The sequence below is a fragment of the Corylus avellana genome, chromosome 6 (assembly GCF_965113065.1).
Source record: "Corylus avellana chromosome 6, dhCorAvel1.hap1.2, whole genome shotgun sequence".
Classification (NCBI taxonomy): domain Eukaryota; kingdom Viridiplantae; phylum Streptophyta; class Magnoliopsida; order Fagales; family Betulaceae; genus Corylus; species Corylus avellana.
In genome coordinates, this window is record NC_142495.1 from 9422902 (window position 1) to 9493243 (window position 70342).

The window sequence follows — 70342 nt, forward strand, 5'->3', positions numbered from 1 at the left end:
TGATTAGCAAGTGTGATCTAAATAATAGTGTTAAACTATGATAATGTCTCTTTGTATTTACTATAAGCATGAATTATAACATCAAGGCTTAAAATGTTCATTACCTCATATGCGGTTAGTAGATAATAACTGTATTTAATAATCACAATATTCACACATATGTGAATAGTAATTTCATAGTGAATAGTAATTTCATAATGCAAATGCGAATACCTAATAGTGACAGCTGCATCATGCATATACGAATACTGCTAATAACTACATATGCATCCGCATTTTCCCCCTATTTCAAATGTGTAGGCTTATTGAGATGAGAAAATAAATGAGTTAACATCTAAAATGTTGAGGATATTTTTATGTATAACAATAATGATGCATATGCAGTTCGATTTTTGAAATGACCATTCTTCCACGAGGAGAATTCAATTTGCCATCCATATCCCCTTTCAATTAGAAGAAGAAGAAAAAAAAAAAATTGGCCATCCATATTGAATTAAAATTACTAAATTATAATCATATATACATGTTCAAAATCAAGGTTTAGGTTTCTCCAATAAAACATATTTTGAATTTTAATTAAAAGGAAAACTTCACTTAACCCCTCTGAACTTGCACCGCTTTTGCAATCACTTTCTACAGTTTAAAAACTCTCAAACCTTAACAGAAGTGGTGACATTGCAAACTTTTTAAAGTTAAATATACTAAATTGAGAATTTTTGAACTTTAAAGGGGTAATTGCAAAAACAATGAAAGTTTAAAGGGTCATTTCAAAAATCGAACTGCATATGCATCATTTCTTCTTCTTCAATTAGAAGAAGAAGAAAAAAAAATTGGCCATCCATATTGAATTAAAATTACTAAATTACAATCATATATACATGTTCAAAATCAAGGTTTAGGTTTCTCCAATAAAACATATTTTGAATTTTAATTAAAGGGAAAACTTCACTTAACCCCTCTGAACTTGCACTGCTTTTGCAATCACTTTCTACAGTTTAAAAACTCTCAAACCTTAACAGAAGTGGTGGCATTGCAAGCTTTTTAAAGTTAAATATACTAAATCGAGAATTTTTTAACTTTAAAGGGGGTAATTGCAAAAACAATGAAAGTTCAAGGATGTTAAGTAAAATTTACCCTTAAGTTAAGGAGAGAAATGTGGGAGAAAAATTCGATCTAATGACCCCTGCTTTATGAGAAGTGGTCTCCAGCAGATTAAAATACCCATCGAAGACGGGGCTTAACGTTAATTAGCTAATGGTAGATGCCTCTTCCTCTTGAAATACTTCTTTAATCAAGGGTATATTTCACCATCTTGAATCCCTAGCTTTAAGCTCTATGACCGTTGCATCTTCTGCCATTATTCTTCTATGTAATTGGACCGAATATGTAGCGAGAATAGGTAGCCACTTATTTGTCCAAATTCTTACTCATGCACTCAAGAACAGAACCATAAATTCTTATTGAGATGGTTAAAACATGAATGAATAATATATTAAGATACAGGGCCAAATAACTATAATTTTTCATTAACACATTTCATTAAAGAAAAAATAATTCACAAAATCAACTATAAACATAATTAATTCTCAAAATTACTTAACAAACAAGAAAAAAAAAACACGCAATTTTGAGGGAAACAAGGAGCGTATAACATTACTAAAAAAAAATTAAAGGCTAATTTTTAACACTACATCATCCTAAATATATAATAATCATATAATAATTTATTAAATAACATTACTTTAATATAAAATATATATATATATATATATATATATTTTGTAAGAATATAAAATATATTTTGAAGCTCCCTTTCTGTTACCAAATTTTGTTTCTCTTTCCCGCACAAATTTTTCGGCAACCAAAAGGGCCCAAAGGAATAAAATAAAACCCCCAGGGACAAATCCGGAAACTCAGGTATTAGTGTAACAAGGGCGACAATAACCTAATTCGCACACACGTGGGCAAAGGAGTGTATATAAAGCTCGCAGTTTCAAGCTTCGCCTCCTTTCAATCAAACTCCACGGCGCAGATCCGAGGAGTTTGGGAAACCCTTGCTCTTTCTTCAAAGCTACAAGCCTACAAACGCTCACTCTCTAATCTCTCTCGCTCTAGCAATCATCAACGCTCGCAGGTGTTTCTCTCTCTCTCGCTCTGCATATATGTGTCTGTGTGCATATGAAGCTATGTATTTGCAGGACTGTGTATATGGATTTACGGGTTGATGGGTCTGTTTGTAAAATATAGGGATTTACAAATATTTTTGATTTTTTGCTTGAGATGTTTGTTGCAGCCCGTGAATGTGGGGTTGTTTATCGGGTAGTGATTGCTTTGTGCTTTTGTTCGGAATCGTTGGATTCAGTTTTTTTTTTGGTGATTGCGGTTTTGTTTGGCTATTTGATTTTGTGATGTGTTTAATGGGGACTGGTGTTTGGTTTATGGGAAAACTACGAGAGAGGAAACGTGACAGGGCTATGACAAATAGGGTTTTTAGTGTTTGGGAGTTGAGACATGGATTTGATTTACTGATTGAGCTTTTGTGGGACTATTTAGTTTGATAGGTTTTTCTTTGGATTTGGGAAGCAGCTGTTGCTTTTTGGCGAGTGAAAAGACCCAGGTTTTGTTTTTGGGAAGCAGCTGTTACGATAAGACAGAAATTGTTAAAAGACCTTGTTTTTGTTTCCTTGTATTTTTTTTCTCACTAGCCAGCCAGGGGGCGAGGGAATTTTCCTTGGGACCATTGGGTTTAGTTTTCTACAGGTTCTTTTCTGTCTTTATAGATTAGAGATTCAATTCGTGTCATCTGAATTGCGTATCATGATTCTTGATGGTAAATGTTGAATATTCTTTTTTTATTTGCCAATTCCCCTGGCTTACCTTACTGGAATGTCGACATTTATAATTTGAGCTGTAAGATTTTTCCTTAGTTTTGTCCCTGTTTCTGCTAATTCTAAGAGGAATAATGACGTTGCATAAAGCATTAGCACTTTGGGGGAGTGGGCAAAGCGGTATCTGTTGCTCAAGGATTATATCCTACATAGCAGATTCCTTCTACCCCTTAAAATTTCTTCTCCAGACATTGAAGCGGAAGTCTAATACTTGTACTCCTATTTGTTTGATTTGCAAGTTTGGCTCTTCTGTTACACTTTTGACACGTAATCTTTACTCCCACAGTAGTTTATATTCTCCTTTTTTTTTTTTTTTTTTTTTTTTTTTTTTTTTTTCAATTCCCCTGGCTTACCTTACTGAAATGTCAACATTTACAACTTGAGCTTTAAGATTTTCCCTTAGTTTTTTCCCAGTTTCTGCTAATTCTAAGAGGAATAATGATGTTGCATGATGCATTAGCACTTTGGGGGAGTGGGCAAAGCGGTGTCTGTTGCTCGGGGATTATATCTAACATAGCAGATTCTGTCTACCCCTTAAAATTTCTTCTCTGGACATTGAATCAGAAGTCTAATACTTGTACTCCTATTTGTTTGATTTGCAAGTTTGGCTCTTCTGTTGCACGTTTGACACGTAATCTTTACTCCCTGCAGTAGTTTATATTCTCTTTTTGAAAAAAAAAATTCCCCTGGATTACCTTACTGGGATTTCAACATTTACTACTTGAGCTGTAAGAGATTTTTCCTTAGTGTTGTCCTAATTCTTAGAGGAATAATGATGTTGCTTGATGCGTTAGCACTTTGGGGGAGTGGGCAAAGCGGTATCTGTTGCTCAAGGATTATATCTAAACATAGCAGATTCCGTCTACCCCTTAAAATTTCTTCTCCAGACATTGAAGCAGAAGTCTAATACTTGTACTCCTATTTGTTTGATTTGCAAGTTTGGCTCTTCTGTTACACTTTTGACACGTAATCTCTACTCCCTACAGCCCGCCCCCCCCAAAATAAAAATAAAAGGGAGCTACTTTTGTACCCACCAAAAACCAAGTTTGTCTTTCATTTTTATTCTGGAGTTTAAAATATTCTTGCTATGCAACGCCCGAAACTTCAAATATTGTGAGGGGACGATGATAGAGTTAATATTCATTGTGTTCAAAATTCTTTACGCTTGCTTCTACCTGTTCTCGTTTTCCTAATTTCTTAGAGTTTCTTGATTGCCTTTTTCTTCTGCTTCCTGGTTTGGTGTTTCTCTTGGAAAAACCCTGTGCACTTGGACTGCGCCCCTCTACCTTTTTATTAGACTGAATTACTTATAAAAAAATTCTTGCTGTTTTCGGTTCTCTCCCCTCTCTTTCTGCTGAAATTGCTTAATGATATGTATGTCCATCTGTGCACAGCTATGGCAGGTGTTGCTCCGGAAGGTTCACAATTTGATGCTCGTCAGTTCGATGCAAAAATGAATGAGTTGTAAGTTGCCCTCTTGCATTCTTCAGCTGCATTGGTTCCATTATTTATTTCTTGCCATATATATATATATATATATCAAGGCTATTTTCTCTTAAATATATTGTATCATATTATGTATGCTTTGTTGTTTACAACTTTTGATGTTTGTTTGGCAAATTGTTTGTTGCAGACTCACAGCTGACGGACAAGACTTTTTCACCTCATATGATGAGGTTTATGACAGTTTTGATGCAATGGGTTTACAAGAAAACCTTCTGAGGGGTATCTATGCTTATGGTAGGTATATAATGGTGTTATTTTTGTTCTTGATCTTTCCTTCTGAATGTAAATGAAGATGCAAAATTGAAATTTTTACGTCACCCAAGTTGTTGGCCCGCTAAAATGGTCCTACTACCTGAAGGGAAACTCTTTTAAAATTGACGCTCAGAACTCCTTTTTGTTGGTCCTGCTTTTACCTGATTTATAACCACCCAATTATTAACTTGTCCTAAAATATGGGAGCATCTCAATAATATGATGATCTGTCTGATTTTTGCTCATTGTATAAAGTGCATAGTTTTTCAATGAGCATATCAATGTGGACTCTTGTATCTGTTTTTTTGCCTCTTTGCCTAGATATGTCTAGTTTATAATCAAACTTATCTTTTGAAGGTTTTGAGAAGCCTTCTGCAATTCAACAAAGGGGGATTGTTCCTTTCTGCAAAGGCCTGGATGTGATTCAACAGGCTCAGTCTGGAACTGGGAAAACAGCAACTTTCTGCTCTGGGATTTTGCAGCAACTTGATTATGGTCATGTCCAGTGCCAGGCTTTGGTTTTGGCACCCACTAGGGAACTAGCACAACAGATAGAGAAGGTTATGCGAGCACTTGGTGATTATCTTGGTGTTAAGGTTCATGCCTGTGTTGGTGGGACAAGTGTTCGTGAGGATCAACGCATTCTCCAAGCTGGTGTCCATGGTGTTGTCGGAACTCCTGGTCGTGTGTTTGATATGTTGCGAAGGCAATCACTTCGTCCTGACTCAATTAGGATGTTTGTATTGGATGAGGCTGATGAAATGCTTTCTCGTGGTTTCAAGGATCAGGTCAGTCAACAATTTGCTTTGATCTCATCCCTTTGTTGGTTGTGCTGCATAGACACACCTTGTGTAGTTTCACTTGAACTGCCATTTGCTTTTAGACTGCTATCCACTTTAAAGTAAGTGATGATTAAAATAAGTGGTGATTTAACATGGATGTCTATTTTGGATTTTTTTGGTTGTTAGTCAACAACATGTGGACAGGTAACAACTAGAAATTTGAGCAATTTGAGCCTTTGACAAAGAAATTAATAGTGTAGGGTCTGCTTTGAAATAGATGCAATGATTAAGTGTAAATATTTTTGAGCTTTGGTTGGAGTTACACGAAGACTTTTAGCTACTTCATTCATCAGTCAGGGTTCTAATTTCTTGGAGAATAATCTTGAACCTTGATCGTTTTCTAAAGAACTTCTATTAGATGTCTACAATCTATTCTTCACACCCGGCATTGGTTGAATGACTGCTTAAAAAATCATGACTTTTTACCTCCATTCAGCTAATGCCATGTCACTGGTATGAATTGAGTATGATAAACTGGGTGTGAATTGTAGCATTACTCTCTCTCTCTCTCTCTCTATATATATATATTAAAAGGGCTTTGATAGTAACTGTTCTGATATTGGTGTTATGCTTGTCAGATCTATGATATTTTCCAGCTGTTGCCGGCGAAAGTTCAGGTCGGGGTGTTCTCTGCTACAATGCCTCCTGAAGCCCTTGAGATCACCAGGAAGTTTATGAACAAGCCTGTCAGAATCTTGGTAAAGCGTGATGAGCTAACCCTTGAGGGTATCAAGCAGTTTTATGTCAATGTCGAGAAGGAAGAATGGAAGCTTGAGACACTGTGTGATCTGTATGAGACACTGGCTATCACCCAGAGTGTCATTTTTGTGAACACCCGGCGTAAAGTTGACTGGCTCACTGACAAGATGCGAAGCCGTGACCACACCGTCTCAGCCACCCATGGTGACATGGACCAGAACACTCGAGATATAATCATGCGGGAATTCCGCTCTGGCTCTTCCCGCGTTCTCATCACCACCGATCTCTTGGCTCGTGGTATTGATGTGCAGCAGGTCTCCCTAGTCATAAATTTTGATCTCCCGACCCAACCAGAAAACTACCTTCATCGTATTGGACGTAGTGGTCGGTTTGGGAGAAAGGGTGTTGCCATTAATTTTGTTACCAGGGATGATGAGAGAATGCTGTACGACATTCAGAAATTCTACAATGTGGTCATCGAGGAGCTGCCAAACAATATTGCCGATCTCCTGTGATGAGCCTTTTTGGTTTGTTTTGAGGCCTGGGATTTTTCCTCCTTTCGAAAAAGTACTATTTGATGTTTTCCATTTTATTTTTGTTCCCCACATCCACTGTCCCCCCAGTTTTATGTTTCCAAACATATCTAACCGTTTAATGAATTGGGTTTAGGGTCGTATTGCATTATTTCAATATAAAAGACTGTCAAAAGTTGTCGTTCCAGCTTGGAGGTTTTGTTCAAATTTTGTTCTAGTTAGGCTTTTGTAGTTTAAGCCCCTAGTATTATTATTATTGTTATTGAGGTGTCCACTTTCAGCATTGATTGTTCTATTATTGTTTAAGCTTTTCCTGTATTGTACCAAGAACTGGGGTCTCTTGTAACTGTTGGTTATATAATCTTTATATTTGTCCTCTTCTCCATCATCTCTCCATCTTTTGCATTGAAGGTTGCAAGTAAGGTTGAGCACCAACCCTCTCGGGTTAGTACTCCGCTGCCAATTCCGACTCCCACCCCGAAAACAGTTCGCAGGACTCTGCCAATTGCGACTCCCACTCCGAAAACATTTGGTAGGCGGGATTAGAATACCAATCGCAACCAACCTTCTCGGGTCAGTAACAGTCCCGGAATGGTTTTGGGTTTGGGCCAATTGTAGAACAGTCGATTTGGAGAGATGTAAGAACAGTTGGCGGTTGAGCATTCAAAACTGGATAGAGAGAAGTTGGGCCGGCGGTGAGAAGAAAATAAGGAATTGTTCAATAAATAAGATAAAACCCAAGTTGATGGCTGACTTGGTCGTGCAAAGCTGGCTTACTCACCAAGAAAAACTTGAATATAAATGCTTTCGGAAAAGGCTGCGCGTAGTTTACAACATTCGGGAAACAATAACATGGCATGACGTGTAAAACAAACAGGTGGCAACGGATGTGTGGGTTTCTTTCTACAATTTTACTTCAATTCCTTTAATAAATTGAGGCACGATAAACAAACAACTTTTTGACAACTTTGATTAACTTTTTTCTTATATGATTATTATTTTTTTTTTTCAAAAAATGAAAAAACAAATAAATAAATAAATAAAATTTCTTAAACAATAACATTATATGTGTTCTTTTTTTTTTTTAAATGATATTTTTCTTCATAAAAATGGTCATTATTATGAAGAAAAAGTCCATTTTTTTTTTTAAAAAAAAAAAACCAAATAAAAAAAGGACCACATAGGATGTTATTATTTGAGATTTTTTATTTATTTATTTATTTTTAAAATGGCCACATAAGAGAAAAGTTTGATCAAAATTGTGCCATTATCATTTCTCTTATAAATTGAGATGAAAGTCAGCTTTATATTGCCACATCAACAAGAGTGAAATTAGACTTTTAGGTAAGGGAGGACAGACAAAACAAAAATAAATTGTATGCGGTAAAAAAATAAAATTAAAGGGATTATCTCATAAAAATATATAATTTTGGGGAACTACGGCCTCCTAATGTGGTTATGCCCCTGCACATCAGTCACAATTAAATTTAATTACTTAGTGATTAACTCTATAAGTGTCACACATAAGTTGTCACGTAATGAAGTTGTAGTAAAAGTTTTAGTATCCTAACTTTACTCAATTTATAGTGACAAATACATTTTCGGTCCAATACAATTCTCTTTCTAATTAGAATTTTATATTCTAGGTTTGCTATGTTTACTCCTCTATGAATTAGTTGTATTAGGGTGCATTTAAAATTATGATTTTACATACTAAAAACATGATTTAAAATCAAATCGCATAAAATATATCGTTATTTTCAATTGTGACTAGGGAAACATGCCACGAGCAAAAAGAGTGCCTCTTTCGGTTCTTATGAGTAGAGAAATTGGTTGGATACATGCTACTAGATCGATCTGGAGAGCATGAGAGCCGTAGAATAACTATGATCAAAGAATTGATTGATGAAATAGATGGCGCAGATCAATTCATAAGTATCTAACTATCTACATCATAAGATATAAAGGGCACTCTGCGAATAATTTATTTGCAATCTGCCATGTCTCCATGTTTCCCCTTTACTTCTTTTTTCAAATAAATTAGTCGCTTTCTGGTTGTTGCCAAATAGGTGGAATTCTGATGTTATACGTCACCGTTTATACCTTGGAATCTTGATGATCCTCTCCATTTTAATACCTAATTAACTTCATTTAACAAAGGGGTTGGTTTCTAAAATTTCTCTCTTACTTCTTCCTAAAATAAATATTCCTTGGTGATTTTATTTAAATTATCGGGAGCGAGGAAATTTATTCAATTCCAATCTAATTTATTAAATTAATATATGTTCAAAAATAAATATAAAAATTACATACATATATTTTAAATATGTGTTATTTTTATAGACTGAGTTGAAGGAAATTTTTTCAACCCAGTTTGGAGGAAAATTATGTCCATAATAAAGTACCATTTTTTTCATATTATCTCCACTTATTTCTGGCTCTTATTTATTATTGTAGGTTGGAGAACATAAAATCATAGACAATTGGTATGAGGTTTAAAACAAAATCATGAAACAACGTAGAGCACACGTTAGCCAAAGATTTATTCCTGACCGAATATTTGCCTTTTATTAAAGACTCTAGTTGGTTCACTTGTATAAAAGAAATCAAGTATGATGTAGACTAATATACTTCTGTATTGGGGCCTTTTTTATCAGGTGAACACCACTTTCTTTTGAACTCGGGTCCGTTAACGAGGGAATGGGAGTCAATCCCAAAATTCATGCCAACTATGGGAGTGAGTGTCAGAAGACTATAGACCTGCAAAAGACTCAAGCTCAAAATCTCACAAGACATTCCACATGAGTGCGATCAATAGTCACTATGTTTAGTTTAAGAAGCAGTGATAATCATAACTTTAATAATAATTGTTGAGGTTTAACAATACCGCTATTCTGCTCACTTGAATGACTCTTAGATATCTTGCGGGGTGCGATTTTGAATGCCATAAAAAAATTTAACTTTCCTCACTGGACACCAATTGATTTTCAAATGAGATGGTCAAAAACTCGATTCAACAACAACAGTAATTATAATCTTATTAGTAATGATAAGAGTATATTCAATGGTAATGATAATAGTTGTTCCAGTTGTGATGAAAATACATATTCAACAATAGTAATATTGATGTGTTCAATAGTAATAACAATGTCATGTTCAACAATAATAGTAACTCTGTGTCCAACAGATGTGTGTTGCGCGTCCAACAATAATGGTAGGTGTGTGTTGTGCGCATCCTTAAGTAACAGTAGTTGCACGTTCAGCAGTAAAAATAGATGCGCTTCGTGCATCCATCAGTAACAATAGTTGCTCGTCCAACAGTAATGGCAATAGTAGTTGCATTTCCAAAAGTAATAGTTGTGCATTTAGCAGTAATAGTAGATGTGCACCGCACATCCATATGTGACATTAGCTACTAGACTCCCAATGCGCATTAATAATTGATAATACTTGAGAGTGACTTATTATTAAGGCTCAAGTAACTTAGTTAAAGTTTAACCATTTAACTCGTTCCGCTTCTTCTGCTCATCATGCATGTTTGAAAGGTACTATTCCAATCGTGTCATATTTGTCATAACCCATTCATTGTGCCAAGCTACACAATGTATGGCCATAGTGTGAAAACAGAGCTGCCGGATCACATCTATGCCTTCTAAATTCAAACTTTCAATTTTTTCAATCAAACAACTCATGAGCTTGGTTCATTGTTGCAGAAATGTCAACTGTCAACTGAAAGCTTAAATAAGCCACGAGTAAGTGGATTTTTACAAGAAATCTATATAACTCACATGAATCTTGTATGTTGTCATGCTTGCACTTTGCACTATTGCAATTTTGACTTCTTTAAGTAAGAAGATAACTCATGGGTTGGAACATGTCTTTGACTCGCAATATCCCCTTGTGGGCCATGAACCCAATGAAATAAGTGGAGTGATTATAAAGATCTTGTGAGCTATTTTTAATTAAACTTTAGCTCAAAATAGTGATTCAATTTGGGTTAGCTTCTAGAATTGTCTTGAATAGCCTAACCCTCAACACTATGTTATAAATATGAAAATAATTTATGTTGAACCATATATATATATATAATAGGTAATTTTTTAGATTTAAAAATAAACTCCACGACTTTTTTATTTTTATGAAAGCGTTTTCGATAAGAGAAATATTATTTTGTATTCTCTCAGCATTTTTTTTTTCTGATGTGGCATGTTTAATTTTATTTTATTTTTTAAAAAAAAATTAAGAAAATGAAAGAATGCGTAAAAGCATAATATCTCTTTCAACAACAAAGAATTTAAGGATGGGATTTTTCATGGTCAAATTTGTGTGGTGAATTGCCAAATTCTCTAGTGTCTTTTTCATTTTGAAAAGTCAAATTTAACCGTTGCACGTGTGTCAAACTGAGCAGCCTCATGCAAGAGTTGAATTAAACAAATAAATAAATATATAACTTTGAAAAACTAGAAAAAAAGTCCATCACCCATTCACCCCTTAAGGATTCACTGGAAACACCACGTTCAACTGTTCCACTCCAAATATATATATAAAATATATATATATTGTAATAAATAACAACAACAACAATAATAATAATTACACACACCGCAAAGCAAAAGCAAACCCAACAAGCTCCTCCATCTCCTCCTCCCCTGCCTCTCTCGCCCATCCTCGAGCCTGTCAATTCCTTCACATGGAGGATTTCAGATCCAAGTCATGCAGGGATGGCGGCGGGATGCAGATTGAGAGCTACTACGGCGGCAGAACTGCGGCGACAAGCATGCAGGATCTGAGGTCTTTCAGCGTCAACTATGCCGGCTCATCGGCGCAGCCGACCCAGATAGTAAATGAGGTGAAGATGAAGAAAGGGAAAAGCAGCGTTGGGAGCTCTGTTTCGAAGACCTGGAGCTTCAACGATCCCGAATTGCAGAGGAAGAAAAGGGTTGCTGGGTATAAGGTGTATGCCGTGGAGGGGAAGGTGAAAGGGTCTCTGAGGAAAAGCTTCCGGTGGATCAAGAAATCCTACACCCAGGTGCTCTATGGATGGCGGTGATGGGTATATATATCTATATCTATATATATACATATATGTATTTATGTTCTTTCTTTTTCACTTCCAATTTGGGTTGTGTTTTACAGAGGTTGCCGTGGATGTGAAATTCTCTTGTGTTTGATAAATCTTGAATCCCCATAGCAATACTAAATAGACTATTTACTCTAAAAACTATTTTTTGTTGTTGTTGTTGTTTAATTAATTTCCTAAGCCAATGTTTCAATATCATTCACAAGATTTGCTTACTTTTCTTATAATAGCATTCAACTCTGTGTGACAAAGAAGGAAATAACAAAAAAGATCAGCAATTGAATGTTCAAGATAATTAACAAGATATTTTCTTTTCTGGGTCCTTTATAAGAACTTTTTCTTCCATTTTATTAAGATGTTTACAATTGTCAACATCTTCCATGGGGTGATTCTGTCTCCAAAAAATCGATTGGGGTTGAAGCCAGCCAAATGTGTTTTTGTTCTCTTTCATTTAGGATAAGAGTTTCCTTAGAAATTGTCTTTGAGGAATTGAGAATCACATGTGCTTTTACTAGAATTTACCCAATTTAGCTAAAGAGCACAAATTATTTTTTAGCTACTCACTTTTGAAATTTAGATATTCATTTTCAATATATTCCATTTAAAATCTTCTTTATTTATCTATTTTTACTTGTCCTAAAGAGGAGAGAATCATATTAAGCATTGTCACTCAACAAATTTGCTGAACACTGTAATAGCTATTTTCACTAACCCAATGTGAGTGCTAGATCATTCTTATCTAGCTATCCAAATGTTATTTTGGCGAGTCATGATGCTAAAATGAGAGCAAAAAGAGTAACATTTGGCTCAGTAATTTGGAGAAATATTTGGCGGTGCTCACAAATTTTGACGAGTATGGTCACTCGCCAAATGTAAAAAAACAAATCATTTTTTAATTTCTAACATTATCTTCCCTCTCGATAAAGAATAAAGAAATACTTGAGAAACAATATTTAAATAGAATAGTAAGAATTGATAACTAAAATAGAGAATTTGATGAGTGTTTTGGTAAAAGTAGATAACTAAAATAGAAAAATGTGATTTTTTTTGCGCTAAAATGAAGAGCAAATTTATTGAAGCGGTGTGAATACTTTCCTTTGTTTTTTTAGAACGTGCCCAATTAACCATAGCAGATTTTATACTAGAGCATCTAATAATTTACATTACATATATCAGTTGCAGAATATTCAGAGTCTATAGTTTTTTATTTTTTTTATTTTTTTATTTTTGTAATTGATAGGGGAAAAACGTTATAGGGAGGATGTTTTCCAATTTGGAGAAAAAAAATCAAATGAGACTATGATATGCCCAGGCATCGATAGGTTGGGGCCATATGATGTTGTCTACTTTCACTACCCTTGATAGGGATAATTACGTTGTTTTTCTCCTAATCAAATGAGAAAATGGTTACATGAAAACAAAAAACTAAGATGGGTGTGGGGCTGTGGGCTCTCCAACAAGATGCCCAAATAAAAATATAATGCGAAAATGAAGAACAACAAATAGGAAATGGGCTAAAAAAAGGGTTCAATCAATTGTATCTTGCACAAAAAGTTAAGAAAGAGGCCGCATAATGCGATTTCTGAAGCAGGCCAAGACGCTGATCCGTTTGAAAGCTACAACAATCATCAGAAAGAAGTTATTGATAAAAGAGGTACTGTCGTTTTCCGAACAGAAACAATCAAAGAGAAAGAACAAACTCAGGCCATTAAACAGCTTTTGGAACCTCCACTATGTGCAGGTCCATTAAACTTACTAATAAAAGACTATGGATCTCTTATTTTGGTGGGGTGTTAGGCTCTTGATTCAAACCTCATTCTAGCCATCACTTCCTATTTCTTTTAGAAATTATCAAGATTGAAGTCACATTAGCCACAAAATGCAAACCCTAACTATTGTTAGACATACAACTTTTTTACAATTCGCCGACACAAGTTAGCATATGATTAGAGTCACATCAGCTACACAAAATAAAAAATAACAATACTCTTTAATCACATGCTGACATGTGTTAACAAGTTGTAAACGAGTTATAAGTTTAACATTTTTCTTCTTGTTATCAACCATTAAAAGCATCAAATTCATCAAAACAATGTTCTTCAAATATATTTAAAAAATGTTTTAAATTAGAAGAGAAATTCTATTTAGTAGATACTAACTATCATACAACTGAATGTCATGTCAATAAAATAGCCTTTAAATCAGTACTTGATTTTGAATTTTTTTTTTTTTTTTTTTTTTACAAGTACTAATTCAATGGCTGATTTTTATTAGCACATCATCTAATTGTATATCAATAAGAATCTACTAAATAAATAGCATTATTCAAATTAAAAATCTCCGAGATTAACCAAGATTTTTACCATATCAAACCTAAATAGCGCAAAAGAGGCCTTCAACTCAAGGTCTTAATTTCACAATCAAATACAATCTAAAGTTCCTTTAATTCAAGCAATAATACTCAAAATTGAAGGATATTAATGCAACAAATGGATCAACGTTTGATGAATAGCAAGACATAAATTACTAGAATGGTAGAGGTTGAAGACCGCCCAAACAAGCTCGCCCATCTTTGATTTAATCGAGTGCAAAAATAACATATCAAAGAGAATGAAACAAGTGGAAATTCCACTCAAGAAATTTTCCCAAAATGTAGTAGTAGTGATTCATATTTGTGTATTGGATTCGAATTGTGTTAAAGATATAGATATTGAACTATATAAGTCAATCATATCCCAACACATTTAATTAAATAAATCAAACCCCTCAAACATAACCTACAAATTTCATGTTGAATTCATGACAAATTTACAAGTCATGTAAAAAATTACTAGCCTAAAATAGCAAAGTCAAACTAATGGGTTAAACCAGGTGATGCACAACACATACGACTGTTTCTCTCGCATAAGGCCCACAACTACGAGCATTTAGGATTAGGTATTTAGGCAATTGTTTTGACATTAAAAAATCGTTATTTGGATTTCGTTTGTGAATTTTTTTTCGAAGTTTGGCTCGTATGAAAAATGAATGAACAAAAAACGGCTAGCAACTTCCAACAAACACCATGCCAGATTCCGACAACCTACAATGGGAACAACCGGTGTTGAATTCTAGCGAACTCCTACGACTGAATTTCGACAAACTTCAACGACTGACTAAGGATTCCAACATACTCCAACAAGGGTCCATCAGCTTTCAGCAAAAGTCGAACAAACTCTCATGACAATCTAACATCTTGCGTTGGTCTGACAAACTTTGGCGATTTAAAGAAAAACTCAAACTTTGAAAAATAATTTACAATTTCAAAAAAGAAAACTACTTTACAAAAAGTAAGGAAAAACTATTTTACAAAAATTAAAAAAAAGTTCTCCTAGTCAACCAAAAATCTTTTCGGTTTAACCACAATTTTCAATCGTACCAAACCCTAAAAAAAAAAAAATCCAAAAACTATTTTATGTCAAAAGAAAGACCGGCATTTTCATGCTAAATGGGCACTAATCCCAGGAATGTTACAAAAAAAATAAAAACCCAAATGTGGAACCATACCAAAAGCATTGGCAGTGGATCATAATCTTAAACATTAATGTCTACATTTATTTACACACAAGATGGTTTTTGTGTATTTTGAGCCTTTGCCTTCAACCAAATAAAAGTAAAAAGGCAAACCAAAAAACCAAAACACAACATCGAACAGTAAGGCAGAATATTGTAGAAAGTTTTCTCTTTTCCCTTTTTTTTTTTCACGAGAAATTGTGTGAAATTGTCGCCCTCGCCTCCACTTGGATCCTTCCATGGGCAAGGCATTGATAAGGGGAGCTGCTAATACTGTGCCCTCTCATCACTGTTAAAATGCAAGGTCTCAATACCCCGAAGAGTGGACTCAAAGTTCTTTATATTTGAAGCATTTCTACCGGAAGATGTACGGTGCTCGGATGCTATCACAGGTGAACCTCTTTGCACACCAGAAATTTTACGAAAAGCTCCAGAGCTTCCATCTGTCATGTCAACGCGAGAAGGGTCAGCCTCACTGCCAGTAATCGCTGCATCACGATTGCTAGACATAACAGCTCGCCTTGATGATCCACTTGACCGCAAGAAATTAGAACCAGACAACTGCATGAATCCAAGGACAAACAAGTAGTTTAAAGTAAAAAATTAGAACCAAACTGCAATATCATTCATGCAAAAGAATAACACAACTCATTATGATTATACAACTAAGCCTGCAGTAATTGGTGCTTATCATATGCCATGACATGCTACAACATACTCAATCTTGCAGAAATTCAGTTATTTTTGAACCAAAGGAGATAGGTTTAGAAGAACTATGGGTGAATTTTTTTTAAAAAAAGAGTCCATTTCAGACAGCGGTTTCAAAACACTAAGATCTTTTATACGGCCATTTCAAAATGTTAGTCCCAACAAAGTAGGAACCTGAAAAGCAAATCTGGTAACGGTCCTAACATAGAGCACTTTTGCACAAAATGACCTCTCAAGAATTGAAGCAGCAAACTAACACACGACACCTTAAAGACTTACCAGAAATCAGATAATGAACCCTTCATCAGATTGTTTTAATTAGATCATATTAAATTTCTCAAAACACACATTAGAATGAATACCTTCACTTTATCCTTCACAAATTTTTTTGTGATAACTAAATATAATTGGTGGCAGACATCGTCTAGCTCAGTGTAAAGTTCAAAAATCTCATTATTTGATGTTTACAAGGTTACTCGATCAATCTTGAGATGCTTTTCCAGAGGCATGGAAAATTTGGTAGGAGACACAACCATGCAGCCAATAGCACAAGATCCTTTGTGTATTTAGTGGAATGCAATAGCCAAATTAAAGGAAGAGGGTGTGGTCTTATTTGTGCTCAAAGGAACTTTTGGCAAGCTTTATACAAATAATAGGCAGAGGCAGGGTGAAGATTACTTGTTCATCCATTTTACTTTTCTTAGGATTTTGTCTACTCTTTCTCTTTAATTTCCTTTTAGCGTTGGTTTCTTTCTCAAATATAATTCCAGTGTTTTTGAATTTTGATTGTGTGCTAACCTTTTTCAGTATTTTTCTTCCACTTATGAAAAGAAAAAGAAAAACAGAAAAATACGTACTCCATTAACAGGGTAGCAGAACAGAATGAAATTATTATTAAGTTGTTTTATTTTTTTATTTTTGATAAGTAACAACCAGTCTTATTAAAAGCATAAAGACGCCTCAAAGTACACCGGGAGTATACAATAGCATTACCTAACTAGAAAAGGAAAAACGCACTTTTTAAAAATTCTAGTCCACAAGTCAAAAGAAAGCTACCATCTCCACTTAAGTAACATAAGTAACCTACATCTTGAATACCATCACTTTGCCTACATAATCTGACATAAAATCGTCACCCAAAACCCCAGAAAAACACATCAATCTCACGGGGATCAGAGGCATCTAGGTGAGGTTTACTGGGTTATACCAAGTAAAGGTATGAAAAGAAAATGTGTAATATAGTGAAGTGAACTAAATCCTCATATTGGCCAATTAGAAGCACATGTAAAGGGAGCAGAAAACTCTTCCAAATATAGCTTCAATCAGAATGCACATACCACAGAATCTTTAGCTACAGTTGGATCATTGGCAACTGGACTTTTCTGTTTAGAAAGGCTTCCTGCATTTACAACTGGCCCAGAGTGTCTCCTACGAGAGGGATCTGTTGAAGACCAACCAATAGGTCTACCTTCTTCACCACCTGCAATGAATGACACTAGAGATTAACCATTATTAACCAAATACTGGAGAGTAAAGTTACATGTTCGAAAATTATATATAGGCCAAGAAGGAAAACCTAACAAAATGAAAATGTGTTGAGTGTATCTGTGCCTTGTTTGAACTCATCAAAAAACACCTAAATCCACTTACCCCCCCCCCCCCCCCAGGCGCGGGGGAGCCACTTTGTCCCAACAAAGTTAAAAATAGATGAATATTTGAGGATTCAATGAGAAGCTATAATATCCCCCACGAAACAGCCATCAGATTCCAACAAAAGGAAGCATGGAATAAAAAAAAAAAAGCTTAATGCATGTTGAAAACTAAACATTACATGGATAGAATTTGTTTACCATTGTAGAGGATTACAAATATGAGCACAACATCATTGTTTTGGGAGGAGCAGAGAGAAAGAGGGAACTATAATTACCTAAATGTCTATCAGCATTTGCAGTAGCTGGTGGTATGCCAGAGCTAGGTCCAGCACCAGGACCCTGTAGGATGATAAACGAAATAAGATAAAACTTACAACCTTTTCTAAAGCCATTGAGAGTCACTTACAAGAGCACGAGTAGGAGGAGTCGCAATCTGGGATTGTTGATATTTCAAAATGGTCCAATCAAACACATAATCGAACTGAAAGCCTGCAGTCAATTGGGGGAAAAAATTGAACCTCCAAAAATATAAGACTAGATGAAGGTAACAGCAAAATTGGGAGTATTATTGCCATATCATTTGAGCAGTTAAAACATCGAACGATAAAGCAGGCATTAAAATTCAAAATCTTTGGGTGAGACTATTTGTTAAGATAACAGAAAAATTAGGATCATTATTATTATGTCATTTGAGCAAGTGAAATAAAAGAACAGTACAGCAGAAAATAAGTCCAAACCTTCACGAATAAAAAGGTCACGGAATAGTCTTTTGAGATAAGCATAATCTGGCTTATCATCAAACCGTAGAGACCGGCAATAATGGAAGTATGAAGCAAATTCTGTAGGATAACCCCGAGATAAGGCCTAAGGAAGAAACAATGACCTTTCCAGTCAGTTACATATTATTGACCTACAAAAATGACATCATCTATTCATAACACTACTCTACAGCATGAATCTACCTCAATAGAAGTTGATACTTTCTTCTCACTGATCTTCTCATACTTCTGCTTCTTAGTTCCAGCTTTCAGTCCCTGCCAAGGAAGACTATAAAGACATACAGTCATAACCAAAAGAACTATGGAATGTAATAACAACACAATATAAGATTGGGGCTCAGGAATCCTCACCTTCCTCTTAAGAAATACATAAGAACATATCCAAGTGATTCTAAATCATCCCTACGGCTTTGTTCTGTGTAGCAAAAAGCAACATGGCCAAGAATCAGAACCACAAGGCACAGAACAAATACTAAAGAAAAAGCTAAAATAAACACAAGAGCTAAAATAAAAGGGTAAAAAAAAGCTGAAAAAAATATAGCTATACCAATGCCAAGGTGAGTGTTCATGCTGGCATATCTTGCAGTTCCTGTCAAATTTTTATTTTCTCTGCGAAATATATAAGCATGTCAGATTTAACTAAATAAATTGAAAATACTACTTAAAATTTTTGGATGAAAGCTTAAGGAAATCAGATAACTTATAATGATCTTGAAATTTTTGACAGTACAACACAAAAAAATTAACAACCGAGCACAATATAATGAGCAACCATTACAGGTGAAACCATGTATATTTTTTTACCCTTTTTCTTTCCCCAGGAATGTGTAACCAAGGTCATATATAATCTAATCCAAACCAACTAACCTATAAGGAATATGTTGATGAGTTGTAGCATCTCTATACTTCTTAGCCAGACCAAAGTCAATGACGTAGACCTACATGAAAGTAGACATCAGTTAATACATCAATACAGAACATAAAACCATATATCAATAACTAAAGAAAGAAGAGGGATCAACAGTAAAACCTGATTTGCACGCCTCCCTAAACCCATAAGGAAGTTGTCAGGCTTAATATCCCGATGTAGAAATGATTTGGAATGAACAAACTCAACACGATTGATCTGAGGGGAATATCAGGATTAAATTGCCATGAGATAACCAAAAATGTAATGCATGTGAAATTCTAGAAGAATATATATGAAGTAGAGAAAACCTTACCATCTGATCTGCAAGCATAAGTACAGTCTTAAGGGACAATTTCCTACTGCAAAAGTTGAATAAATCTTCAAGACTGGGTCCCAGTAAATCCATCACAAGAACATTATAGTCTCCTTCAACGCCAAACCATCTTACATTTGGAATTCCAGCTGCCAAAATATGAACAATTGCAGACCAATAAAGACTTCAGAAAGATGAGTACCATACTTTGAGGAAAAATAATTGCGAAGCAACAAGGATAGCAATAAAGGTCATTACTTCCTCCCTGTAGTATTTTATACAACTTTGACTCATACAACAATTGGGGATGCTTAGTCTTGACATTTTCCTGAGTCAAATAAACAGTATTAGAATTCACGTATATCAGAACATATGCATTCCAAAATTTCATTATATTAGCATTCTAGAATGTGTAGGTGCTGAATCTACATAAACATGGCCAAGCAATAACCAAAAGTTTCACCAGCATAAAACCGGACAAAATCAGACTCAGCATATTATTAAATTCTCAATATTAACCTTCTAGAACTCTACAAGCACGCAAAGCAACTTCTACGCTCCCAAATCAATCATCCAGTCAATACTTACTTTCTCGCGACCCAGTCACTTATTCTTACAAAACAAATAATTCAAATTCAAAGCAATCAAGGCAAACATTTGAAATCGAAAAATCCCTTATTCAACAATCTAGCCCACAGAGCAATAAATTTTACAAAACAACACAGCAATTTAGACTCTAACCCGCCATTTTATAACCGAATTACCCAAATATACCAAAAATTCATTAAATAAAATTAAGCAGCCGAGAAATTCCCACAAAAATAAACCATAACAACATACAAATAATTGCATCATTTCCATGAATTTGGAGCAAATTTATCGAGCAAAATTCATAATTCAGGATATCCACGAACAAAAGCAAACGAATTCCAGAGATAAAATTATAAATGAATAACTCACAAGCTTAATCGCAACCTCCTCATTCGTCTGAATATTAGTACCTGAAAACAGTTCCACAAAATAAACGAAGTTCACCTGAAAAAGCAACAATACGACAAGAAAAAAAAAAAAAACAAAAACAAAAATTAAATTACATACCGAGATAGATCTCTCCAAACGATCCGCTACCGATCTTGCGACCGAGTCGAAACTTGTTCCCAACTCGTGGCTCCATAATTCCCACAATCCACGATCAGACCGAAGCCTAGCTCCAAGTCAAAGCCCTAATCCCCAAAATTCCACGAAAATTGGAGAATCAGGGACCTCCAGAGCCTTGACCGAGTCGAGGCCCCGACGAAACAATAAAAAAATCGTCGGCGGAGAAGATGTTAGGGTGGCGTGGGACAGGGATGTAAATACAGGTACAAGAGCGGGGGCAAAATTGGTAATGGGAATTAGGGTTAGAGGGAGCGAGAAGAAGAGGAAGACGACGAAGAAGAAGAAGGAGAGAGAGGAGGCATTCTGATATCTCTCTCACACAAGCACAGCGCTTTGACGGAACCGAAGCGAGATTTCCTATATAGGCTATAGGCTTTTTCTTTTTCTTTTTCTTTTTCTTGTCTGTTTGCTCGTTTATGCGTCCAAACGACGTAGTTTGAGCGTTTCTTAACGTAGTTAATTTCCGAAACTAGTATATACCCATATATGTACTCTTGGTGAGTGGGTAAACAGCTACTACAGCTCTAACAGTTACCGACGAAGCTAAGGGGTAAAAATAAATTTTAGAAGCTAAAATAAGAAAAAGAAAAAATACCTAAATTATTTTTTTTTAACAAATTTAAAAATTGAAAACCTTTTTTATTTATTTATTTTATTTTTTAGCTCCCCTTAGTTATATCTAAAATAATAGCTACAACCATTAGTGGTGGTCTTTAAAGGGTAGCCCAATCAGTTGAGGTCTACGCCTCATGAAGTGAAAATCACTAATTTTAATCTCACACTCTCTCTCTCCTTGTGCGAATATGTCAAAAAAAAAAAAAAAAAAAAAAAAAAAAACCAATCAAGGACGGACCCAAGCCAAAAGGTGGTCTCCGAAAAAATTAATAAAATAGGCCTTTAAAAATTATTATTTTTAAACTAAAAGTTTTATATAAGTGTGTGGCTTTGCAATTTCATAAGCACTTAAATTAGTTTAAAGGGACAATTAAAATGTAAAAGCATAAAGTGGGTGTTGAAGTAGTTGTAACTTGTATGATTGCAATCACAGGGGGTGGTATCATATTCTTCAGGTAGTTGTAGTCTGACATTTTGGGTATATTTGTCAATGTGTTATGAGGATTTTTTTTTTTTTTTTTTTACATGTCTACACTGGAAGAGGGAAGAGAGAAATTCGATCTAGTGACTTTCGCTTTATAAGACATAATTTTCAGCCGATTGAGTTACCCATCGAAGACGGTAGCACATAAATTGGCACACAATAATGGCAAGCTTGGTCTTCCAAACTGAAAAATGTTCAATAGTAACCTTCTTTATAGATTTAGACAGAGAAAGAGCATCAATAGAGAAATCATTATGAAGAGCTTTAATCTTTTGAAGCCAAAGAAGAGAATTTTATCAAACACAGAATTTGTGATCCATAAATTACAACTTTTGATTGGGATTATAAATTACACATAATAAAGATATTTACTTTCAATGGTTCTTAAATCTGTAATTAACTGAACATGATGAGTTCTACAATATTGTGTATATATAATTGGCTGCAGTTGACATGGTAATGGGTCAGATTACATATAGTCTGTTGGAATATCTTAGAATATTCTCTACATTTCTACATATCCAGGTCATATATTTTGTCAATAAATAATTCTCAATAGTTGCTATAAAATAGATAAAGCTTTTATATATGTGTAAAGATGCCATGATGGTTAATGTTTTTGTCTTTTATTCTAAAAAGATTACATAAACAAACATTAACTTGATTGTTTATATTTACAGTTTTTTATATTTAGATTTTTTTTTTAATTAATTTGTTAATAAATATATAATTATAATTACATGAGATTACGGACAATAATGATTTTATTAAGCTTCAGACCAGTTCTAAACGAACTCATATCGAGCTAGATTTAGTGAATCTACCAGTAGATTCTTGCGTAAGACGAAATTTTATTTTATTACCATCCTAATAATAAAGACCAAATTCCAATAGCATACTTACAAAAATGAAATTCTCAACTAGTTAATTTAATCATAACGGATTAGAATATAACATTTTAAAAAATGTTAAGCATTAAAAATTAAAGTTTGAGTATGTTTGGTTATATATTGTACATTGTCCTATATTGGTTATTGATGCGTGTACTTATATTATTGACCTCTATATATAGGCTCTACTTGTACAATATTATGTTTGAATCAATATACATACATTTTATTTACACGATATAATAGCATAGGTTTTGAATCACCTTCCCCACATTTCTCCTCTCTTTTTCCAACATCCTCTTCGGCACCACCAGTCTTTCCAATAAATCCAGTAGCTCTAATTTCTTTAGATCTTCCTCTTCCAAACATCATTTTGAGTTGGTGACTATACCAATCATTTGAAGACGATATATCCAAAGCCCCTAAGTTGCCATGCGCCCACATGCGCCACCCAAAGATTATACTTGTATAGCCGGCCATGGGTCGCCACAATCGACCAAATGACTAGGAGGTTGTGCCATTCTACAGCTCCGATGATGACCGTTCCAATGCCACCAAGATTACTACCATTCAAGATGTCATGTACCTACATGCGCCGCTAGAACTTTTTGTTGCTCCATCCACGCGCCATGGTTGCTTTTCACCGAGATTTTTCCTCGCCAACACACATCCATCACATGCCATTCGCCACATGTCATGCAACTAGATTGCCAAGTTTGCCTTAGTGCCACATCATCCATAAAACTACGCCAGTCCTAGTGCCACGTCAACAGAGCACGCCAAGGGTGATTGTTGACTAGATGTTTTCTACTGAATTTTTTGCCATAATTTTTATATTTTTTTTGGTATGATATTGCATTTACCTCAAAATGGCGCAAAACAAGATTTCTCATCCTCCTCATGTTACATATTTTGGGCCCATTCTATGCACATTTTTCTCAAAAGCTACAAGCTTTGGCTTTATATGGTTGGAATATATTTATCACAATTTTTCCAAAATAATTGAAACCCAATTTTCAAAACACATCTAAAACTTTGTTTTCATAATACTTTAGAATATGCTCAACACGCATTTCAAGACATACTCAAAGTCTCAAACACTATGGTACAATTGCTCACTTGTCATGTATAAGCAGCTCACAACAAAATAGGAGAGATGAATGTAAAGTTAGGCACATTCTTGACATCGCTCGTACTCTCATCCTTTGTCCTACTCCATTTTGGGGGTGAAGTCACTTTCACAGTTGTCTACACTATCAATGGGTTGCCTACTTATGTCCTTGATAATTGCACCCCTTATAAGAGGTTGTTTGTCTCCATTCCCATTTGTGACCAACTTTGTCCCTTCGATTTTGCCTGTTTCATTTTAATCCAACTACATGAGCGCACAAAATTCCAGTATCGTTCGATTGTGTTGTTTTTTTGGGTATGGGGTGGAACAAAAGGGCTATCAATGTTATCAATGTTATGATCTTGTGTCACAATGTCTTCGAATTTCCTGTGAGAGTTAGATGTGAAGGAATAAAACTGTAGTTAGCCCTAAAGAAGATAATTAGGGGTAAAAAGGCTACTAACCGTTATCCGTAAACCGCACTAACTGTTATCTGTTAACCGCACTAACCGTTAACCGCTTTAAAAGCGATTAGGAAAAATCGTTAATTGCCTAGGCGGTTAGTGGTTTTAGGTTTTGAAAAACAACTAACCGCCTATATATATATATATATATACACATGAAACAACCACGTCATATATAGTATGGTATTATTGTATTGTATTACCATCGAAACAATATCGTTTTTTTATTTATTATTATTTAATTGTTTTAAATTTTTGGGAAAACTTCACTACCCTCTTGAAATGTTATGCCTTTTGCAAAGACCCCTTCCAAGTTCAAAACTTCAATGTATCGATGTTTTGATTTTTTGTCCAATTACCCCCCTCCGTTAGAGATTGAGGTTAAATCAGACGGAAAAATGGTAAAATGACCTTTATACCCCTGAAACTTTTCTAAAATTCTAAATTTACCCTTAACTACAAATAAAATATTATTATTTTGGGAAGAAAAAAAAAAGGAAAAAAAGTGACCCATCGTGGGTCAAACGTGACTCACAGCAGGTCACCTTGTTGGGTCACTTGTGACCCATCACGGGTCACCTTGGGTAGCCCCAATGGGACCCGACCCGATGGAATTTTTAGAATTTTTTTTTTTTAAAAAAAAGAGAGGACATTTTAGAAATTTCACATCCCTCCATTAGGATTTAAGAGAAAATCTTAACGGATAGGGGTAATTGAAAAAAATCAAAAGATCGATACACCAAAATGAGTTTTTGAACTTTATGGAGGTCTTTCAACTCACGGATCTCTTTACAAAGTCACATCATATTTGGCGATTTCGCAATTTTGTCTCAAAACTCAAGTTTGTGTGTCGCACTTCACCTTAAGTTCGAGAGGGGCTATTAGGTTATATATTGTACATGTCGGTCGTCCCACATTGGTTATTAGTGTATATATACATATTATTAGCCCCTATATAGGCCCCTCCTATACAATATTTTCTCTACCGAGTCGACTCCTATTCTACATCCATTCTGCAATCTGTTAAATGTTAAAGAAAAATCTTACAGAAAAGCTAATTGAAAAAGGGCTTAAACCCAAGACTCTTACTATATATATAAAAACTTGGGGAATTAATTGAAAATAGGCCGAAACTTAGGATAATAAATTAGATTTTTTTTTTTTTTTTTTCTCCAAAAGAAAAAGGTTTGAAGTTCGGTTCATATGAACATATTGATTTTATGCTGTTGGTTCCTACTAGTAATTGGATCATATTATAATGATGTGATTGACGTTGAGCACATCAATTATTAGTAACAAATTCAAATGAAGGTGACCTCAGGAAAGTTGAATTGGTCCACTATTCTCTTGGTGACTTGAAATCAAATTATTTAGGTTGACGGAGTTTAGATGAACATACTATACAACAAGAGTTACAAGACAAGTTTCAGAGGATCTTAATAAATACAGACAAAGGGGGAGACTAAAGAGGCATAGCTTTTTAGGTAAAAATCAACTATTTTCACAAGCTACTAATTCTTCAACTCAATAAATATTGTACATACAACAGGCTCTATCTAATGTGTTTCTGTGAGGAATAGGGCCAAAAAGAAAAGGAAAAAAAAAAACAAAGAATGATGAAACTATGAAAGGCCACAAACCCTAAGAAAAATTTTCAGAAAATGAAAAATTAGGGACGTGTCACGAGGCAACCAAGTTGGTGTGCTTCTTCTGCAGCCTCCCTCTCAAGTGTCTGATTTTTGCCTCCACCCTTGCTGTGAACCCAATCTTGGTATCCTGTCTTGCCTTGGACCGCTCTCTAGTCCACATGTGTTGGTCTTCGATGTCTTTCTTGTAGTACTTGATTTCTTGGATGACATGATGATCCATTGGGTTAAAACATTTTTGGAAAGATATGTGGGCAAAGTAAGGAAGATTGCAACAAATTGTTACTAAAAGGGTGGATGCCCAATATATAGGAGCAGGACCAAGAACTTCAACCAGAAGTTGGTAGGCGTTCCCAGAAAGAAGTGGCGAAGTCATTCCGTAGAGTAAGAGAAACAGGTACCAGGTGACGATGCTGCCCCAGACAAAGAGATGTTGGATCCATGTGAAGTGGCTCATTGTGAGTGCAATCTGGCAGTTGACAGCCCAGATGATGCAAGTGAACATGGTTGTACCCACAGTTGCCATATCAGCTGTCTGGCCTCCGGCTCGGAATGCATGATGGTAGAAGATGATAATGTTGAGGAAGAAGATAACGAGGGAGGAATAGATGCCGTTGCCCATCCACCCCAGTATCCTGTACCAGTCGAAGAACAGGTTTCTAGGCCCTTGCTGATATAGCGCCGGGAACTGAATGGATGTGTAAGTATTGTATTATGCAGGGTAACAGGAACATGGATGAAATACTACCTACTGTAGGCTTTATTAACAGAACTAACCTGAAGGCAGACCTCAGAAGAGACGTCTTGTTCGAAAACCCCAAGCGAAATGACAGGTAATGAGGTAAGTATAACATTAAACAACAGCATGTACCAATCATCATAAATTGACTGCCCAGAAAAGGCCGCAAATGCCTCAAAGTAGAAGAGGGTAAGACCAAAGGCTATATTTTTGTAGAAGAAATAGCAAACCTGAATGCAAAAGACAACAGGTTACAAAAGAAGGATGAATTAGAGATGAAACAAGCACATGCGCATACAGATAGATGCATCTACTTTACATTGTGACGTGCGTGTGAGAGGCATGCGTAGTTGCAAACAAATTATATAAATGATAACCAAACATCAAGATGGGCATTGACTGACTCTTACCATCTGAGCAATTCTCTTGTAGCACCAATGTCCATGGACTACCAGAAGTCTCTCCAAAAACCGAAACTGGGCAATGGAGAAGTCGCTAGCCATTACAGCCTGCAAAAAAGTAGCTCATTATGAATGTCACTGTAATAAGCAGGATACATGCTTCTAAAGGAAAAATCCCATGCATCAAATATCAGCAACAGGAGCAATTTAGAATTGGACTTTTCAGTGTTAATGTGGTCACCAGCATCTGTGAAGATGAATTGGGATAGAACCTGCCTGCCAATAACTTTGTGTCTCCACATGAAGGATCATGCATAAATTAATAAAGTCCATAATTGTCAACTGACCAGCTTGTAGTTGAAGTGAAACTAAAATAAAATATTATCTTGAACAGACCCCCACCCCAACCTCCCAAGAGAGAGAATCAAAATACAAATGGATAGTACTAGTTATAGTAATCACATGACAAATTATACATTTCTCCAGAAAATTCTAGGGGAGTAAATTTTTTTCATCCAATCAGGGAAAGAAAAGAAAGATTTAGAGAGAAATTGGTCCCCCGAGTTCTTTTAAACTATTCTTTACTAACAAAATAAAAGGTACCGCATGGGGGAAGGGGCTCAATGTTCCTGTCTACAGTCCAACTTGAGACAAAATGTAACAAACAAGAATGACGCCCCTCAGGTAATCTAAACCAAGTTTTGGGAATCACAAACAATAAAGCTATATATATATATATTGATAAATAATAGAAATATCATTAAAAGCAAAAGGCACCCCCAAATACACAAACAATAAAGCTATATGTAATGTGTATTTGGGTAAACTATTGAGACAGCTGATAAGCGTATGAATTATTGAACTGAAAAAAAGAATGTACAAACTCATAGAGAGAGTCATTGTACAGAAAGGGCCAGTTAGACTTGTTACCAACCTGCATACCTTCAACCCCACTAATGCCAACACCAATGTCAGCTTCTTGGATCATTCCCACATCATTTGCACCATCACCTATCGCTAGGGTGGTTTTCCCAGTTCCTTCTTTTACTAACCTTGTTACCTGGTGTCAAAATTGAACAAATGAAAACAGAACCCAATGAAAGAGCAGAAACAAAATGCCATATTCATCAGAATATCAATGAATTGATGATTGAAAAGCAATATGGAAGATATTTGAGGACAGTTGGATATTGACAGAATAGAAAAGAGGATCCTACCATTGCCTTTTGCTTGGGAGAGACACGACAGCATATGACAGATGCACAATCAACTGCTAAACCCAAAAATTGATGCTTCATTTCATCCTTTAAAATATAGGTCAAAGTTTTCCCATCAATAATTAATGCGAATGCAGCATGTGGATCCTTCTCCAGCTTTATCATTTGAGAGGCATTGGTGAGTTGATTCAAAATGTGCTCTTTTACACCCTGATCAGTGACAAAAACCAATGTCTAACATCCAATGAAGAAAATTTCCTGTAATCATTTTCAAAGAAATATACCTCTTTGCCATCTTTGACTAATGTGTCTGAACCCACTGTTGTTATACAGATCTGCTTCATGCCCTGTCGGAGCAAACTACAAGCAAATCTGCATTATGCAAAAAAACTTTCATTACAATTTTTCTATGGAACATCTGTCAGTAAGAAGTCTTGTTTCTGTAAGCTCCTTAAAAGAAGAGCTATGCATTAAGGATATCACTTTAATTGATCAGAAAGAGACAGACCCTATGTTGATTGCCGTTTCCATCTTATCGCCTGTCAAGACCCAGATCTTGAGACCAGCTTGTGCAAGTTTATCAATGCACTGGGGTACCTAAAATGGAGAAAATTGGAATTAATTAAAGCAAAACAAAAGAGCACTATAATAATATAATTATGGATATAAAAGATGGTTATCTCTACCCCTTTTTGCAATTTGTCCTCCACAGCAGTAGCACCAACAAGTATCAACTCTTTTTCCATCATATCTGATACCCGCTCAAGCATTGCCTCTCTATCACCCCCAATAGATGTTTTGGCTCTCTGAAACTCATCGTTCCAAGTGGCATACTCAGACTCATCAAGTTTTCTATAAGCAAGTGCCAATGTACGCAACCCAGCTTCTCCATATTCATTTAAATGCCTGGTAGTAGCTTCCTCGTATATTCTTCCATTCCTTGAAAGCCGCTCAAAAATGATGCTGCGTAGTACACAGAAAAAATGCATAGGTGTTAGAGAGTCAAAAAACAATCTGCTTTGTTCTCCCACTCAATTAAAGAGCTCAAAGAGGTTTAGATAAAAGAGTCGAAGAGGGCAAGAAATATTAATGCTCAATTTTCAGGATTCTGAGGTTCTAGTTGCTTAAAAGCGTCAAAAGGTAGAGATTATAGAAGATAGTTTGGTTTAGCCTCAATAATGTTTTTTTTGTTTTTTGAAAAAGAAGAAGAAAAAAAGAAATCAACAACCTCTCAGCGCCATATTGAAGCTGATTGATGTTACATGGGTCATTTATACCATCTATTTGGCTGTCAGAAGGTCTGAAGGAATGTCAAGATTAGAAGGATATTCGTGAGCATTACCTGTCAGCACCTTTGCATAGAAGAAAAATATTTCCCTCCTCATCCTTCACAATTACAGACATTCGCTTTCTTTTGCTGGTGAACTCCAGTAGATTCAGAATTCTGTACTCCCTGTAAAGATTAAAAGACACTAAGACAACAAAAATGTGAGGAAGTTTAACAAGAGGCCTATATTCTCAGTCCTATTCTTACCTTTCAACTGGTTGTCCTGGATTGGGATATCTTTCACGGATGAACACACTTGATTGAGTTCTTTTACAAAACTCAAAACCAAATTCTCTTGCTGCAAGAAGAAAAGCCCCTTCATCAGGTGACTCTGCTTCATATGTATAACTCCCCGTGTCTTCAATCGGCTCAGGAATCGCACTCTGACAAATTGCTAGTATCCGGAAGAACATTTTATGGACATCAAAATTTGGTTCTTTCAACCAATTTCCATTCATGAGGCGGCAGTCCTCAAAGCTAAACCCTTTTATGGTAGGTTTCTGATCATTTTTATCATTAGAAGTAATAACAGTCTCCAATTCAATTTCCGAACCTTTTCTGACATTCTTCGTCGAACCATGTCGACTATCTGCACGCATGGGAAAATTGGAAAGATCTGCTTCCTCCTCCTCAATAGCCATCTGTTTTGCAGCAGCAACTTCAACTTCACTAGAACGCATACCATATGCAATTCCAGCAATGCAGCACTTAAGAAAATCCATCTGATTGCAGGTCAAAGTGCCAGTTTTATCAGAGAGGATTGTGTCTACCTGGCCCAACTCCTCATTCAAATTCGATGTCCGCGCTTGAGCAGGATTCCCAGTTTCTTCATCATACATATGTATGTCTTGGTTCATGAAGGTTGCTTGCAAAACCTTGACAACCTCTATTGAAACATAAAGCGAGATCGGTATTAAATATCCATAAAGGATGAGAGCAGTGATCAGATGATAAAACCCAGACAAGCTAGGCTTATTGGGATTAAATAAACTATCAGTATTCTGAGGTTGTAAATACAACCATTTCGGCACTTCATACTTGGTCTTGACAGCAAAGCCTACGGAGCTTATCAATGAGATCAGTACAAGGAGAGTGAAGAGGATGTATATAACATAGTCCATTTTTTTTTCAATGGTGCTCCTTTTCGAAGGAGACTTTGTTGCATTCTGCATGACTTTGCTATCATGACCAGTGAAGACCACAACACCATACACATAACCTGTATTCCTGAGCTTTGAATCTCTAAGGAGAATCTGACCAGGATCAAGAGGAAAAACCTGACGATCATATTCCAAATTACCCACAAAGGTGTAAAGACTGGGGTTTGGGTCTTCACATTTAATTGTCCCTGTGAAATCCTTGAAGGATTCATCATCATCCAAAGGCAAGGTTGCCTCCAAAGACCTCTTTATTTTTAAATTTGTCTCACCATCTAAATTCATAGTCTCCACATAGCAGATCCCATCATCATAAGTTGACGACAAGAGAAGCAAATCTGCAGGAAAAAATTGATCCTTTTCCACTTTCACCACATCTCCCACTCGAATCTTATGCCACGGCCTAAAACCAAAAACACCATCCCCTTTATGAACACTGACTTTCCGGAGATTAATCTTCATATCTTGAACGAACCTACGTGAATCTTCCAGGGCTTCCTTTGCCATACTGAGCCCAACAACAAATGCCAGGGGAGCAATCATGCTTACAGCACTGAATGGTGAAATTGCTGTGAGCGAAAGTGCCGCAGCCAAAAGAAAGTACACATTAGCAACCCTTCGGAATTGCTCAAAGATTGCCTTGGGTAAGAATGTAACAACATTATACTTCGTGGTTGAAGTAAAATTCGAGCAGTACTTCAGAGGCTTCTTCTGGTGGAGTTGAGGTTCGTTGCAGTGTACAATTCGTGAGCCTTGAACTGAATTCAGCCCCTCAGCCTCCATGGTACTTGGCCGGAGGCATGAAAATGAGTAAAGATTGCTCCGGTGGAGCTTCTCCCTTATCCTTCCCCTTGTCATGTCTCCAATTTCAGCTCAAAACAGTTATAATTGACCCATACCTTTAAAAGAAAACCCGAATTTCCTCTGCAATGAAGCTAAGGATTTGTCCCCTACGGTCCAATTTCTTCTTCTAAGGCCTAATTATACAGACCCAGATGAAAATTAATTCAGGAGCTCGTAAGTTTGACAATATGCAGCACACAATATCATTAGAATAACACAAAGAAACAAACTTCACGCATTAAAAAGCACCACATTCCATAAAGCGGCCTCCTATTCATATTTGCACAAATGCTTTGCATATCCAGATATCCAAGCTACGAGAATATGTTACAATCAAGGAACAGAAAAGATTCATAGACAAATTCGACCACAAATTCACAACTATAGCCATAAAGATTGCAGAATGATACTTGTTCCCACTCTTTATATTCAAAATTTTAATACATGATAGGAAGAAGTCGCCTAAAAATCCCAAAATTCAGAAAACCGTGAATTAAAAACAATGAAAATCTGACAATGCCCAGCTAAATAATCATAGAACAGCCATTAATACAAGTCAGATTCGTCGTATACAAGCTGTAGATTCACAGAAGAATCCAAAAAAAAAACATCCCAATTTTTTTTTGAAGCAAAAAGAAACCCACAAAATATAAAAGAATATCTATATATAAATATTACAAGAGAACAAGAAAAGGTACCTGGAAACTCAAGCCTCACTAATCTTCAAGACAAATTAGCAAGAACCCATTAACCCAAATGGAAAGAAAGAAAGAATGAGCTTCTTTAGTTGCAGATCAAAGAGGGAGACAAAGTCTAGAGAGAGAGTCTTTCAGAGAGAGAGAGAGAAAGAGAAAGAGAGAGAGATGACAGGGTTTTAGGCCCTCTCTTCGTCCAAACAAACACAATGCCAGGAATTTCCGGGCCCTCCTTTCCTATATTTATATTTTTTTACCGTTCTCTCCAATTTTTATTCTTTTTGTTTTTAATTTTCTTTTTTTACAAAATTTTATATACTTCAATTTTTTTAAAAATAATTTTAATTTTAATTTGTGTAATTGAATTTTTTGTGATTGATTCTTTCTTGCATGCCCAGGATGACCTGGCACAGAGAATTAAAAAGGGCAGCCGATTGGAGAACCAGTCCTTTTAAACCTGCCGAGTTGCCAGCGTGTGGGTCCGACGTAGTCCCACGTGGCAGACCCTTGACTGATGGGTTCTCTGTAATCATCATCGTGGTCAGAGAACATATATAGAGCCTAAGAGGACTGCTGATTTTTAGTAAAAAACAAATAAACAAATTTTTGTTAGACCCGTTGGTTGTGAAAATGGGCCCCACATTGTTTTATCTTCCCAACCATTACTGTCCCTGTGGTCTGTGACAATATATTTAGGTCGTACTTGGGGACTTTAGATTCTCTCTCTCTATGTGCCTATGAAAGAGAAAGAGGAAACTTGACCGAAGATTCTTTAATTTTTATCCGTTTTGAAATATTTTTTAAATTTTAAAATCTCTTGAATTAGTCTTATAAACTTTCAATTGCTTTTAATTTAGACCCCTCCATCAATTTTAACCGTTAAAAATACAAAAAAAAAAATTAAAATATCTCAGATTTTTATTTTTTTAAAAATAAAAAAACGTTTTGGGAGTTGGAATTTTACGAAAAAGTCAGGGATATAAACATCATGTAACATTTAAAATTTGATTGATGGGTTCAAATTGAGAGAAATTGAAAGTCCAGACGACTAAATTGAGAGATTTTGAAGTTTAAAGAGTATTTCAAAATAGATGAAAGTTCGGAGGTCTTCAATAAAGTTTCCCCGAAAAGAAAAGAGAAATTACAAGATTACCAATTATTCGCCCATCCATGTATGGAATTTTTGTTTTCATCCTTGAATTCTATTTTGAGCAAGTGAATTCTATAAAAAGTTTAAAAACTCTCTCGTTGTTTGAATTGCTGGCAATTCGTGTAGTCAAATTATTGAAAATCTTTGTCCGCGTATAGACCAGATATTAATGGTTGTGTTTGCTAACATATTTATTTTGACAGTGCGTTTTCCTTTTTTATTTTAAAAAATATTTTGACGTAAATATAAAAGTAAATTTTCTTTTTGTATTCGGATTATTTGTTAATATTTTTTGCTTTGAAAAGGAAAACCAAAAATCAAAATGGATAGAAAAAAATACAAGTGAGAATCATATGTTACATTAATTCTAATAAAAATGAATACAAAAACAGCATATATCTAAGGACAGGTCAAACCTACATAAATAAATAAGCGCATATATATATATATATATAGTACTTCTATAGGTGCGTATACAAAAGTTTCGTATCTATAAAATCATCTTAAAATATAATTTTCTTTTATAAGTAATCGCGATTCCAAAACCTTTGTAAGGACCAATGTTGACATTATTCATGATGAGACTAAGTTGATTAGCTAAATCTTTACAGTGTACCTTCTAATTAAACTAATCGTTTGCATTATAACATTAAAAAAAAAACAAACAAAAAAACTGCCTTCTCCCATCTTATGTGAATCACAGAAGCAAAAGAAAACAAAATATATAATAATAATAATAATAATAATAATAATAATAATAAACCCTTGATTAAGTGAAGAAAACACAATTTGTATTAATGTCGCTGCGAATCCAGTGTGTAATTCGCTGGTAAATTTGAAGCCAGATTCCATATAAATAAAGAAATAAATAAATATAATATTAATCTTCGTAATTCCCGCTAGGATTCGTGGGATCTGAGAGTTTAAGGCAAATGCCGTCCACGGGACCCAAGGTGAGGCCTCCCACTCCCATCCACGTGGATCAGCCACGAGCCAGCCAGCCATTTTAGGGGGACAAAATAAAATAAAATTATCAACATTTGACTCTATTTTCCCCATGTGAACATTAGGTGAACAGTATTTTTATTATTATTATTTTTTTTAAAATAAAATTTGTCCAAAGGTATGTTATTTTGTTAGGTATTAACTAGTTTAATTGATAAAATATTTGTACCGAATGGGATTGGAAAATAATGAGAAATATGAGCAATTTTTTGGGTCAAAGGAATTTTTTTCAATTTAATAAATTGATGCGACTTTAGAGCATATAATTTTTCGCTTTTTTTTAAAAAAAAAAAAAAAAAAATTCTCACATACTCTTAAAATACATATAAGTCTAATTAATTAAATTGAAAGAAAATTTTATTTGAAAAGTATTTATCTCCATACATGAAGCTTATCGATTTAATGATGACCAAAAAATATAGGGAGATGGATGAAGGTAGAGGTGAAAAGGCGGTTAATAACCGTCTATTAACCACAATTGAAAAATCGCTAACCGTTTAAAAGGTTACAGTTTCGCATATATATGCATATGAAACGATGTTAAGGATGTCGTATGTAGTAGGATATTATCGTATTACCATAAAAACGACATCGTTTTGTTAAATTAACTCTTTTCTTCTTCTTTTTTAATCTTTATCCTGTGATTATGTTCCTCAATTTTTTGTTTGTCCTTTATATATTATTTTTATTAAAATTGATTACTTCTCTTTTGCAAATTTTACATTGAATTCAAGAAATTTTACAATTAAAATGTAGGAGTTTTATTTATAATATATTTAATTGTTTTAATGAAGAAAACAAACCAAATTTTCTTTCTCTCTATTTTTTCTTTTATTTATATTCTCTTGATTTCTGTTTATATCCTCAATGTGAGATAATTGAAACGTATGGGTTTAAAAATAATAATAATAATTGAAATTACACTTTATTTCCATGCTTAAATCTATGTCTGAATTTAATTGATAACAAGTTGTAGTTGTTACAATTTATTCGAGCTATCATATATATATATATATATATATATATATATATAAAGTCGAAACCCCTCCCAGAAGTGCCTTAAAATTGTGACATGTGATGTGAATCCATTTTTATTAAAAGCTAAACCAGTTTTTTAAGCCATAATTTTTCAACCAGTTTTTTTTATCATATATATATATATATATATATATATATATATATATGAGAAATGCTAGGTGTTCTTCTAGTATTCTCCGGGTGTTTTTCTAATTGTGATGTACCTTTTAAAATTATCGTTGAATTTGAAATCATCATTATTGACTTTTAATCTATTGATGATTTTAAAAGTTACATCACACTTGAGAGGACACCAAAAAAACACTAGAAGAACACTTAATAAAGTCAACCTTCGGTCAATAATTGGTTTGGTGTAAACAAATTCTTAGAAAACGTCTAACGGGAATCAAAACCTAAAAAAAAAAAAAAAAAAAAAAAACCATCACTCCCTAGATCAAATGATGACCAAAAAAAAGTTGTCCGACCTCATTATAATAATAGCCAACTCCAACTCCAACTCCAGGAGAACATCACACTTTTAATCTACCGGTTTTTTCTTTAAAAAGCCAACCCAAATTTCCGGAGGTAGAAGTAAAAGAAAGTAAAGTGACAAAGAGGGATTCTCTATCACTTCCAATAAAAGGAGGGGGAAAGTTTAAGAATTACATAAAAATAAGTGAAAGGATAATGCATGACTACCCGTCGACCCTGGTTTTGGGTAAAGTGCGCATCCATTTTGTTTAATTAAAGGGATGCTTTGGAAATGCTTTCATTATTATCCCACTTGCCTTACAAGTTACAAGCCTTGCTTTCCAAGTTACTTTTTTATTTTTATTTTGTGATTCATTTTTTTATTTTATTGTATTTAATGCTATACATTATATTATATTATATTATAGACATAAATTTCTTTCAAACCAGTTTTAAAAAATTTTTCTTCAATTTACTTTAATATGTGACTAAAGAGTAGTGATATTTGGCTCACCGACGTGCTTGAACAGTAAGTACGTTAGTGTTAAAATATTATTAAAATAATATTTAAACAGTAAAAATAATAATAATAATAATAATATTTTAACACCGGCGTGCTTACTGTTCAAGCACGCCAGTGGGCCAAATATCACTACTCATGACTAATTGTTATTTGGGAAGACTCAATGAGAACTCTAATCATTTTTATATCATTACTCTAAGACTCAATTTTTGTAGACATATATTTTGATTTTTGTCTTTTTTTTTTTTTTGAAATTTTAATTTTGAACTTAATACAATTTCTTATGTGACTTTATGTTACGTAAATAAAAGTTGGGTCTTAGGTAGGGGTAAGTTGGGTCTCAGGAATAGTAAAAAGCCACTGGGTAGTTACATTATTCTTTATAGCCATTTTTGATAGAGTATGCGCCACTTTATTTTCTTTTATTTGTCGAGAAGGAAATAAAGTGGCGCATACTCTATCGAAAATGGCTATAAAGAATAATGTAACTACCCAGTGGCTTTTTACTATTCTTGATTGTATCACTGATATCGTTAGGATGGAGTATTCCGCTCCATCCTTGTAAGCTTTATATGAATGAGAGAAGATTCCTATTTCAAAAAAAAAAAAAAAAAAAAAGTTGCTCTTACGTGATATTTACTTCTCATTATCAATCTTTTTTATGATATTTTGCCTCTTCTTTGACTTTACTAGAAGAAAAGGCACGCACCGACACGCACGCTACGTAGAAAGAAGCCGAGGAAGTCTCTATCTATTTATCATAAATTTGTGAGACTTTAATTTAATATGTTGGAAATAAATAATATAATATTATTATTTATTTGAAGCACAGGTGGCGTGGCTCATGCACAGAGAGGTGAAGATAACACGCAAAGGTGACAGACACCCGGTTTCCAACTTTGAATAAAACCAAACCAAGTACCATAAATACCATAATAAATTATGTGTGTTTTTTTCTACGAGGAATTTTCATCTTCCAATGGGGTGGCGTGGCATTTTCTGCACGCAAACGTGTGACGGTGTGAGCTGCTGCGGCCCATCATAGTAGAACGAGGACAGTCCGATCGATGGCTTGACTTGGAATCCTCGGGTCCTGTCGCGGTTTCCAGTTCCACACGTACGGTGCGACGTCGTTTTCTGACCTTCCAGAAGTGTGGGATAAATCTGATAATATTTATTTTTGGACCCTTCTGTAAAAGTCGCAGGCGAATCTTAGATGAAATTGATGGCTCAGATTTTAGAATATGAGAATCTCATATTTTAGAAAATATGAGGAGATTTCAATCCTTGGCCCAAGCAAAATATTTTCCCTGAAGGAGGCTCATTATCTCTCATTTTTAGCCTCTAAAAACCTCACCTCACCAATAATTAGAGAAATTTTCTTATTATTTATGATATATTTGGTCTCCTCGACTCTTTTGACAACTGGGTAGCCACCAAAATTGATAAAGAACATAAACTTCTGTGCTCACAACATAGCTTATTGAGCTGTCACCACTAGTTCGTCTTGGAACAAGATCCTCTCAAGCTCAAATGAGTACGAGTATTTTTGTCTTTTCATTTTTTAATTCAACAAAAATATTCCTCCACTATAATTAATTGGATATTCTCAATTTCAAATAAAACAAGTTTTTTCATAGATTTGTATCACTTATTAGATCTCCGCCTTAGCGGCGGTAAAGATTCCCCGTGATAACATTTTTGTAGCCTTTTTTTGATGGGCCATGGATTTTGTTTTTGTTGTTTGTGTTGGTTGACTATCTCATCTATTAAAAAAAAATGTGAATGCATTGGCTCGATTGAGTGGTTGGTTTATAATTAGTGTATTTTTTTTTTTTCAAAAAATAAAAAAGAAAATAGCTCTTGCACATGTACTTGTTTTTTAAATAATAAATACTAAAGAGTGTATGTGTTGTTTGTTGAGGTTGTGAGAAAAGTGTCTTTTTAATCGATCAAAACAAACATAAAATAGGAGAAAACATTAACAAAAGAAACAAACAAACATGGCACAATGAAAATGAATGAAGATAAATAAAGAAATCACGGAAAGGGAAATGAATGGACAAAGCCTCCTTCCTTCCTCATTTGCTTATGACGTGAAAGCAAAACATATGAAATTGCTTTGTTTATTGTTTTTTATTCCTTCTTTTTTCTTTTCTTGGACAAAAAATTCAACTCAAAACTTTTCTTCAACAAGGGTTCAACAAGGAAGGAGGCATTCTCTTGGAATTTTTTTCTCTCCTTTCATTTTAATAGTCTAAACAACGCAGGTGAGGAGGAATAATAGATCTCTTCTTCTCTTTTTTCCACTCCTTCCCTCTTATTTCAAACCGGTTGATACTTGGAAATCAAGCTCCATTTGTTAAAATTTTTACAACACGATGTGGCACAATATTATTGGAAATAAAATAAATTTAACTTTTAAAAAACTCAATCATATTGTGCCACATCATGTTGTAAAACTTTTTTTTGTAAAATTTGTTTGTAAGCCTAACATTTTTCTTTAGAAAAAAAAACATTTAAAAAAAAAAAAAAAAAACCCGAATACGTTAACAAAAAGTCAAAAACTAAGAGAGCAGCCTGTTTCCATGTTTTATTGATATCTTCCTTCCCAAGATTTGTGTCCGTATTTTTGCTTTAGTTGGGTTCTTCTTGGCTTTTTTTTTGCTTTATAGATCCAGAAATGGACTTTTTTAAAGTAAGTGGCCCATAGCCCTATTGATTTCAGAATTCAAACCTACATGGTTTTGAGGAAACAAACCATTATTATTTTAGAATTCAAACCAACAAGGTATGGACGCTTCTTAGTTCTTAGTGATGGTGATATTCATTCAGTTCATGAATTGGCGGAATTTGAGTTCGAATAATGATACTCTTCACGCGCTAGATTTTTATATTAGCTTTACATCGGCTGATATTCATTCAGTTATTGATTTGGTGGGATTTGAGTTTTGAGTAATGCTACTCTTTAAACTAGATTTTCATAATAGTTTCACACCCGTAAATGTGAATCTGGTTTATGAGTTTTGCTATCAGTTGTTAAAGAAAAATGTTATTTAGTAAATTACAGTACGACTGTGATACAAGTAAGATGACATGATGATGAGAATCAACCTTTGATTTTTCTTTTTTACAAGTCCTTATTGATCTAAAGGCTAATTTTAATCACCTAGTTATCTCAGTTATATAACATAACAATTTACTAAATAACAATATACTCTTTCTTAAATAGTAAGACAAATAAGAGTAATTTGCAACCCCAAGCATCCCAAATCTATTAAACTTTAATTCTAATTACACTAGGACTGTTATCAATCATCATCAACTAATTGGAATCCATCCATCATCTTTTTACAACATTCTATTTTATAAAAAAAAAAAAATTATAAAAAATCATACCTTCTATTGCCTTCTTAATTAATATATATCATTTTTCGCTATTTTTACATAATATTATTTTAAGCATTCCTCTACCTCTTTTTATTCCATCAAACCTTCTTCTGGAGATTGCTCTTAAATTAATCATTATTTATTACATCGTGCCACACCACACAGGCAAATAACAAAATACATAACATAACTAGTTATTTAAGATATAAAGAAAAGATTGACTAGAGGAAAAACAAAAAAAAAAAAGTCCATAAGAAGCCCAACGCATGATGCTCATCTCCATTAGCTAAACAGAGAAAAAGAAGTGAATTTCTAAGCTGCAGACGAAAAAATGTTAACCAAAATAATCTAACTCATTTTCTCTGCGTCCAGGCATTAATCAACTGAGAAGGGTTCTTGTCAAATGTTCACGTGCTGTAGCCCATGCTTGAGTAATAGTCTGCAATATTAGAAAAGAATGGTAAAAGGGTTTGATTAGAAACATAAAAAATGTGTCAAAATGGAGTTGTTTGCACAAATAAATAACTAGTGTACAATATTAGAAAAGAAAGCCATCTTCTTGTAGTTGTTTGTACAAATAATTAAAAGTCTGCTAAAATGGAGTTATTTTCAGTTGGTTGTTATCGCTTAGGTATCTCCTATATTTGGATGGGTTAAAGATCAACTACTCTATTTACTAGTGGGGAAAGAGGCCGGAAAGCCAACAGAAAGAAAGATAGATAGCTGCATTACTTGCTCAGACAATGGTGCGTCAGCATCCATGCTATGAGTAGCCACTTTTCCTGCAATAATGCTGGCATCTGTTTCAAGTATAATCCTGCCAAAGAAAGAAACTTGCCTTAATAAATATCTTCCTTTACCATCACAATATTACAATATTGTGGTAAATAGTGTAATGAACCAAACAACAAACTGAGCAAACAAATGGTGGTGTGTGTTGTGGATTCCACTGAATATTTGGATATCAAGACAATAATTAACGTAGTATGGTGAATAAAGTTTATTTCTCTCTGTTACCCATATCCTTTTGATCTACAGACCAATAATTAACGCAGTATGGTGAATAAAGTGTAATGAACCAAACAACAAACTGAGCAAACAAATGGTGGGGTGTGTTGTGGATTCCACTAAGTATTTGGATATCAAGACAATAATTAACGCAGTATGGTGAATAAAGTCTATTTCTCTCTGTTACCCATATCCTTTTGATCTACAGACCAATCTCACATTCATTATTTTATTTTTGTTAGTACTGATATCAAATTCATTATTGGGAAGTTGGAAGAAAGAAAATGAAGAGATTGATTAAGTGCTTTTATGCTTGAGTAAGTGAAATTGAGAAGCATGTTAGATACCCTCCATCAACAATCTCATCAAGGCATAAAAGAATGAGATCCAAGTTCTCAAGTGCCTCCCTTTTGTCAACATTGCTCCTACAACAAGGAATATGCAAGAGAAGCATAAGTTAATAAATATCTTTATCAAAATCACAAAGAAAAGGCAAAATTTATGATAAAACTACCTCAAGAGAAGGGCAACTGCATCAAAGAATCCTTGAAGAACTGTGGCTAAGATGAGTTCATTTTCTTCTTCACCTCCAGTCACAAAGAAGTGAAGGTCCTGGACAAACTTGTAGATAACAATGTTGTTCTCAAACATAGATATCTCCGCTGCAGATCATAATACAACAGTATATTCAGGTCTCATGATATAACATGCCATGTAACATATTACCAGGCTTTAAGAGGAGAGTTCTAGGGCAAATATATTATTTTGTTTCTGTCTAGTGCCAGCTAAAGGAAACTTTGGTCGAGCAAAATTGATGAAAGACATAGCAGATAATGACTATTGTAAACTAAAGGAATATGTTTGGCCTTTTTAACTTGTATATTCACAAGGATATGCGCTTTAGTGCCTTCAAGCCTGAGGATGCGTAGAATAATTGAGAAATGCAGAGAGGTCATCATTGTTTAACTAATCCTCTTGATAATGATAAAAAGATGGTTATATCATTATTCTCAAAGCTTTGGTGCAAGTAGAATTAAGATATCCAAACCTGTAATATAATTTCAATGCAGCAGTTGTATAAGTACACAAAAAGCATATAGAAACAATGCCCCTGAAAGTTAGAGATGTTTTCCAGTTCAATGGGAAAATTGCTGATCACCAATTTAGCCAAGATTATTTAATAAGAAAGTCATTAGCTTAAACTCTTTTACCTGCAAATGGGTCCTAGAGAACATTCTAAAAGGAACAAAGATAATAGTCATTTTTACGGTTTCAAAAAAATGTTAGATGATTGATTTGCCATGTGGCTGTGCATTATGTAGAGCATAAAACGTGTTAATTGCAAGATGATGTGGTTTAAACTCAACAAAGATGATTTTTGAGGTCTAAGGCAGCTATACAAAATCTTGTAATTAAAGAGTGGACAAAGGTTTTGCATGAAGAAGTATAGCTTGCGGCACTGAACAAATGAACCTGTTCCAGGGCTCAATATACCATTGCAGGCATGAATTTACAAGCAATACATGCTTGTTTTGGTTGTACATTTATGTGAGGCACCATTTTTTTCTGAAATATATAGGAGGAAACTTTCTAATTCGGTTCAAAGACTAAAATTGCATTCTAGTTGAGCATAAGAAAACAATTTCTACCGTGAGAAAATAGCAAAAAATTGGCTGTAAATGCAAAATATAAATGAGAGTGTGTGCTTGCCTACATATATAACTAATCCTTTTTTTTAAAAAAAAAAAAAAAAAAAAAAACCATGAGCAGTTTTGCTATTTAATGTTGAGAGTTTTATTGACAAATAAATTATCAGCCAGGGATATGGCACTACATATCCTTGACAAAATACGCCAACCTTTGAACGACGACAAGAGTAGAAACCATATTCCAATCCAAAAAGTGTTGGTTATATGATATATATTGCATCATACCTTCTACCCGAGCATTGGACTTCAGAGTCTTAGTAAACACAGATTTCTCAAAAGCTAATTTTGAACTATTTGTAGGCCAATCATCTGAGTAATACTTGACTGCAACACGCTTCCCTTCGGAATCTAGAAGAAGAATATTTTTTACAGAAGGGCACAAATCCTGTAAAACACAGAAAAAAACTGGATTAATAGAGTGATAAATCCCTTCACATTGCAGAGGGCATGCTCAAGACATGACAAACAAAATATGCCAAAAAAAAAAAAAAAAAAACTAAATTTTCTCCCTTAAAAAAGAAAAAGCAGAAACAAAACTAGAACCAGCAATCCTTATGCCATATGTCTCATGGATCAATGCAGAATCCATCAGAATAAGAAATCATACCACCAGCTCTTTGTCTAAAATTATCCTTCCTTAATCTATGTCAAAATGTAAGCCTAGGTGATGGCCATAGAGAAACTGTCATCAACCTTGGCCGGCACGCAATTGGGTAAACCAACCTCATTTCTTCTGCAGTTTAATCTCACACAACCAAGAAGTAACCTCACACTTCCCAGCAACTATAGTGGTTCTAGACAGCACACCAAGCAGGCCGCTACACCACTTGCAACAGCATGCAATGCTTGTGCATTTGCCCAGCTAATACACCCAGATGTGATTCCCATCATCCAATTACTAATACTACTACCCAATTGACTGAAATCACACGATCTGACCTAAATCAACCACATTATTTCTAAACGTCCTAACTAGGGTCATGAGGGCCTACACATTAATCAAAATCCCAAAATGGCCAACATTTCTAAGGTCTAACAAGTGTTCTCTTGGGTCAGGTAATATAGCAAACAAATCACATTATAAAATACAAATAAATTTTAGATCCAAACGTATTAACACAAGGACACAGCGAAACAAAGAGGGGCATTTATGCTCACCCCCGGTTTGGATGCCGAGCAAACTAATACTGATTTAGTTTCCAAGCCATCCTCAAACAATCCAAACTAGCTGTGCCAAACAAAATTAAAACCAACATAACCATACAGAAATTGTGACATTTTTTATGGATCTAATCATAGTGAATGAATTAGAGACTCAAAATTTTAATTTGATCTCCCTTTTCTCTTTCATCACATTTTCTCAGCGGCCAAACAAAGATTTACACTCCCAATTGTATCATTCTGTAATTCGAAGTTAAATCTTCAATAAATATTATATGATGCGGAATTATGTTGATTCGTAATCACAAGAGAGAGAGAGAGAGAGAGAGAGACTTACGCGAGCCATTGATGAAGAGGTGAGAATAGAACAAACAGGCTATCAAGGATCCAGCAATCAAAAATCAGAAATGTTTCTGCAATTTCTCTCACAGCTCCGTCTCTCTCTCCACCCTCTGTTTCTCTAAAAATCTCGCCTTCTCTCCCTCTCGTGGAGGTCTTTGGGTCTCTCTCTCCCTCTCAAAGAAAGCAAAGGAGAAAAGAAAAGAAATGAACGAGCTGGAGAAGAAGAAGAAGAAGAGGAGCAACAAGAAGATGGAGATATGTGAGTTGAGTTTTTTTTTTTTTTGATAGTTTTAGTTTTTTAATTATTAATTTCTTAACATTTAATTAATTTAAAAAATATTATTTTTTTATTGCCCAAAACGACCTAAGCATGGTGCACCTAAGCTGGATCCGACTAGGATCTATCAAAACTGGTACTCGGATACATCTAAATCTAAAAGTGTTTTCTCTGGTCGATCTATTTATCTTTTGCACCGTGTAATGACCGTGTTACCCTTTTTAGATTGTAATGTTATATAACCTTTACCTACCAAATTATTCTTAGATAAACCGTTGTTAAAAATATAACACTAGTCCATAGTGATATTATCCATTCCCATATACGGCTCCAACTGATGAAGCCTAAATTTGCGCAACCACTTTTGCACGATGAGTACAAAAGCTCGAAAAAGAAAGTTTTAAAGGCGTGTTGGAGAGTAATTTTAAAAGTTTTTCTTGTGTTTTTTTTAAGTTTCTTTAAGAATGATGTGATTATTAAAATCACAATTTAATTAAAATTTAATAATAATCAATCACAAGTTCAGTGATAATTTTAATAGTCATAATATTTTTAAAAAAAACTTAAAAAAAACGAGGTGAATTAGTGAGAGACACATTCGATACTAAAGTTAGTAGAGACCCAACGAGAGCTATTCCCTCCAAGAAGAGCGGTATTGACTTTTAGTATATTTTCGTGTAAGCTAAGTAAGGAGCTGTAAGATAAAAAATTATTTTCTGACGCCACGTGTCAGTTGGCACTGTAGCTAGAACAGTACCGTTCCAGCTACAGTGCCGGGCCTGCTCTCCCCAAACATAGCTTACCTTCCTTGTATAGCTCTGCCACGTGTTATCGGTTGGGCAGCATATAATGGATTTGTAGGAGTAGCTCACTAGCTTTAGAGATGGTCATCTCCCTCCTGAATCCTGATATGGGTTCAGACGACATTTAGGCCCTGTTTGTCGATAGCTCTGGGCTGGTACTGTACTAGGATCAGCCTCAATCTCAAAAAAATAAAAATTTTACTTCAAAATTAATTTCAATATCTCTATTTTTTATATTATATTAATTATTTTTATTATTATTATTCAAATAAAAAAATCACTACAAAACAAATTTTTTACTTTTTTTCAGATAAAATATATTTTTTCACTTTTTTTCGCAAAACATTTACTAAAACCAATCAAACACATATACCCAAAAAAAAGTACTACAGTACCAGCTCTAATACAATATCAACCCAGGGTCATTGGCAAACGGCTTAATGTCCAATCTACTACTTCAACAGAGGAGGTGAGGAGGGCATTTTTTGCCCATTGTAATTCTCTTGAAAGTCTACTGACACGTCAACCCCTTTCTTTTTCAGCTAAGGGGAGAGATTGTGTGTCGCGCAGTTGTACTATTCGTCCTATGTAGTCGTTGAGATTAGTTGCCAAATCTGCCTTTGCTTGGACCAATCATCTTTAAGGACGACCTTCTGTCTAGTGGGCATAACTCGGATCCATCAAGATTGATGATAAAGCCAAGCTATATTAAGTTATTAACACCAAAAAAAATGATTGTCTTTATGTAAATAAATAATTTGCTCATAAATCGACGCATGAATTATTTGTTAAACCTAATTGTCATGTCACATGTCAAATTGCTTAAAAACATCAGTCATTCTGAGGGATTGTGTACTGGAACGAGGTTAATTTATCATTGGCATAGAAATTGCAATTGGCCACTATTGTGGTAAAATATTATTTATACCAAGGATGTTTTCGCCTACTGAAAATGAAAACCATCTATTTCCATTCAATAATTCCGTGTTCGATTAAGTTTTTCTAGGACAATAAATAAAGCGTAAGGAAAAACTATAGATTATGTGAGAATATATCTAGCTTGACTAATATTTTGCCATGGACAACAACTCTATGTAGTGCAATCTAGAGCAAAAACCAAAAATTCGATTAACGTTGTCATTAGACCAACTTCAATTGGTGATTTCAATGACAATTGCACTAAGAATATTGTTTATGGAGAAGTATTAGCACTAGCAAACATGTTCAAACAGTTGATGGATATTCCTAATATAATTTGAGTAATTTTTTTGTTTCTCCTATTTTTTTTATTGATCCCTCATTGAGTATGTTAAATTTCTACATGGTGATTCCTTTGCTTATAATGTTTCTTTCACAATTTTTCTTTAAAAAAAATATCATTGTTACTAAAAGAAATGAAATGGCAAGTATAGCTTATGCATTCATTTTCTATTCTCAATGTTCGAGTAATGTTATAATTCCCTGAAGGAGTTTACCCCCAAGACTAGAGACTGGAAAGTCCATACTCCCAACAATAATCACAAGCTTATATTGGTTGATATTATGGTAACATAAAGATAAAGAAAGAATAACAACATATATTTTCCAGTTTATATAAGTTCTTTTGTTTTAAATAAAATGTTTTATTAGAAACAAACTCATACACAACTCATCATTCTATGTAATCATTCTTGCACTGGATTCTCATTTCATCCTTCACATTACTAAGTAGTGGTATGTAAAAATGAGCGAGTAATTTGCCAAACTAATCCACATCATTGCCAAATTATGATTGTATTCAAATAGATGTAAGCATATAACTATGTTTTAAGTTGGAAGAACAATACCACAAGAAAGTATCTCGAACAAAAGAACCTGAATTCATAACAAACAATCAAAATTTTCTTTTACTGAAGACCCCCACCCACACTCTTCCAGTTGCTCTAGAACAATCACAAGAACAAATAGTTGACAAATCATCTTCCTACCGTCGCCTCTTCTGCCTTATTACTGGAAATTGAAGGGGCAAAGGAAGGGTAAATAACAGCAAGTTGCCCTGGCGGGAGGGCTTGCAACCCAAATGCTCATAATGCACTCTCAATTTTATTGAACTCATTCTCAGATCCTTTGCGATATCAGACGGGTCGGTTTGGAATTCATCAGCATATAGAGTAAGTACCAAGACATAACTAATGAGAAGATCATTTTTCTCAGCTGACAGCCTTTTAAACTCTGGAGCGAACATTGTTGAGAACTTCTGGGATAGAATGTTTGGAATTCTGTGGCCCTTTGCAGAGGAAACACCATCCATGGAATGCTGATCTTTGTACTTTATAAGGTGAGTAATGTATGAGAATATGCAAGCAAGCGTTCTCTTATCTGCCTCATCCTATAAACAATTAATTATGACATCATGAGATTGTAAATAATGCAGCTTTTGACCCAAAAAATAATTTAAAAGAAAGAGAAAAAAAAAAAATGACGAGCAAAAATGATACTACAAGTGTAGGACTCAACTCAAATGGGAAGGACACAAAAATTCAGTATCTCTATTTTTGAGAACAGCATGTTTGCTTTCTTTTTCTTGGTAAGTTACACATGCACCCAGTTGGTCTTGAGCCAAGACCACATTTGAGCCAAATCTCATGCTTGGAGGATAAATAAAATTATGCTTTATAATTATCCACCCTTGTTCCCCAACCTAAAGTAGATGAGAGCCTCAGACATTTGGCATCCTTAATGATTAAATATTAATGTTTCAGTGCTTTGTACAAAAAGCAAACCCAACCTGCGATAGGCATTAAACTCTATTAATAAATGCATCTATAGCTAAGATACAAATTTGTGATGTGAAAGCAGGAGGGCCGATAAGTATTTAATTTTTTTTATTTTTTTATTTTTATGAATAATAAGTATTGAATATAATCCACGCCTAAATTTATTTATGGAGAAGTGAATAAGTATTTAAATATAATTAAGTTGCAAACACAAAGTAAAAGGAACCAGATGGCCTATAAGTTAGGCTTGCATTCGATGGTTATGTTTGGGATGTCTGGCTGTCATATGCCACAAACTTTTGGCTTAAATTCATTTATTTGAATGTTTCAAACATAAAGGTTATGATAATAGGATACTAATACCATCTACAATCGATTGGCATTCTCCGAAAACATACAAAAGAGAAAACAACCTAGGTTTGGAAATATATAGCACTCAAAGTCAATATATGGCATCAACTAATACTAATTTAACGGCCATAAGAAGTGGATCTTCTTCCATTTAAGTTATTTGCAAAAGCACTATTAAGACTTTCTTATACCATACCTGAATCTCCTGCAACTTATGGATTCTGTTGCAGACAAAGGTTGGGTAACTGTTGGGGGGTACTTTTGCTCCCACTTCCGAAAGCTCAAAAACATCTTCAAGGAAACCCCACTCTCCCGTAAGGATGATCTTGTCCAGTGGGTAAGCCTCCTGGGGAGAAGTAGCAGAAGCATCATATGGTGGAACATTGCGGGTGATATTGGCACCAGTACTTTCAAGAGCCTCCTTTTTTATCTTTACTTCTTTGATTCTCTCACCCAGCACCTCTTGAGTTTTGGGATTATCTTCTTGGTTCAAAGAGTGCCTCTTTTTTGCCTGCCATATGACAATAAAGTTAAAGTCAACTGTAAGTGCAAATGCTTCCAAGACTCAGCCCGACAAAGTATTCTATCCAATTCTTAAATTCTTAGGGTACACTGCTCAAAACCTCTACATAACTTTAGGGCAAGGTCTCCTAATAATTTGCTTCCAATAAAGAACAGAAGAAAATGTAAAAATAAATTATGAGTTCAATACTAGAAGGAATCCAACAAACAAGATAAATGTCACAAACATATAAGAGGCCCTATCAATGAACGAAAGATGAAGAGATAGGTTCTGCTCTCTTGGACAGCAAACTGTTTGATACAAGAAATCAGTTTCTTGTATTGATTTTGAAGTATTTAAGACATAAGGAAGTTAATGAATCATAAGGAAGACATAGGAAATTAGTAAAACATGATGGAGGAAATCTTTTCTAAGATTTGGTAAGAAAATCAACTATATGAATACATACATAGAATCTGGACAGAAATTGCAGCTTCTAGTACAGCAGGAATATCAATGATTTTTTGGCTTGTAGACTTTAGGTTTAACTTGAAGAAATAAAGGATAGAGGAAGAGAGAAGAGAGAAAGAGAGGGCTGGACTTTGAAGGCAATCGTAGAGAGAAATGGGCTGTAATAAACACTGCTGGAATGTATATCTACTAAGATCCAGAATATAGAAATTGACAGCTGAAAACACTAGGAAGTAGGCTTTCACTCTAGTGATATTACTCTAGATTTGGCCAAACTTTGTTAGGTATTAGTCCATTATGGAGTCCACTGCAGGTCTTTGTGCTGTAAAGAACCATTATTCAGACTTTACTATAATAAAACATCACTAATAATAACTATAATACTTTCCTTAAGTGTTTTTCATCATCCTCCACTATACCCCTCCACTAAGTCACTAACCTACGAATTTGGAATAAAGAAATCAAGATAATGGCATTCAAACCCTACATAATTATAAAACAGCAACCATTCAATATAAAAGTAATCTAGAGAATGTTGGGCATTACAATAACATTCCCTTAATGCCAATGGATACAATCCAAAAAAACAGGAAAGCATAGAATTCATCTAATGATATGAGGATCCAGGGAGGCCCTAATCTCTCTCTCTATCTAAGAGGAGGTTATTCTACCTACTACTCCTTTTTTCTTATTTATTTATTTATTTTGTACTTCTTGTAGGAGATGAGGGCAGGTAAATCCAGCAAATGCTTCACAATCAAAATAACAATGCTGCATGTTTACATTTCAGAGACCAAATATGTGAGGCTTGCATGCTATATCGTTTTGCATCCATTGAAACATGCGCTCTACCATGCAGATAATGAGTAGAAAAAGTTCTGTGCCGAATGATAAGAAAAACAGCAATGTCATATTTTTATGGGTGTTAATCATTATCTTGTAACTACTCACTTAATAGGCCCCAAACGTTTTTACCAAAAAAGAATTATGGCAACACCATAATCCCAAGAGAGTACCAGACATCAACCTTCAACATATCAAGATAACATTTGTAACATCCATTACCCAAAAAAGAGGTCGACAAATGTAGAAGTGCCCAATTATATCCAAGTATTTCTTTATTTATTCATAATCTTACATTCACTAGTTGTACTTGTACTAGTATGCACATCAAAATTGAGACTTATATAAGGTTAAGATTATCCAAACAAAAGGACCAAAAATTGCAACATTATTACGAAAATTAGGTTTTGCCTTCAGAATTTAATTGGTCTCCATGTGATAAATGTTAACGAGCTCTAACTAAAACAACACTTCCTGCCCACATGAAATGGAGTAGAAGGTAAGGTTGTGGGTTGAAGACCCACTACATACATACATAACTTACCAACAAAAAAAAAAGGGTTTAAAAAAACAGTCACGATTGATAGAAATACATCTCACATTTCGGGTGAATAAAACTAATCTTATTCAACAATGCAAACATATCACAGGCCATTGCTTCGATTAATCAAAAAAATTTACAGTGTCTCTACAGGTACAATGATTGTCATATGTTGAACCCCTCAACAAATCATATAAGCCTCATAATGTCTGGGACTCATGTTTCTTTCTCTAAAACAAATAATAATTGCTAACTAACTCATGCATCCGATGGTATTTCAATTTGCAACCTAATCTGTCACTCCATGCTTATGGAGGGTCGAAGTGACATTAGGTCCAAAGGCTACTGAGAATAATTTCTATATTGGCCATGAGACTTACATTTCTCATTAATCAAGCTAGTATATCATAAGAACTTTGACATACCCAAGAAAAATTAATATAACCAATAGACTACTATTTGAAAAACACTAATTGTTATTCACCAACCGTCAACCACCTTGCCATGTATGATCATTCATCTACTAATAAAAGGAACTTTTCATTATACTAGAAAGCTAGAGAGAGCGAGGGGCTTGGCTTACCTCCTTTATTGACTTCTTTGTTCCAAAACGAATAGTAAGCGCTTGCATCTTGTCAGCCTTCTGTGGTGCAATTTCTTCCTTCACTGAGCTTTCAGGTTCCTCATCAGCAACATCTAACCCTCTGACTTTAGGTTCTAGTCTAAATACCTGAACAATCAAAATTTAAGAGTTCCATTTTAATGTGAACTACATAGCAGCAATAAATAACTAAGCAGTAAAGAAAATATATAAGTAAATTCTCCACCACAGCCAACCAACTGGCTAATGTATAAATTCTCTCAGCAACCAATACACAAGAAAATTTCAACATTTCATGAGCAATCAAACAGTCAATATCTAAACTCTCCACATTTTATCAATAACAAAATTCCCCACACATCCATATCAACCAATCAGTAAAAAAGTAAACTTTGCCACACTTTCTCAGTGACTAAACAATAAAAGAATCAAAATTTCCACACATTCTCAGCAACGAAACAGCAAACTCACCCTGTCACAGGCAACAGGCACAATCTTTAAGCTCTGGCTCTCCTTGTCAAACACCCCAAGCGCGTACTTATACCGCTGGCCAATCGTGGCATCCCCAGAGTAGTTGGTTCCAACGAAATCCACACTAGAAGGAGATGGGCTCACCACCATCTGGACCCTCCTGGGCCACTTCTGGCTTCGATAAACCCTAACCCTAGGTGACCCAATACCATGACTTTCCTCAGAATTGTTCCCGCCGTAATCTTTGAGGGGGTCATAACCGGAGGAGAAGTAACCAACAAAAGGCGGCGCTTTCTGTGGGTTCTCGTGAAGGACTTTCACGTTGGCTTTGCCTTGGACCGGTGGCAATGGCGGTGGTGTTGGTGGGGCTCGGTGCTTTTTCTTCTTTTTCTTTATCGGGGTCTCCAGGTTCTCCGTTACTTGCGATTTGGTGTATTCTGGTTCTGACTTCATTGGAAGAGAATCACCCAAACTTTCAGCTACAACAACAAGACACCAATTTGATTTCTGCAACCTCAGTCGCAGATATATCGCCGGTGGTGGTGTCTTTCAGTGGGTCTCGCGAGAGAGAGAGAGGAGCGTGGTGAAAGAAGCACCCGATGGTGGGCGTCGGCACTGTTGGTGGTAGTGGGCGGGTGGGCGCGTCTCCGTTCTGGTGCAGTGGGCCGTCGTGGCTTCGCCGGAAGCTGAGGTTGGGGTAAGGGAGAGAGAGCAGAGATGCATTAAGGGTTTTGGGGAGAGAAATTTTTTTCCTTTGGGGGCTGAAGGGGATAGCGACATAGCGTGAGTCTATTTCTTTTTCTTTTTTTCTTTTTTTTTTTTAATAATAATAATAATTAAAATAAGGGTTAAATACTAAATTAGTCCCTAGGGTTTCACAACTTTATTTTTTCCCCCCTGGGTTTTCATTTTTATCACAGGAGGTCCCTGTGGTTTTGATAAGTGACCAAATTAGTCCATCCGTTAGTTGACCGTTAGTTGACCGTTAAACTGGACACGTGGACCAATCAGACGTCGACACGTGGCACATATATAAAATTTTTTTTTTTAATTTTTTTTTAATTAAAAAAAATGTTTTTTTTTTAAAAAAAAATTAAAAAAAATATATTAAAAAAAAAAAAAAAAAAAAAAATCGGAAAAAACTGGGGGTGGCCGAGCCACCCCCTTGGCAATTTGGGGGTGGCTCGGCCACCCCCTTTGGCCATGGGGGTGGCCAGGCCACCCCCATCTGGCCGGATGGGGGTGGCCGAGCCACCCCCTGGGCACCAGGGGGTGGCCGAGCCACCCCCTTGGGCCCCAAGGGGGTGGCCGAAACCACCCCCGGTTCCCACTGGGGGTGGCTCGGCCACCCCCATGGAGCCTTGGGGGTGGCCGAAACCACCCCCAATGGTGGTTTCGGCCACCCCCAAGGCTCCATGGGGGTGGCCGAGCCACCCCCAGTGGGAACCGGGGGTGGTTTCGGCCACCCCCTTGGGGCCCAAGGGGGTGGCCGAGCCACCCCTTGGTGCCCAGGGGGTGGCTCGGCCACCCCCATCCGGCCAGATGGGGGTGGCCTGGCCACCCCCATGGCCAAAGGGGGTGGCCGAGCCACCCCCAAATTGCCAAGGGGGTGGCTCGGCCACCCCCAGTTTTTTCCGATTTTTCTTTTTTTTTTTTTTTTTTTTTAATATATTTTTTTTAATTTTTTTTTAAAAAAAAAACATTTTTTTTAATTAAAAAAAAATTAAAAAAAAATTAATATATGTGCCACGTGTCGACGTCTGATTGGTCCACGTGTCCAGTTTAACGGTCAACTAACGGTCAACTAACGGATGGACTAATTTGGTCACTTATCAAAACCACAGGGACCTCCTGTGATAAAAATGAAAACCCAGGGGGGAAAAAATAAAGTTGTGAAACCCTAGGGACTAATTTAGTATTTAACCCTTAAAATAATTAAAAAATAAAAAACCAAAACGTAACCGCGGTTTGTTTAACTCTGCCACAAAGGAAAAAACGGAAATGCTACGGAACTTTTGTTATTCCGTAGCATTACTCGGATTCGGCTTAGGTGCGGTAGTGCAAAACTACCGCACCATGCAGTAGTCCAAAACTGCACCGTTTGGTGCAGTTTTGAGAAGGAAAAATTCAAAACTGAACCAAACGGTGCAGTTTTGGGCTGGGAAAAAATAGGTTTTTTTAAAAATATAACAAACAATTATTTAAGAATTAAAAAATATAAAAAACTAATAATTAAAAATATTAAAACAATTAAAAAAGTTAAAAAAACTAAAAACTAGAAAGAATTAAAAATAAAAACAGCAGTTGATCATGATGTTCTTGCAGATTCAGTGCATGTTCTTGCTCTTGGTGTTGATAACTATCATCTAGCGGGTTTTCATGATTTTGCTGAAAGATACATCGTGGATCAAAGAAATCATTGTTTCAACCAGATCCATGTACCCAAAAGTCTCAATCAGATCCATAGAATCCATGCCTTCAAGGGAAATCAGGAAGAAGAGGGAATCAAAGAAAGCACATGATAGCCTTCACCGGTGTCGGAATCGACGAAGATCCACCCTCATGGCCTTTGGGGTGGTCCAGATTGAAATGGGTGTTGCTGGTGGAATGAAATACAAGGACCTCATGGTTTTTGGAGTTTTGGGTTTCTTTGAATTTTTCCTTTTGGCTTCCAATTTTCTGTCACTTTCTTGAGAAAGTTGGAGGAGGATAATGGAAAGGCAAGTTAATATGTGAGAAAGTTGGAGGAGGATAATGGAAATCCACCCCCTTGGCCAAAATGGGGTGGTCCGGCCACCCCATTTTGGCCAAGGGGTGGCTCCACCCCTTTCATTTTTTTATTTTTTTTTTTCTCTTCTATTTTTTTAATACTTTTAGTTTTTAAATATTTTTCTTTTTCTTTAAAAGAACTATTTGTTTATTGCCCAAAACTGCACCAAACGGTGCAGTTTTGGACTACAGCATGGTGCGGTAGTTTTGAACTACCGCACCTAAGCCTTGCCCAGCATTACTCTATATTTATGGTTCAACCTACTATTCTTACAATGTCCTTTAAATTTTTAATTGTCACAATATTTTTTTAAATTATTAAAATATTGCCAATATTTCTAAGACTAATAAAAAATAAAAATACTTCTATAAATTTCTTAATAAGACAAAAACATCTTTATAAATTTGAAAAAAAAAATTATTTTTTAATTCTTAAAATGATTTTTTAAAAATTTTTTTTAAAAATAATTTTTTTTAATTTTTAAACGATTTTTTTAAATGAATTTTTTTTAAAAAAAAAAATTTGTTTTAAAAAACGAAAATTTTAATTTCTTCACAATAAAATTTTAATTTTTTTTAAAAAAGGAAATTAATACTTAAAAAATTATAAAACAAAAATTACAAAAAGAGAAAGATAATTTTCAATATTCATAAAAAAAAAAAAAATTGAAATTTTTAACTTTTTTTCTTATAAAAATGATTTTTTTAATATATATATATATATATATATATATATATATATATAGTTTTAGATTTTTTCTAAAAGTTTTCATATTTTTTATTTTTATTTTACTAAGGGTAGTCTGGTCATTGGGAAACATTGACAATATTTTGTTAGTTTTAAGAGATATTGTCAATTTAGTAGTAATTAAATGAGATATATAGGCTTTCCCCTTCATTTTTATGGAATAAATATAAAAAAAGTTTTATAAATTATTAGTTATTTTATATATATATATATATATATAAATAATAATAATTAAAAAAAAAAAGCCCCACATGTGACATATAAATATATCAAATTATTGTTTTGTGGCAAATAAGTCAGTAACTAATTTTTTTTCTTTTTATTATATCATTATTTTCTTAAAAACAAAATTAAAACTAATAAAAATAAAAAAATTTAAAAAAAAATTAAATAAATAAAAAAAGCTCAAAGGATGGCCGAACTAGGATGGTACAAACGGGTTGTTATTGGCGGTTAACCGGATAATCACTTTTGTAGACTGCTGGAAAAAATAGCTAACTATTAGGAGCAGGTGGGAGGTTAGTAACCGCTAACTTAATATATATTATATTTTATAATAATAATAATATACCATGTATTATTATTGTTTGCAATGTTCTTGCTACGTAGATGTGATTTCTAATGTTAGTGTTTATTTGATTTTTTTAAATTTTTTTTCCCATGATAGACAAATTATGTTTTTGTTGTTGAAATTTGTATGCTTAAAGAGGCTGGCGAGATTAGCAGTTGTATTTTAATTGTAAGGGTTGTTGTTAGTTGTTTAGTGTTTTAGTATTACTGTTAGGTGAATGATTTTTTTCAAACACAAACAAGGAAAGTGGATGGATGTTAGGTTCTAAGAGAACCTAAACCTTTTATATTTTAAAGAAACTTAAAACCCTTTTTTGAAACTCAATGTTTAGGATTAATTATGCTTAATTTATTAATAAGCTTGATGTCTTTAAAAAGACAATTACAATGCATAGTGAAAATAAAAAGACTAAGTAGAATAAACTACTATAATGATAATACTTATTTCTAATATTTAAATTCTAATCCATACTTCTAATGGTATCTATAAAGATAACTTAAGGTATTCTAATCATAAAATACCTCTATTATTAGACTCCTAACATTCAATTCCCCTTAAAATGGAATTTGTCCTCAAGATCCTACAAATTTGAAAACATCTTAAAGTAGATTTGAATTTGTATACTTTGAAGTCTTGATCACGTTACTGGTAGCACCTTATGATAAAAACATTATTTGAAGAATATGCATGAGTGAAGGAGAGTCTTCATATCCAGAGTCTCCCCGCTTCTCATACACTTCCTAGGTGGTCGTTCCGTACATGGATTTATATTAATGGCCGTATTGTTAGCCACAATAGCGCCAATATTTTATTTATTTATTTATTTATTTTCACATCTACACACATGACATCTCCAATCTTCTATACTTTTCTTCAACTCGTACGAGTGATTGCTCGTTGGTGTAAGGCGTGGTGGTTGATGGATCGCCGCCGCTGTGGTTTCTAAGTCGAAATGATGGCACTCTTTGGAGACAAAGGCTAGGGGTGGTTGAACGGTGCTAGACAGTCTAATGACCGCCGGTGCGATTAGATAGTGATGAAATTAGGTGGCAGTGAGATTGAGTTGTGGAATTTGCAAAGGTGTTTACTGTTTAGTGCCTTTTCATTTCTTTATATGTCGTTTGTATCTAATTTTGTAGCCCATAAAAAATCTACAATTTGTGTTATTTCTCGGAAATATATATATACCGTGTTTTGGGGGTTTGATTGATAAAATTATTCAGTTTTGTTACATTTTGAAGCATTCTGTTTGTTTTTTTTCTTTAAAAAAAAAATGCCTAAAATAATATAAGTATGTTCATTATTATCTCACCAAATTAACCAAAAATACATTTTTCTCTATTTTAATTATTTACTTTTTTATAGTATAACCTAACTATTTTAATAATTCACTTTCATTATTTTATATAAATATTATTTTTTAAATATTTGTTTATTCGTTCTCTAACTATTAAAGGAGGAGAGAGAAATGGAAAAGAAAAATCGGGAGAAATAAATCATTTTTTATTCAATTTGTGAGTACTTCACTCACCATTTTTTATTTTTTTTCATCAAATTGGTAAGGCTGAAAATGAGAGTTTTTAAGCATTTTCATCAAATTTTATCCATCAAAATAAGAAAAATTACATTTTTCTTTATTTTAACTATCCACTTTTTTAAAGCATTCCCAACAATTTCACTATTTTAACTATCAATTTTCATTATTTCATTTTTTTTTTCAAAATATTTATTTATTATTTTTTCAACTTTTTTCAAAGAATAGGGAGGAGAGAAAAAATTTATATTATTTTTTATTTACTTGATGAGTGAATATTATTCATTCACCAAACTAAAATCACTGGGAGTGTTTGTTAAACCACACCACACTATTCATCATCTCACCACACTATTCACTTTATTTTTTTTCAAAAAAAACATTTTTACTTTTATATCAAATCATTCACTTTTTATATCACATCATTTATTTTTTATTACTATTTAAATAAAAAAATTATTACAAAACAAAATTTATTACTTTTCAATACCACTTTTTCATTTTCCCATACCAATAATTATTTTTATTTTTTTTATTCTTTTTATCCATAAATAGTGTGGTGAAAAATGAACAGTAGTAGAGTACCGTGGGGTTTAACAAACACCCCTACTATTTTGGGGATTGTTTTTTGTGATTTGGCCACCAAATTAGTTTTTTTTTGTTTTTTTCAAAAGTTCTGTGAGAATGCTAAAAATGCCTGTACTCTAAAAGGGAGGCTTAATGAAGGCTCAAAACACACACAAAAAAAAAAAAAAAAAAAGGCTTAAAATGCCCATTTAAAATTTAAAAAAAAAAAGAAAAAAAAAAAAAAGAAAAAGAAAAAAGCAGTTATGCATAAGGGGTTGCAATTACGAAATTTCAATAACCAGCTAATGAAAATTGAATGAAAAAAAAAAAAAAAGATTGCATCAAATGTTTTATTGGCCATATGAATTACGGGCAACCATACCATAGCTATTGGGCAAGCCAGCCATCTTGTATGGTCCACTGGACCACTGCCACTGGAATTAAGATCCTCTCATTTTCATTTAAACTATATAATATCCAGTTAGTTATATAGTAGGAGTATTTTTGTCAATTTAAAAAGTAAAAAGACAAAAACACTCATTCAATATAACTAACTGGATAATATTTAGTTCAAAGGAACTGGAGAGGATCCTGTTCCACCACCACCAAATTGAGATGTCTATATCCTAGAGTGGCTCCATTTATTGATAAGGGAATAGAGCAAGGAATCATAATGATCGCCAACCCTTACAAATAGGGCGTAATTGTGGGTGTCTACTCAAGAGTTTAAAGAAAATAAAATATTGTATGATGATGAATGTTTTATTTGTATTTTTGATGTTTTGATACATAAAATTGTTTCTAACTTTATTTCATGTATGTTGTATCTATATATTGAGTATTTACTTATATTTTGTTTTTATGTTTTAAAACAACTAAGATGATGCTATGAGTGGTTTCACGGGCAGAAAAACTAGAAAAATAAGCCCTTACATAAAAAAAGAGGAATAAAATAAGTGCACCTAGTACATTTGTTGTTTTGTTTCCGCACATTTATATATTTTCAATTGTAATTTTCCTTTACTTGATGAATAAAACTATTTTTGATTCCCTATAAAAAAAAAAAAAAAAAAATCTCTTATTTTTTTTTATATGAATTAAATACTATTTCTTTTTATTATTGCAATGAGAGAGAGAGAATTATTGGAACATGTGAAAAATCAGTTTTTTATAATTTAATAATGCATTAGACATCTACAGTGTTTCTTAATGCATTGGGTGCATTGGTATACTATAGATGCTTTTTGATGTTGATTATTGTTAGAACAGTTTTCAACACGGTGGATGCGCTTTCTTCGGGGTCTTCAATACGTCGTCGTGCACTCCAAATCACTACAAAAAAATAATATTGTCAAGGGGGTCCCCGGAGAACCGGGGACACTCAATGCCAAAGTCAGAAAGTTTCTCACTCAATAATATGTGAGAATATTTCAGTATATAAGATTCAAGCTCCTTTAGTACCTTGTGTAAGGGCCTATTTATAGGCTCGGGGAGATGAAGTAGACTTGGACTGGATCTTCTTATTTGAATTGGTTTGAGAGTCCAGAGTTGAGATAAAACTCAACAGCTATCATGTAAAGATAAACATTCAACATATATTATGTAAAGATAATCTTAAGTTGTCATCTTCTAGAGATAAGTAGGACGTCTTTATTCCAATATTATCCTAATTGGAATATAAGACTATCAATTAATTAAATAGTCCTTGCTATTTAATTAATATTCATGGGCCTATCCTTGGCCATTGGGCCCAGAATTTGGTAGGCTTATAGTGTGAATTTATTCCCAACAGTTACCCCCCAATTCTCTTAGCCAAGGTACTTGGGTAATGGGAATTTAGTCAAAGCCTTCTGGTGGCTTGTTGTTTAATCTTGTCCGAGACTCGTGTCTCCCTAGTGAGTGTACTTTGAGCTCGTTAGTTAGAGCTCTTCAGCTCTGTTTTTGGCATCGCCTGAGTTTTCGGGAGCACCCCCAACTCTATCCTTTGCCCGGGGTTAAACCCATCCTAGTTCCGAGATACCTTTGTTCCCCGTTCTCCTTGGGGCGATTTCTTGTTTTTGTCCAAGGTTTTCTCCTTGTTGCCACGAGTACCCCCCAACTCTTTCCTTTGCCCGGGGGTTAAGCCTATTATATCCTTGAGACACCCGAGGATCATGCCCGATTCTCTCACAAATGCCTTTATTCCCCGTTCGCCTTGGCGTAGCTCCTTGTTTTTTACCGGGTTGTCTCCCGTTAATTGTTTTTACCCAAGGTCGTCTCCTTGTCCTTGTTTTAGAAGGTTGTCTCCCTATTCTTGTTTTTGCCCAAGCTTTTCTCCTTGTCCTCGTTTTTGCCCAAGGTTTTCTCCTTGTCCTTGTTTTAGAGGGTTGTCTCCCTATTCTTGTTTTTGTCCAAGGTTTTCTCCTTGTCTTCGGTGGTGACATATCCAGTTCTTCTTTGAAATATATGGGGGTGATATACCCATTTCTTCTTTCAAATATCCGGGGGTGATATACCCGGTTCTTCATTGCATCCCGCTTGACAAACTAAGCTTTAACCTGCAGAATAATTTACAACCATGATATATGAATCTTTCAATAGATTAACCTTTGCTCACCTTTCACCTCGAAGTAACTCATTGTTTTTGTCCAAGGTTTTCTCCTTGTCCTGTCTACCAAAGAGTAATTGTCAAAGGAGGTCCTCGGAGGACCGAGGACACTCCGATGCTTAAATTAGCATTACTCTTTATTCAAATCAAATTTATTATTGAAAGACAATCAAATAATAAAAGCATAAAAGCATAAATAAACCAAACTCTGGGCGTACTACTGATAGTACTTCTTCAAATGCTTCGCGTTCCTTGCTATTTCCTGTCACTGCTACACCCAATCCCGGAAGTAGTCTTCCTTGTTTTTATTTTCTTTTTGCCCCGGATGTCTCGTGCTATCTATTGCCTCCAGAACATCAGCCTCATTGATGAACTCTTGTACCTTGCTCATCAATTCTTGTAGATTGCTTGGTGGTTTTCGTGCCATTTTCCTCATCACCGGTTCTTTGGTCAAGAGCCCATGATAAATTGTCGAGTATATCAGGTCATCTGAGGGTTCTTCAATTTCTGTCTTCTCTAGGTTGAATCGAGTTATGAATTGCTTCAAGGTTTCATCATTGCGCTGCTTCAGAGTCAGCAAATAGGATGGTGGTTTCTTCCGGATCCGTGAAGTCATAAACTGAGTTAAGAATACCCGACCTAGATCTTCAAATTTGTCGACTGAGCTCGGGGGCAGCTTCCTGATCCAGTTTCGGGCACTTCCTGATAAAGTGAGAGGGAAGGCCCTGCAAGCCACCTCATCTGGGATGCCAAGGAGGCACACATGTGACCGAAAATCTTCCAAGTGTTCAACTGGATCTCCGACCCCATTGTAACTCATCATAGGAGGAGCCTTGAATTTTTCAGGCAACCTATATTCCTCCACACGTGGGGAAAAAGGTGAACTGGTTCCCTGCAACATCTTCTCCACGAAGGTGTCCTTCCCTTTATTCTTTCGCTCCATCTCCAGGTTGGTGAACCTCTTGTCAAACTCTGCCATCCTCCTGTTGAGTTCGTCATGTCTATCTTGGGTACCACTGATTTTGCTATCATTCACCCGATTTTCCTCGTTTCGACTTGCATGCTGCTTGAAGTTCTCTTCGTGGTCTCCTCTTCTTGGTTGATTATGAGTGCCAACACGGTTGTTGTGCTCTTCTTCGTCCCGCCTACCACGGGTTTCCTTGCGATGAGATTGCTCTGATACTCGTAGACAGAGTTCTGCGTTTTGCCGTGTCAGGGCTTCGATTTGCGCTGCCATTGCCGCAAAGCGTTCAGGATCTCCCATTTCCGATCGACAGGGAGGTATGTTGTGTTGAACCGGTCCCTGCTGAACTATGAGATCAACAGGGTTGATGCTGATAAATGGATCTATCGGGTCAACCTGGCCGGCGTGGTTGACCAGTTTCGAATTAGGCTGGACCAATGGACCAACATGGTTGGCCATTTCCGTTCGCGTAGCCACCATGGCAGAATTTTTCTTCCTTTTTGCTTTTTCCTTTTCTTCTTACCCGTGATAGAGTATCCCCAAAATGTAATAATTTGGAATAAGAATTACCTTATTCTCACAACCAATCAAAACCAAATTTGGAATTTAAACTAGAATAGCCTATTCTTAAACTAGAATAAGAATATAAGCTTAAATTAGGATAACCTATTCCTAAACCAGAATAAGAATATAAACTTAAATCAGGATAAGCTATTCTTAAACTAGAATAGGAATATAAACTTAAATCAGGATAAGCTATTCCAAAACTAAAACAGGAATATAGATGAATAAGAAAAACCTGTTGCCAAACACCAATTTTCTTCTCCAAATCCTCCAACGTACGGCTTGGCCTTCACGTGCAATTATATATATATTTTTTATTTCTTCTCTTTTCTCTTTTCTTTTTTCTTTTTTCTTTCTTTTCTTCTTCTCTCTCCTGCGCAGCACACTTTTTTTTTTTTTTTTTTTTCTTTCTTTTTCTTTCTCCTGCGCAGCACACTTTCTTTTTTTCCTTTTTTTTCTTCTTCTTGTCTACCAGATACTTTACGCACAGCAGCCACGGTCACTGGCGTGCGGGTCTGGAGGTTCAGCAGTCCGATCTGCGAGACTGATGCTTCGGGCTTGGAGATCGGAGACGTTGCAGGTCTGGCTTGCTTCGGCGAACGACGGCGGCGATCTGGTCGTGAGGGCAGTTCCGGCAGCAGTGGTTCGACGGCCCCTGGCAGTCTGGTTGGGCTGATCACTTGTGTCCTCGGTAGTGGCGGTTTGGACTGTGTGAGTGAATCTCCGGCGATAGTGGGTCGCAAACCGGCTGGAGTGTGAATCGGCGATGTCGCGTGGCTCGAGTCTCCTGCGAACGGCAGTGGGCTTGGAGGTGCTGCAGGTCTGCGCTCCGGCAGGGGCGTTTCGAGAACTCCGCCTCTGACCCACGACAGAGCTGTTCATGAATCGTTAAGGCAGATCTGGTGTGGGGGACTATGCGGCCACGGAACCGTGCAGCAACGTGAATACACGTTTTTGGCTTGGATACCACACTGTGCAGATCTGCTTTGGGCGAAGCAAATCCGCGAATTCTTCCGGTTGACTTTCGCCGGAGTATGTGCTCGTACCGTGATGAATTTTTTTATTTTATGAAAAACAAACTAATCGTTCCTACATACGGCGCCAAATTGTTAGAACAGTTTTCAACACGGTGAATGCGCTTTCTTCGGGGTCTTCAATACGCCGTCGTGCACTCCAAATCACTACAAAAAAATAATATTGTCAAGGGCCGGGGACACTCAATGCCAAAGTCAGAAAGTTTCTCACTCAATAATATGTGAGAATATTTATGTGAGAATATTTCAGTATATAAGATTCAAGCTCCTTTAGTACCTTGTGTAAGGGCCTATTTATAGGCTCGGGGAGATGAAGTAGACTTGGACTGGATCTTCTTATTTGAATTGGTTTGAGAGTCCAGAGTTGAGATAAAACTCAACAGCTATCATGTAAAGATAAACATTCAACATATATTATGTAAAGATAATCTTAAATTGTCATCTTCTAGAGATAAGTAGGACATCTTTATTCTAATATTATCCTAATTAGAATATAAGACTATCAATTAATTAAATAGTCCTTACTATTTAATTAATATTCATGGGCCTATCCTTGGCCATTGGGCCCAAAATTTAGTGGGCTTATAGTGTGAATTTATTCCCAACAATTATATTTAGGATTTTTAATGTGGATGCTTTTGAATCTGCTGCTAGTGCTTTGCTTTTATAATTAGAACTACTTTTTGTAAATATATATATATATTTTTAATCTATAGAAAAGATAATTTTTTATTTTATTTTTTTAAAAAAACTTATGCTTGTTTGAGGATAAAGAACCCAAAAACAATTAAAAAAGAAGAAATTGAGGAATTATCTGAGGATATCCCGGAGGATGGCCCGGTGGGGGCGCGGAAGTAATGGAACAGAAACAAGAAAATAGAACGACATCGTTTAGCACATTAACCTGCTGGGTGTTGCCTCCTGAGAGCAGTGAGAGAGAAGGGGAGGGAGGAGTGTCATTTTCTTTCCTATTTTCATAATTCGTCTCCAGTCGATTGATGGAGAGTAGCGTCATCATGGTCATCTAAAAGCAGACGAAAAGCGCTTGTTAAGAAACTGCTTTTTTATCTTTCACCAATCAGCAGCTGCTCTTGAATTCCATGCTCGAAGGAAATCCTTTTCCAACAGAAGCTGCTTTTTCTCATTTTGCTGTCGGTTATCGGAGGCAGGTCGACTCTCTCTCTCTCTCTCTGGTCGGTAAGAGTTGGTAAATTTTGGGTTTTCGAGTTCATTTCTACCATTGGATGGTTGAATTCTCCCGCTTTGCAGACGTGGTTGCTGAAATTTTCTTCTTAGAGCGATTTCTTCTGTTGTTCTTGTTTATGGTTTTTGATTGAACTTATCTGCTGAGAAATGGGTTTTCTTGTTTCGGGTATTCTTTTGTTATTATTAATTTTTTGCGCGATTTTGGTCTTACGGAACTTGATAAAACGGGTATTTTTCCTCTTTCTGGTGGGGCTTGATGAAATTTCTCGGTATTGAAGTGGGTTGAGCAAATGTCATATGATTTTATAGTTTTGGTAGAAAGGAAGGGTTTTGTGGGTTGTTCACGATAAACTCTGTGCTGACCAAATCTCTCTCTCGCTCTCTGTGTGGGTGTTATCGATCAGAGATTGAGATAGCATTGGTGTACATGTAACTATCGAATGCAATTCTTTTTTTCTTTTTGGTTGTGCCGCGGGGAGGGGGCTACCTAAATTAATTGAAAAAAAATCATTTTTGGCCTTACTTTTTTTAATTCTAAGCATGTGAATATGATTTATTGGTATTGGTTTTTACTGAGCATTCCTTTCTGTATGCTTGGGTTGATTCTCAAGCTAAAGCCTTTATCATGCTCATTTACATATGGGATTTTTTCCCTTCTATTCATTGGCTTTTGCTCAAAATTCATGCTCATTTACATATGGGATTTCTTCAATGTTTGGGAAGTTTAACTAGATTATCAGCATTTAAAGGACTTGATATTTTTTCTTTTAAATCAGTTAGTGATGAATTATGAAATTTTACCTGAGGTTTGTTATTTTTGCCACCTTCTCCAAACCGCGCACTCCTCCAGCACATCTAGGTTTGCTCAGCACTACAGGGAGGAAGTAATATATTCTTTGGATAATCATATGAGCAATCTACCATATCATACAAGAATTTTGTAGCGATATGTTACAGTGTCATGGGCAGAACCTGTCCATGTAATTGACAGGGTTGTGATATATGTGTTTAGCTATGTAAAACGTTTGCATTTTGTCAGCATAAATTGTGAACCTATTATCATAGACTTTGACTAAGGAATCTGGACACATCTTCGAGCAGACAATAGTCAGGGAAGAAAGAATTTAACGGAAATGCAATGGTTATTTTGAAAGGGAAATGTTATTTCCAAAGCAAATTATGTTAATTCCAGAGCACAAAGTAATGCCTAATTGATTGTGCAGTAACATGCTTCGCTAGGGGTGACAATTTGTGTTTCCGTGTCGGGTTTGGATTGTGTCAAAGGTGTATAAAACAAATCTAATTAAAACAGCTTTGCTATAATGGTTTTGTAAACGAAACCCTAAGTGCCATTTCTCTTCTCTTTTGGTTTGATGTATATCATGTTACATGAACTCTTATTATCCCTTTTGTTTTGATGTATCCAGCTGAATCTAAGGAAATTATAACTTTGTTGCTGTCGATCTCTTTTACTGTTTGAAACCACTTAATGACTCTGGAAGATTTAGCTTGAGTTATCAAATTTGCTGGTCAATAGTGGTAACTAAAAAGGAATTGGATGCAGGTGGTGCTTCCTTGAGAATGCTTATGAGCTATGATAGCGTGACCTCCTGCCATTTTGAACCCACCAATCATATTATGGCTCAAATGAGTGTAATAATTCTGTTTTCTGGTGAAACACAATTTGGATTCAGAATCTAGGTTAGGTAATATTTTCTATGCATTTTTCCATAATGATCTTATGGGATTAGGGATCATTGTTGTTGGAAATTGTATAATTCTTTGAAAATTTGGCATGCAGAATTTCCAGTTATCCTTTTTCCAATGTACCACAGTGTGGAGGTTGTTCTCATCATATAAGTCAGAGTGTCTCTGAATGGCAAAGAGAAAAGGCGGTGTATTTTTATATCATTTTTATGATATATCTTTTTAGAAGTATAGTGCATATGTGACAGAGTTCTGGGGTTAAATTATTGATATCAAAGGTTAGGTGTGTACACAGGAGTAAGATCTTAGAGAAAACTGACAGCCTGTTAAGTGATTAGCCGGGATCTTTTGAGACTGTTTCGTTTATAGTGCGTCAGATGTATTTGATTTGTTTGTGTGTATATTTTCCCTCTATGAAGATTCTGCTTGGTGGTGACATTATCATAGTGGCGTATACAATACTTGATAGATGTCTATGCTTTTTGACATCAAAGATGTGTCTATTCTTAAGTAGATTGGGTTTTCCAGGTGGTGGGTAATTTGTTATATGCGGTGCAGGAAGCATCATTTTGAAGGTGCTTACTTGGCAGAATTAATCATTTTTCGAGTCTGTACTGATTAAATGACATGTCTGAACTTTGTTGGAAAATTAATTTACTGTATGCAGTACACAATGAGTTTTATTATTATTATTATTATTTTTTATTTTTTCTATATATATATATATATATAAATTTCAACCTTGTCACTTCAAAGTTGTACACTTCTTTAAGAATCTTATAGTCAACCTATCTTCATCTTTTTAATACATGTATTTTTCATGTAGCAGGTGCTTTAAAGGCAGGGAAGGAAGTTGAGGCTGTTGCGATAATTTCTCTCTGGGAGACATGGATCAGAGTACTCAACTTCTTCTGTGTTCTTTTCCCCGTCTTTTTTCTACTTGATATAGTTTGGACTTAGCCTTAATATTGCTAGTTTGATTTTTTTTTTTTCCTTTCTTAAATTCTTTTGAAGGGCTTTCTGATCTCTTTTTATTAGTTTATTTCTAGGTGGTCTTGATGCAAGCAAAATTGTATGTGGTTATAATGATTGTCTGTCTTCCCTGTGCTAGATAATATTTATGGCTCAAATATTGTTTTTGGAATTTGAAACTCACTGGGCGTAAAGATAATTTAATTTTCTTTTAAATCAATGAGCTGGGAGATATCTATATTGTCAGAACTTCTAACCAAATGTTGGTCTGACACGATGTAATGTTGAGGACCAATGAGTAGAAATGATACTTGATTGACTTCTAGCCCTGTGAGCCTCTTACAATGTTACTGTTAATAGTTAATAAGCTCTCTAGTATACAGGACTGTTGATAAAGTTTGTCTCAATACCGTGATGCTAATCCTCTGATCTTTCTTCTTAGGTCTTTAACTCAATAAGAACACAATATATTATTTCCTAATAAATGTCCTCTGCTTGCTATCAGAGAAAAATTACAGTTAACTAGGTCAGGTTTATGTTTTTTAACAATTAGTTGTCCTTTGATAACTTCCTTTGTCTGAAACTTTATGAACACTATAGACAGCCTGACAGTTATTGTTAATTTGATATTCTTGGAGTTGTTATTATGTGAATAGTAAAGTTGTTTTCGAGTTTCATCACAATAGCAAACACTTGTTCATTGGATTTAAATTGAAATGAACATAAACCAAGGACCAGCAGCCCAGTGTCTCTTTTGGATGTGTTTAGCAATTAGTAATTTTGTGTTCAAAGTAAATGGAGAAACAAAATACTTATGTGATGTAGGACAAGATGAAGTGTGGATGAAATATAGTACATGAGAAAGATGGTTTAATAGTTGCAGGTTGTTCTGAGGTGATGGAGCATTAATGGATTTGGGTTTTAGGGAATTGGAGTTGCAGAGGTTGTTTGATGTGGATAGTTTTGCTTAACAACAGGCAGACTTCATCAGTGGCGGAGCCAAACAATCTATATTGGGGGTGACGCTAAAATTTTTTTGGCATCCTAAAATTTTTTCTACCCTAAAAATTTGGTAATTCATATAATATATGCATCACAAAAAAATATCTATAAAAATTCATAAATATGTGCTCAAATTAATATATTAGAAATGTAACATATCGGCACTATATATATCAAAAAGACAAATACAAAAAAAAAAAAAGTGTCTAGAACTACACTTTATGGTCTCTTAGAAGTACAAAATCATCAAGTATCAAATCTAAATTGAAACTCTTAACAAGTTAAATCAATCAATTCATAAACCTAAAGTTTATTCATGAACCTCAAATTTTCAAGTTAAATCACAACCTCGTAAGAGACAACCAAAGTTTATAAACATTAAACAACAAAATAAACAATCATATGGATATTAAAGTTTACCATACATATGTATTAGATAAGGATTTTTTTTTTTTTGGTTACCATACATATGTATTAAGTTTGGGCATTATTAAAGTTTACCATACATAGTAGCATCCTTGGAATTTATTTTTTATTTTTTTATTTTTGGGGGAAAAAAAAAAAAAAATTTAGATCCACGGCACCCCCAAACACCTATGTGGCTCCGCCACTGGACTTCATGGTGAATACTGCAGAAATTGAAAGAAAGAAAGAAAGAAGATCATGATGATGGTGATGAAGTGTGGTTGAAATATGGTTCATGAGAAAGATGGTGTAATAGTTGTAGGTTGTTCTGAGGTGATGGGGCATTAATAGATATGGGTTTTAGGGCATGATAGATTGGAGCTGCAGAGGTTGTTTGATGTGGATAGTTTTGCTTAACGACCGGCAGACTTTGTGGAGAATACTGCAGAAATTATAAGAAAGAAGAAGAAGAAGAAGAGGGACATTCAATTCTAAATTCGTTTGATTACAACTGAATAAATTTATTGCCTAGCAAACTTGATTGGAAAGTAAATGTCTTCCACCAATATGGAAAGTAAGTCAGACACAATCTTACCTGAGGAGCACTAGCTGCGTACTCAATAGAGCACTCAACGGACTCAGATACTGCTAGAAACACTTGAACAAATTTAACCTTACATTGAATAGAATCTATGCAGTATTTTGCACAAAATTACGATTATGCCACTACTTATAAAAAGAAAAATCCCATAATTTTCTTGAGCTATTGCTTAAGTTTAAAACGGATTTAATCATATACTGATTCTTTCAAGGCAACGTCGAAGACCATGCAAATCTTGTTTGATGCTTGACATCGGCCCCCCATGTTAAAAACCTAAATTGCCAAAACTGGAAAATTGCAAAAGAAACGGCAACTGAATCCTCTTTTTTGCAGCCGCATCATTGTGCCTTGCTGCTGTTGTTGTTGGTTTCTTTTTGCAGCAACTCTGCAATCTGTATGCCTTTATCTGAACAAGTCGCTGAATGTGTTACAATGAACACAGGACTCTCAACAGATGTAGTGGACCACAGAAACGGCGACTATACCAATATTAAAGATGCAGAGAACCCTCAATTGGGAATGTTTGATAAGCCCCTTCCTTGCTTTGGCTGCGGAATTGGATGGTTTTCGTGAGTTTTCATAGCTCTTCTCTTCACTATCTCTCTCCATCTCTCTCCCATTGTGTGTGTCTTGATGGCTGCATTTTCTCTTGCAGTCTTTTGCTAGGATTTGCATGCCCGCTGCTGTGGTACTATGCTTCAATTCTTTACTTTAGAAAGTACTATCATAAGGATCCAAGGGAGCGGGATGGACTTGCTGCCAATACAGTTGCTGTAAGTGCAACACTCGCTGTTTAATCTTATGCTTTGTTTGCTAGTTTATTTTTTTCAACGGGTATATGACAACCTTTATAACCTCTTATCGCAATTGTTTTTTCTTTTTGTAATATCGAAACATTTTAATATGAGCGGTGCTACTAATTGAGATATGAATATAGTGAGTTGCACAAAATAAAAATGGGTTAAATATACTCAAGTTCCCTGAACTATCAACCATTTTCAAAAAAGTCCCACGAAGACATGTGTGACACTTGGGATATATCAAACTACAATTTTGTTGCAATTAAGCCACTTTTTTGTCATTCTTCCGAAAATACCCCTATTTTCTTTAAAAAAGAAAAAAAATTAAATTAAATTAAATTTTGATTAAATACTAAAAAACATAGAGAAATGTTCGATTAATATAGAAGGAATTTGTATGAAATTTTGATTGTTGGCTTTAGTTTTTTAATGAAATTTTAGAAAATAGGAGTATTTTT

General features: G+C 35.0%; 7 protein-coding genes across 14 annotated transcripts in view; 3 read left to right on the forward strand and 4 right to left on the reverse strand.

Annotated features, from left to right (window-relative positions):
• The first annotated feature begins 1988 nt into the window (after positions 1-1988).
• Positions 1989-7108, forward strand: LOC132186664 (eukaryotic initiation factor 4A-15). The gene is made up of 5 exons (XM_059600657.2): positions 1989-2134; positions 4283-4352; positions 4522-4628; positions 5004-5434; positions 6067-7108. Exons 2-5 carry the CDS (start codon positions 4285-4287, stop codon positions 6700-6702), a joined length of 1242 nt encoding a protein of 413 aa, XP_059456640.1. The 5' UTR covers positions 1989-2134; positions 4283-4284; the 3' UTR covers positions 6703-7108.
• A 4187-nt stretch (positions 7109-11295) lies between these two features.
• Positions 11296-11998, forward strand: LOC132188304 (uncharacterized). The gene has a single exon (XM_059602727.2). It carries the CDS (start codon positions 11411-11413, stop codon positions 11768-11770), a length of 360 nt encoding a protein of 119 aa, XP_059458710.2. The 5' UTR covers positions 11296-11410; the 3' UTR covers positions 11771-11998.
• A 3323-nt stretch (positions 11999-15321) lies between these two features.
• CKL2 (casein kinase 1-like protein 2) lies at positions 15322-21209 on the reverse strand. 3 transcript variants are annotated; one of them, XM_059600257.2, is made up of 14 exons: positions 20813-21209; positions 20675-20715; positions 19973-20042; positions 19715-19863; positions 19522-19617; positions 19359-19429; positions 19039-19100; positions 18843-18906; positions 18675-18759; positions 18450-18576; positions 18119-18201; positions 17988-18051; positions 17398-17540; positions 15322-15913 (listed from the first exon to the last, which is right to left on the reverse strand). In XM_059600257.2, the coding sequence occupies exons 1-14, from the start codon at positions 20886-20888 to the stop codon at positions 15620-15622; spliced, it is 1425 nt and encodes a 474-aa protein (XP_059456240.2). In that variant the 5' UTR covers positions 20889-21209; the 3' UTR covers positions 15322-15619. The 3 variants fall into 3 exon arrangements, with proteins under 3 accessions (XP_059456240.2, XP_059456239.2, XP_088373283.1); XM_059600256.2 differs by having other exon boundaries at positions 17398-17555; XM_088517157.1 differs by lacking the exons at positions 20675-20715; positions 20813-21209 and having other exon boundaries at positions 17398-17555; positions 19715-19898; positions 19973-20041.
• A 4684-nt stretch (positions 21210-25893) lies between these two features.
• Positions 25894-32657, reverse strand: LOC132186781 (putative phospholipid-transporting ATPase 4). Its single transcript, XM_059600843.2, has 11 exons — positions 32465-32657; positions 29974-31900; positions 29782-29892; positions 29126-29402; positions 28948-29036; positions 28724-28811; positions 28440-28649; positions 28157-28282; positions 27232-27330; positions 26860-27051; positions 25894-26770 (listed from the first exon to the last, which is right to left on the reverse strand). The coding sequence occupies exons 2-11, from the start codon at positions 31779-31781 to the stop codon at positions 26117-26119; spliced, it is 3654 nt and encodes a 1217-aa protein (XP_059456826.1). The 5' UTR covers positions 31782-31900; positions 32465-32657; the 3' UTR covers positions 25894-26116.
• A 7483-nt stretch (positions 32658-40140) lies between these two features.
• On the reverse strand, positions 40141-44506 carry LOC132186992 (coatomer subunit zeta-1-like). The gene is made up of 6 exons (XM_059601131.2): positions 44233-44506; positions 42960-43119; positions 41540-41687; positions 41373-41450; positions 40750-40834; positions 40141-40456 (listed from the first exon to the last, which is right to left on the reverse strand). The coding sequence occupies exons 1-6, from the start codon at positions 44239-44241 to the stop codon at positions 40397-40399; spliced, it is 540 nt and encodes a 179-aa protein (XP_059457114.1). The 5' UTR covers positions 44242-44506; the 3' UTR covers positions 40141-40396.
• Positions 44507-47074: 2568 nt separating this feature from the next.
• Positions 47075-52606, reverse strand: LOC132188351 (DNA binding / DNA-directed RNA polymerase). Its single transcript, XM_088517742.1, has 4 exons — positions 51854-52606; positions 51365-51511; positions 48621-48935; positions 47075-47685 (listed from the first exon to the last, which is right to left on the reverse strand). Exons 1-4 carry the CDS (start codon positions 52304-52306, stop codon positions 47281-47283), a joined length of 1320 nt encoding a protein of 439 aa, XP_088373868.1. The 5' UTR covers positions 52307-52606; the 3' UTR covers positions 47075-47280.
• Positions 52607-64029: 11423 nt separating this feature from the next.
• LOC132187220 (uncharacterized) overlaps positions 64030-70342 on the forward strand; it is a 7584-nt gene continuing 1271 nt past the window's right edge. The window contains exons 1-4 of one of the 6 annotated variants that reach the window (XM_088517878.1): positions 64030-64388; positions 66934-67001; positions 69527-69653; positions 69740-69857. In XM_088517878.1, coding sequence (XP_088374004.1) covers positions 66992-67001; positions 69527-69653; positions 69740-69857 — 255 coding nt within the window. In that variant the 5' untranslated portion in view covers positions 64030-64388; positions 66934-66991. Of the gene's footprint in view, positions 64389-65961; positions 66104-66128; positions 66680-66933; positions 67002-68641; positions 69654-69739; positions 69858-70342 lie in introns of those variants that run through there. The other 5 variants (XM_088517879.1, XM_059601459.2, XM_059601460.2 and 2 more) reach the window with 5 other exon arrangements.

Bases quoted from the DNA above. Each gene is read 5' to 3' on its own strand.
- LOC132186664 (XM_059600657.2), top strand. From the start codon at position 4,285: ATGGCAGGTGTTGCTCCGGAAGGTTCACAATTTGATGCTCGTCAGTTC. The intron at 4,629-5,003 runs GTAGGTATATAA...TATCTTTTGAAG, and splicing joins GAGGGGTATCTATGCTTATG to GTTTTGAGAAGCCTTCTGCA. The intron at 5,435-6,066 runs GTCAGTCAACAA...TATGCTTGTCAG, and splicing joins CTCGTGGTTTCAAGGATCAG to ATCTATGATATTTTCCAGCT.
- LOC132188304 (XM_059602727.2), top strand. From the start codon at position 11,411: ATGGAGGATTTCAGATCCAAGTCATGCAGGGATGGCGGCGGGATGCAG.
- CKL2 (XM_059600256.2), bottom strand. From the start codon at position 20,888: ATGGAGCCACGAGTTGGGAACAAGTTTCGACTCGGTCGCAAGATCGGT. The intron at 20,043-20,674 runs GTGAGTTATTCA...TATTTGACTCAG, and splicing joins AGGAGGTTGCGATTAAGCTT to GAAAATGTCAAGACTAAGCA. The intron at 19,618-19,714 runs GTAAGGTTTTCT...TATTCCCCTCAG, and splicing joins TTATGCTTGCAGATCAGATG to ATCAATCGTGTTGAGTTTGT.
- LOC132186781 (XM_059600843.2), bottom strand. From the start codon at position 31,781: ATGACAAGGGGAAGGATAAGGGAGAAGCTCCACCGGAGCAATCTTTAC. The intron at 29,893-29,973 runs GTAAGAATAGGA...TAATCTTTACAG, and splicing joins CCAGGACAACCAGTTGAAAG to GGAGTACAGAATTCTGAATC. The intron at 27,052-27,231 runs GTAAGAGTCAGT...TTTTGCATTCAG, and splicing joins ACAAGAGAATTGCTCAGATG to GTTTGCTATTTCTTCTACAA.
- LOC132186992 (XM_059601131.2), bottom strand. The intron at 41,688-42,959 runs GTATGATGCAAT...TATGATCTGCAG, and splicing joins GTCCAATGCTCGGGTAGAAG to CGGAGATATCTATGTTTGAG. The intron at 41,451-41,539 runs GTAGTTTTATCA...TCCTTGTTGTAG, and splicing joins GCAGTTGCCCTTCTCTTGAG to GAGCAATGTTGACAAAAGGG.
- LOC132188351 (XM_088517742.1), bottom strand. From the start codon at position 52,306: ATGAAGTCAGAACCAGAATACACCAAATCGCAAGTAACGGAGAACCTG. The intron at 51,512-51,853 runs GTGAGTTTGCTG...TTGATTGTTCAG, and splicing joins TGCCTGTTGCCTGTGACAGG to GTATTTAGACTAGAACCTAA. The intron at 48,936-51,364 runs GTAAGCCAAGCC...GTCATATGGCAG, and splicing joins CAAAGAAGTCAATAAAGGAG to GCAAAAAAGAGGCACTCTTT.